Source organism: Corythoichthys intestinalis, chromosome 1, assembly GCF_030265065.1.
Source record: "Corythoichthys intestinalis isolate RoL2023-P3 chromosome 1, ASM3026506v1, whole genome shotgun sequence".
Taxonomy (NCBI): domain Eukaryota; kingdom Metazoa; phylum Chordata; class Actinopteri; order Syngnathiformes; family Syngnathidae; genus Corythoichthys; species Corythoichthys intestinalis.
Window position 1 is genome coordinate 6,843,207 of NC_080395.1, and position 57,665 is coordinate 6,900,871.

Genomic DNA, 57,665 nt, shown 5'->3' on the forward strand with positions numbered 1-57,665 from the left:
TGCAACGGGTGCTGCTTGGCCTGAAGCTCGCAGAAGAGCCACATTACTCCATTGTCTCGGAGCCGAGGGACAAAGGACTTTCTACTCATTACCGGAAACAGGTGACTCGTTCGACTCTGCTGTCGCTGCCCTAGAAAATCACTACACACCAAAAGTAAATGTCGTCGTGGAACGCCATGTCTTCAGACAGCGAAAACAAGCGCCTCATGAGACTATTGCTCAGTATGTTGCCGCGCTGCGCGATCTTGCTTCAAAATGCGGATTTGACGATCGTACAAATGAAATGATCCGTGACCAGTTGATTGAACATGTGGCTAATTCAAACATAAGAGAGAGACTCCTGCTTGAACCAGAGCTGACACTGGAAAAAGCTTTGACGATTGCATCACGAGTGGAATCAGCAGTTCAACAAGCCAAAACAATTGCAGCAAATGACAGTGTTCCAGTGCAAGCCATACAGCCTCGTTCGCGTTTCAGCAAAAAGACACAGAAACAGCATGCTCGCCCAAATAAAACCCCTGCTGCCACTACTGCACATTCACGCAGCTGCTTCAGGTGTGGTTCCGACAAACACCTGGCTAACTCTTCTCAGTGCCCTGCAGCCAAAGCAACTTGTAAGTCGTGTCATAAAGTTGGACATTTTGCTCGCGTTTGCCGCTCATCTACGCCAAGCGACGTAAGTGAGATTCTAGTACCTGAAATGACAGTACTCTACCTGAGCGATCCCTGCTGTGCACCAGGCACACTGAAGTGCAAAATCTACATCAGCCCACCTGCTTCTCTTACCAGCACCAACGAACATGAACTTGTTGTTGACACGGGATCTGCAGTTTCTATTTTGCCACACTACATATACGTCCAGCACTTTAAAGACACGCCACTGCTTCCACCTGCAAGTCGACTAGTGACTTATACAAGGAAAAGAATTCCTGTGAGTGGCTGCCTGCAAGTCAAATTGAGTCGAGGAAATTTGACTGCTCCGGCTACATTCTACGTGGTAAAAAAGGGCACTCCTCTTTTGGGTAGAGACATTATGAAAGCATTAAGCATTCACATTCAAGGTGATGCTGTCCTGCCTCCTGAATCCACACACTTTGCATCTGCGTCCTCCATGTCTGTTTCTCCTGCCGTCAGCTGCGCTGCCGTCTTGCCTGCTCCTGTGCTGTCCACGACCTCTGCACCTGCTTCCTGCATTCCTGCACCTCCAGACATTGGCTGTGCACAAAATTATGTGCACAAAGTGAAAATTGATCCGGCGGTGAAGCCAGTGCGCCAAAAACTACGCCGCCTGCCTTTCGCTGTGAGAGCTTCTGTCACAGCTGAACTGGACCGTTTACTAAAAGCAAGTATAATTGAAAGAATTGATGCTTCGCCGTGGGTGTCGCCTATTGTTGTCACAAAACGGAGAACTGGTGGAATCCGGATGTGTACAGACTTACGTGAGCCAAACAAAGCTGTTGTTACTGACTGTTACCCATTACCTCATGTTGATGAACTGTTTGCAAGCTTACAGGGTGCAAAGATGTTTTCCACCATCGACCTGGCTAATGCATATTACCAGTTGCCGCTTCATGAAGATAGCAGAGACCTCACCGCGTTTATTACACATGAGGGACTGTTCAGATTCCGCAGGGTTCCTTACGGCCTTGCATCTGCCCCCTCAGCCTTCCAGAAAATGATGGCTGACATCCTCAGTGGTCAACCCGGCGTCCAAAACTATTTGGATGACCTGATCGTCTACGGCAACAATTCTGAAGAGCATGACCAGCACCTCACTGCTGTTCTACAAAGGCTGAAAGAGGCTGGGCTGGTGCTCAATGAGACTAAATGCCACTTCAGGAAGACCTCCCTACGCTTCCTGGGTCACACTATTACGGCAGATGGCATCCTTCCTGATCAAGAGCACATCGATGCAGTTCTGAAAGCTCCGCCGCCATCTGATGCTGCTGCTTTGAGATCATTTCTGGGTCTAGTCTCCTGGTACTCAAAGTTCCTGCCTAACTTTGCTACAGTTGTGGCCCCTATGCGCGCCTGTGCTAGCGATAAGGACAAGTTTACATGGACTCCTGCAGCACAACACAGTTTTGAAGAAGTAAAACAACTTCTTGTAAGCAGTCCAGCACTTGCCCTTTTTGACCCCTCCTTGCGACCCGTGATTTCCACAGATGCAAGCGACTACGGCCTTGGAGCTGTTTTTGCACAAGTTCAGCCTGATGGCACAGAAAAGCCAGTGGCTTTTGCATCACGCACGCTGACTGACACCGAGAGAAAATATTCAATCGTTGAAAAGGAAGCCCTCGCCTGCGTCTGGGCTGCTGAAAAATGGAGAACCTACTTGTGGGGTCGTCGCTTTACTCTCCGCACAGATCACCAGGCGCTAACAACGCTGCTCAGCACAAAAGGAATCGGTCATGCTGGAATGCGCGTTGCCCGCTGGTCGGCACGTCTGCTCTGTTTTAATTATGACATTGTTTATCGTCCAGGTTCCCAGAATTACACTGCAGATTGTCTTTCACGTCTACCATTACCTGTGCCTTCTGATTCGTTTCCAGACGTTGAACCTGAAATGGTGGCACAGATAACTGCTGCTCTGAGCTCCCTTCCAGTGGCTGAGTTTGACTTTGCTTGCTCTTCTTGTCCTGAACTGTCTGCCCTGCGTAAGCAAATTGGAAGTGGTTGGCCTCCCTCTGCTAAATCAGTGAGTAGTATACTGACCCCATACTACAACATCAGAAATGAGCTCTCAGTTAAAGATAACTACATCCTAAGAGGCTCAAGACTGGTCGCTCCACTTTCAGTAAGACACACATTGATCACACTTGCTCATGAAAGTCATCAAGGCATCGTCCGCACAAAACAACGCTTGCGTGACCTTTACTGGTGGCCGCAAATCGACTCACAAGTTCAATCTTGCATTGCCTCATGTGTCCCCTGCCAGGCTAATGATAAAACGGCCTCTACTCACCCTGGCCCGTTACAACCTGTTCCACTGCCAGATGGACCTTGGAAGAAACTTGGCCTGGATATTGTTGGTCCCTTTGATACTGCCATTCCCGCCTGCAGGTTTGCCATCACCCTGACAGACTACTATTCGAAGTGGCCCGAACTTGCATTTTCACATTCTGCTTCTACGGATGATGTCTGTAGGTTCTTGACATCTATCTTCTGTCGTCATGGTAACCCAGAAAACATTGTTACGGACAATGGTCCTCAGTTTACATCTGCAGCTTTTGCCATGTTCCTGCACGATAGAGGCATCTCTCATAGCAGGACATCAGTCTACCATCCAACTGCAAATGGAGCTGTCGAAAGGTTTCACCGAGCCTTGAGAAGCTGCATTCAAACTGCGATTCAGCAGTCCCAACCATGGAGAGAGACTGTGATGAACTGGCTCCAGGTGTATCGTGCGACACCGCATGCTGCAACTTCTACCTCACCATACGAGCTCCTCTATGGAAGAAAGATGCGCACCAAACTGGATATTCTTCCTTTGCCGTCTGCTACATCTCCGCTGGATGTTTCTGCTCGTCAAGCAGTCCAGAGACATCAGTGTAAAATGAAGCATTACACCGACGCTAAACGTGGTGCACGCGTACCTTCTTTCCGTCCAGGAGAAAAAGTGAGGGTACGAAAGCCTCATCACGTCCCGAAAGCACACCCCAGATTCACTTCCCCGGTTACAGTGAGAGAGAAGAAAGGTCCAAACACCTTCTTGCTGAGTGACGGGAAGACTTGGAATGCCAATCATCTTGCTCACACTTCTTCTGTGGCTGGACAGGACACTGACACATCTCGATTGCTACACACAAATGCCAGTCATTCACCTTCACACAAAATGCCACCTGTTAAATACAAACCCAAGTGGCACAAGGACTATATCATACCATAGATTGAGTAAAATAAGTTGAAATTAGTACTGTTAAAATGTTCATCCATTATTGCTTGATACTTGCTGGGCATTTGTGGAAGTTAAGTAAGAGTAATTCTTTTTTCAATTATGCAAACTGTTTACTATGTTTATATGTCTATGTGAAGCTATGTTATTTACTGAGTATGGAGTATTATCCTTAGAAAGAGAGGAGATGTTGTGTTCCCTGAAAGTAACACTAGGTGGCAATGTTGCCTTCTTAGAAGTAAGAAGCGCAAGGAAGAGTCTGAAATGCTATGCAATATAGTCCGCTACGTTGCTACGCCATGTTGTGAGTGCTACGCATGCTGCCTACAAGCTGCTACTGCTGTATTGTTTTGTTGGACATTAACTGCTCAGTAAAGCGTTCCATTTGAGTTCAATCGGTGCTCGTTATTTCCATACCGACACCACACGAACCACTGTGAAATCTGTTGTTTTATTGTGTGTTATATTTGTAACTGTGCCAAAAGCAGTTTTAGCACTTCGGTGGTTTTAGGAGGGTCACCCCCACCCCCCGTTCCGGCCGGCAAGAAATTCTAGCCACTTTTACCCCTGCATATATGGTGTTGTGGGTGTCACCGAAGTTCACACCCAGCATGCCCTGTCTAGGAGGACCGGTGTTCGGCCATTCCTTACTACGCGGCGAAACGTGCTACACAATGCTGAGGGCGCTTGCGCATGCATTCACACGCATGCGCACATCTGTTAGAGGCGGCGATTACTCACTATTTTTGTTTTTATTTAGTTATTTAGAACCTTTTCACAGCCTCAAAGATACTTTTTGCATGTATTACCCTCTCATACTTTTAACCATTGTGTTTTTTTGTGTTAGCTTTGAAGCAGTTGACCACATTAGTCACGTAGCGTGTTTAAACCGTCCTTATTTGATATAACTACATTTAAGTATTTTCTGCAGGCATTTTTTTAGTACCTTATTCCCGTATGCATCTAAACAAAACAAGTTTAGAGCGCACGGTAGTACTTTAGGTCTCAAATTCGACTAATGTAGGACGTTTCGCCGATGTAGGATATTTTGGCAGAACACCGGAAGACAAGTTGTCACACAGACGGGAAGAGGAGAAGAGGCAACAACTAGGCCACGTAAGTTTTCTCTTTAACTGAAATGAAGAGCTGAGAGAGTCACAAGTTTGTTCACTTTAAAGTTTGTTTATAATTTGCTCTTTTTGGTCAGTTAGCCTACTGTTTCATTTATCGCGTCACAATTCTATCATGTGTGTAACGGGAAACACATAAATGTCTTTTAAGTGCACTGTACATTTTGTGTCCACCAAAATGTCTTTAAGCTTGAAATACCCAATTATATTTTGCGTAAGACGCAATTTTTGATGGTCGTTTACTGACATGAAAGTGTTTCTTCTTTTTAGAAAGACGTGGGTGCTAAAGTAGGTTGGGCAACTTGTTGTGAAATGTACAAGTGGCAACTCGCTTTCATGATACGTGGAATGCATTTCCTTGTTGCCAGCTATTATTCGACTGTTTGCAAACTGCCTCTTTGAAAAAGAAAATTTAGACCCAATCTGTTATATTTTGTCTTAAAAAACATTGTCAGGTATTTTCAATATCAAATCAAGTCATTTAGTGCCACAATGTTGCTAACAAAGCAACAAGGGAGCTCCAACATGAATGAAAAAAACTGGCCCGACATCCATGCTTTGCGTCGCGTCACTCAAATGATTTATGAGCTCAAGTTACACTAAGTTTTCGTCTGTAGATACCCGATTGACGGTCATCTCGGTCACGCGTTTTCAAGGTGGAAGGATGCCTCTGGACACTGAACGTAAGGAGCTGCTGTTGAAAATGCTGATGGAGCTGGGGGAGGACCACTTCCAGTCCTTCAACAGTTATTAAGGTAAGCCATGAAAAGTTGTCGTTCACAGATACCTGATTGACGGTCACCTTACTCACATGTTAACAAGGAGGAACGACTGGTCTAGACAGCGAGCAGAAAGAATTGCTGTTGAAAACGCTGTTGCTCTATCTAGTGCTCAGTTAAGGTATAGTTGCATGGGGCTTATCGATTGCGCCTAAGGCATGAAAGTGATCGATTCATAATGAGGAAAAAAGAAAAGCATCAAAATTGACGGTCAACCCAGGAAACAATTTGGAAAGTAGTGGAGTAAAAAGTATATACAGTCTACCCACGTACCACGTGTTCGCTGTAGGGTTCCGCCCACTTGTCCGTCATTTTGACTCTGTATTTGCATTGTTTTCAATTGATGGCGGAATTTAAAATGCATTTCATGGAAGACCCGGTGCTTTCTGATGCCGCAAACTTACTGGATCTGTTGCATAAAAGGCATTATGAGGAAAAGCTTCGTTTTATACAGTCGCCAGATCCATATTTGATGCCCAAATCGATGTTTTTCGACCCACTGTCTTCGCCCTGTCTGCCTGACATCTGCTACGCTGATATTTACAATGATCTTGTCCACACAAAATCAGCCTATTCTCACGAAAAACTTCAAGAGCTTGGACGCTTATAAATACTTCGTTGCTGGTTGGGTGAAACAGGTCCTCGTTTGGCAGGAATCTATCTTGTGCTTGGAAAGGTGAGTTACGAAATTTTCAATTCGAATTATTTTGTTATTGCTAACATCCACTGTCAAGTCTAATGTATTTCATGTCGTTTGTCAATGGAGTTAAGGCTTTTAATGTTTATATGGTTTAGCGATAGCACTCTCACGACATACATACGTGTATGTTGTCGGCGATTAGCCTAGCAATGATCTTAATTGTGGTTATTTGTCAGCCCCGTAGACGAGGCCAGTTTCTTTCACTTGGTACAGCTAAATATTATTCAAAAAATAACGATGGTGGAAGAAAGGGAAGTCACAAACATCTTGAATTTGAAACTATGTCGTACTACGTCGTATGTTGTCGGCGATTAGCCTAGCAATGATCTTAATTGTGGTTGTCAGGCCAAAACCCTCTAAATATATATTAAATGCATCTTACCGGATATAAAATGACTACTACCTAGTCTTTGGTGATTTTTTTTGGTGTCCAGTTTTCACGTCGAATTGCAGCCGTCCATTTCGCTCGTCTCTTTGGATCCCTCGGAATACGGTAAAACTTCAAGTCTCTCCTTCCATCTTCTCTGTTAGTGCAACCAACAGCCACACACGCCTTCACCATTTTGATTATTAATGTTAAGGAGCAGAAAAACACGCCGTAAATAGGAGAAATGTACGTAGCCGTAATAGGTTAACACTATGTTTTGACGGACAAGTGGGCGGAACCCTACGGCGAACACGTGGTACGTGGGTAGACTCTATACAGTATATGTGCTGTTAGATGTATTGAAGTAAGTTATAATAAGTCAATAAAAATTGTCGTCTGCAGATACCTGATCGACGGTCACCTCCCTCATGCGTATATACTGTAAGTCAGAAGGATGGCTCTGGACAGTGGCCGGAAGGAGCTGCTTTTGAGCACGCTGAAGGAGCTGGGGGAGAAAGACTTTGAGGAATTCAGGTTCTACACGGACCTGCCTGAAAGTGTAAAGGAAAACACCCGCCAGGTGTACATTGCCAATGAGCTGATGAAGAAGCACGCCGAGAACACTCTGGATGAGACCGTCAAGATTCTGGAGAAGATCGGGAACAACGATTTGGCCCAGAAGCTGCGCAGCAAGATACTGAACATAAAAGGTTAGTCCCCGACATACAGTAGCTTCCCGGGGTAGAAAGCAGTTGACTTGAAAACTGTGGAAGTTAACCATGAAACGACTCGTAGCAAAAAATTTTGTGGCTATTTCCCAATCTAAACTCCTGAGACATAACTATTGCTTCTAATTTCTAACCCTTAGAAACATTAAGTAGACTTTGTTTCTCTTTTTCATCGAAGACTTATCTGAGAATGGTGAGCCCTTATCGAGATCTCATCAATAGCTCTTCCTCATCTCATTTATTTCTTTGGAATGCATCCCTGGAGCAATAGATGAGGTCATTTTTAGCCACACATTAGGAACATGAGAAATCATTAAGAATTAAAGAATAAATCCTTAACTCTTAACAAAAAAAAGTCATTGATCAGTGTAACAATGATATTTTTTTTTTCCCACAACATAACAGCAGTTTATATGAATAGAAAAGTTTACTTAAAATAAAAATAAATTACATGTGGGACATCATAAAATTGAATGGATCCTCCAACTAATCATTGGCGTGGTGTTTCTACAATTAAAGGAGACTGGGAGAAATTTCTATTATTTTAACCCATTACACTCCGAGCAATTTTTGTGAAATTAGGGGTTGATTTTTCCATGAGTATTCACACACCCCACCGTCCCCCCCAGAAAAAACTATGTGCAAACATGCCTTGTTGCACATATTTTTATTCATAAATCATCAAATATCATGAACTTTTATTTTCCAAATTTCTTACAATTTTGAAAGCGTCATCACCAGCTAAAGTCAAAGAATTTCACATGCCAAATATGGATAATAACACACATTGCTTGATGACTGATAAAGGTTTTGACAACTGATCATAAAAATCTTAGCTTCGATTTGACATATTGCACATCGAGGATGAGCAAATGAGCACGGTGTCATTTACATTCCAAAAATGGCACTTTTTGACAATAGTTTGTACCCAATCCACATTATTCTCACAAAACTGGAAAACTCATAATTTCTATTCATTTCAATGAAATCAAATGTCATATTTTACATCTGGGAGGGGTCTGTTCATGCCCCTGGCTCTACCTCTCGCTCTCTCAGCCCTTGGAGCTAGTGCTGTATTGGTCGTGAACGATTCGTTCTTTTTGAACTAATTGTTTGGAAGAATGAGACCGAACTAATCACCTTCTGCACTGATTAGTTCTTAAGGAAGTTGGGAGTCGGGACTTGCGTGGGAGGGAGTTGAGCAAGCGGCAGTGTCTGACATCGCGCAAGACCAATCAGACGCCACTCTCATCGAGGGCAGGGGAAGGAGCGGAAACAGAATCAGAGCGTCTGTCACTCACTTCCACGTGTGACCAATAAGCAGCCAGCGTGCTGGCAGGGGGCAAGACTGAGTTATGTCACTTCCCGTTCACTTACTCAGTCCTCCGGCTCCTGACCGACATTGCTGCTAACTTGAGTTTTCAGTCACGCAGTGAACGAGTCCAAAAATGAAAGAAAAGGACTGTTAATATGGAGCCTATCATATGCTGCTCAAACACACCAAAACCCCACGCAAACCTAGTGAGCATGGTTTAGTGTACTACTTTTCTCAACAGACTCGGGACAATGACACACTATCAAATTTATAGTAGTTTAAAACTCTTTCGCCAATAGCTTCGAGGCAAGCAAAAGCTGTGCTGCGGATGCGTCACAGCAGCGCAGTTGGGAGATAACTGTCAATATGTGGAGGCTTCGTGGCAGCTATATTCACCTCATCTGTCGACAGGAAAATGACTATTTAGTATGGTCACCATAATACTGATTTGCAATGAAACAGTATATGGCTGAAAACACAAACAAGACCGAAAAAGCAGTTTCTGCTATTGCACTCGTCTTTAAAAAAACAAAAGCTGTATTTTAAGCCAAAAAAACTGTCGTGTTTGATTGAAAAATCTGTGTAAACGCTGCCATTGCAGATTCATGGCACATTAAGCCCCCAAACTATGTTTAATTTGCCCGTTTTACCCTGGACCCCGTTTACAGATGTCGCGCAACCGTTTTTGTTTCAACCCAGCCATGAAAACAAGGTAAGTAATCATACTTATTATACAAAATGTCTGTCATTTTTAGATTAGAATCATTAATTGATGTCTAATATGTAGTTTAAAAAAACAAAAATACTTTAAAAATTATTCACTCACATATTTTAACCCAAAACAAATCACGTCACAATGGAAAAAAATGGCGTCTGTAAAAAAGTCACGGAGATCTACCTCATAACTACCGCTAAATTGTATTTTTTTTGTTACTGTCGCATTTTACCTGATATGTTAGGTGATAAATAATCGATCCAAACAAAGAAAATTGGAAAATAACGTTTAAAAGGGTAAATATATGAAAAGGAAAATCTCGACCACTCCTTGATGTCTGCGATTTCTGCATCGGGACCCTTGTTATATCACCATGTTTCACCCATAAAATAAAAGAAAAATCCGGCTGTGGCCATTCACAGCTGTGTCTTGACCCTTGGTGACACATGCTACATGGAGTTTTTGGGTCGAAACAAGGTAGGTACGCAATAATATCGCGTTAAAATCGTGGCGTCTTTAATTCTGGTCTCGCGTGCTGTCGCCTCCAATTAGGGTTTTGCTGTTTAAATGTTTGTTTTTTTGTTTGTCGAGATACTTGAATTTTACTCGAAGTTCACTCAATGATACCTATATCACTTTAATATACTTAAAGTGTGCCTCCTCCGTCTGGATAGAAAAATTCAGTTTTATTAAAAAACAAAACATAGGCCTATTGCCATATAGATCCTACCCACGTGACGTCACAACTCCTTCCTCCTGACTGGTGCCGCCCAATTGTCCGTCAACACATCATGTTTACCTGTTACGGCTACGTACATTCCTCCTATTTACGACGTGTTTTTCTGCTCGTTAACATTAATAATCAAAATGGTGAAGGCGTGTGTGGCGGTCGGTTGCAATAACAGAGAAGATAGACGGAGAAGACGGAGAGACTCGAAGTTCTACCGGATTCCGAGAGACCCGGAGAGAAGAGAGCGAGATGGGCTGCTGCAATTCGACGAGAAAACTGGGCTCCAAACGATTACCACAGATTATGTAGTAGTCATTTTATATCTGGTAAGATGCATTTAATATATATTTAGAGGGTTTTGGGCTGACAACCACAATTAAGATCATTGCTAGGCTAATCGCCGACAACATACACGTATGTATGTAGTGAGAGTGCTATCGCTAAACCATATAAACATTAAAAGCCCTAACTCCATTGACAAACGACATGAAATACATTAGACTTGACAGTGGATGTTAGCAATAACAAAAGATTTTGAATTGAAAATTTCGTAACTCACCTTTCCAAGCACAAGATAGATTCCTGCCGAATTTTCGTGGACGTTTCACCCAACCAGCAACTAAGCCTCCAAGCTCTTAAAGTTTTTCAAACTTTCGTGAGAATAGGCTGATTTTGTATGGACAGGATAGTTGTACATGTCAGGGTAGCTAGCAGATGTCAGGCAAATACGGCGGAGACAGCGGGTCGAAAAACATCGATTTAGGCATCAAATATGGATCTGGCGAATGGATAAACTGAAGCTTTTCCACATAACGCCTTTTATGCAACGCATCAAGTGAGTTTACGGCATCCGAAAGCACCGGGTCTTCCATGAAATGCATTATAAATTGCTCGATCAATTGAGACCATTGATAATACAGACACAAAATGACGGACAAGGGGGCGGAACCATACAGCGAGCACGTGATTTTGTGACGTCGGTGGGTAGGGTCTATAGTATATAATATATACTATATGTAAATAATTTTTTACTCACCCGGTTACTCAACAGACTTTATTCTTCCTAAAAAAAAAATAATAATAATCAAACAGTTAAAAAAAACAAAAATGATTAAAAAATAAATAAATAATATAACGCAAACCCATGGAAATGTAGTCCAGTCAATACACACGCACACAAAAGGCTATGTGCCAACTCAATATTTTTATAAATTACTATTACGACAATTGTCGTTGTCAAATTGTTATACCCACTCAATTTTTATTCTCATTCAATGTTCTAGATTGTGCGCAAACAATGACCGAAATAAACTGACAAGCTTTTCAACCAGCATGTTTGCAAACACAGCAGTTCAAATCAAACTGCATTGCCCATAATGCCTAGCGCGGCTATAAAAGTTTACAATCATCGGCAGCGCAACGATGCGACACCAAACGGGATTTTACAGATTACGCCGGTACAAATCTCCGATAGAAGTCAATAGTTGCCATTATATACGTATTGATCGTAAAAAAAAACTTACAAGAAGCACAGCTACTTAGAATATAATACTATATTTAATATGGAATATATATATATATAATATAATACACAACAGAGCGTGAGGTAAATATGATGTGTTGGTGAAAATGGGTCAAGGGTTAAAAAGGTGAGAAAGGTATGGAGGACATGTTCCGGCGTTCTGCCAAAATGTGCTACATCGGCGAAACGTCCCATATGAGACAAATTTGACACCCAAAGTACTACCGTGTGGTCTCAACTTGTTTTGTTTAGATGCATACAGGCATAACGTACTAAAATAAATGCCTTAAGAAAAGACAAATGTAGTTATATCAAATAAGGACGGTTTAAATACGTGACGTGACTATTGGGGTCAACTGTGTTTTGGGCAAGATCATCTGTCGCAAATAGCGATCTTTGAGGTTATCCTATTTTCCACTTCGAGCTTGTTTCTTACTCAGTGGCTGTGAGACTTAAAACCTCGACGAAGTTGCTCTTCCAGCTAAGCCTAGGCTAACATTCGTCTTTGTAAGTTTTTCGTTAGTTTGTACAGTATATTGAATTTGAAAGGAAAATGTGTTTTGTTTTTGGCGAAATTTTTCATGGTGTTAATCTGTTGAACCTACTCTCACATGGAAAAACACTATTGTACAATGTTTTATATGTATTCGTTTTGTATATTTCATTAACCACGATTTGAGAGCTCAATAAATTGAAGAAAAGTAGGCCTTGTGTTTGTTTTTGGGTTCGCTGGATTAGGGTCACTGACACACACAGCAACAAACAGGGGAAGCGGTGAGCACTGCCGCATCACTTTTGGCTGCATTTTTGACACATGAAAAATAATAGCGAATCCCATACTACAGTTTGACAGATAATTTTAGTGGTTTTGAAACCGCAACCTTTTCATACCAATATTGTATATGTTATCGAGATCATGTAGGAGAAACTCAGTGCGCCCCCGCCCTCATTCCCCCAAAAAGGAAAATGTTTAACCGTGTCCTAAATCAAAATGCAAGAACGAGACATAATTTTGATCCCATAGAAATATGACAGACGACACGGAAATTCTCCCTCGCTATTGCAGCGGGGCGCGGAGTCAGATGAGGCGGCGAAAACAGAATGATATAGTCTGTCACTCACCTCTGAATCTACGACGAGCAGCCAATGAGGAGCCTGCGTCCAAGATGGGGCGGGACCAAGCAATGCCACTTCCCGTTCAGTTATATTTCTAAGCGGTCTTTGGTGATTCGTTTGGGAACGTCACTTCCCGTTCACTGACCGAACGATTCATTTGGGCGGCTGTGGGTGGAGAGATGAGGGGGGCGAACGATCCGTTGAACGATTTGTTTGAAAGAGTCTTTTTACTGAACGAACCGGAATGGATTCGTTTCCTCAAGTGAACGACATATCCCAGCAGTACTTGGAGCTCTGGCAGAGGGTCAATCTGAAAAGTGAAACAAAATATAGATTCTATTGTTTATGAATAGCCATTTTCAAACTATTTTCAAATTCACACATGAGTATCACATAAAAGTCATCATAATCTAGCAATGAATTTATCGGTGTGGAATGGAATTGTTTTTTCCTTAACGGGTCACTGCTGCTTTCTTGCAGGCGCTGACTTCTCTGTCCACGATGACGATCGGATTGCCAGATTGAAGAGGGAGCTCCAAGACAACCTGTTGTGTTTATACAGCTTTGCTTCCGAGGGCACCTCCGAGCGCTGGCAGCAACAGCCTCTGGCGGACGTCTACACGGAGCTGGACTTCACCTATGGGGCAGACGTCAGCCCAGACGGGTGGCATGAGGTCCTCCAGATGGAGACGTGTGCTGCCGCGGCCAAGCAGTCTATCCTGCCACGCGACATCTTCAAAAGCCCTGACGGGAACCGGCAATCGATACGCACAATGCTCACCGTTGGCTTCGCAGGAATAGGAAAAACCTTCCTGATTCAAAAGTTTGTGTCGGACTGGGCCAGCGGTAGTACCAACCAGGACGTGGACTTCATATTTCCTTTCACCTTCCGCGAGTTAAACATGGACAAAGGGAAGACGTTTACGCTGGCCGAGCTGATACGATGTTATGTCTGCAGCAACAGGCACATGAGCAAGGAGATGCTGAACTATATATTTGCAGACCTGCAGACATCCGGGAAGCGGGACTTCGAAAGCAGCAGGATCAAGATCTTGTTTGTCCTGGACGGACTGGACGAGTGCAACTTCAAAATCGACTTGAAGAATACGAGGAAAGTGGACATGGACATAAGGGAAAGCTACCCGCTGGAGGAACTGCTGGCGTATCTCATCAATGGGAACCTGCTTCCGTGCGCCAGGGTTTGGATCACCACACGGCCCGCGGCTGCCCGCGATATGCCCTCCGACCTCATAGACAGCCGAACAGAGGTGGTAGGATTCAGCGATTCCCGGAGGCTGGAGTACTTCAGGAAAAGGTTCCCAAATGAGGAGCGCGTCATTGAGTACATTCGGAAATCTCGCACCATCTTCATCATGTGCCACATTCCCATCTTCTGCTGGCTCACCGCCAAAGTTCTTCAGGTTCATTTGGACAAAGGGAAGGAGGGAGAGCTTCCCACAACGCTGACTGACATGTACTCAGCTTTTATTGGTCACCACCTGGAAAACTCCAAGGAGAGAAATACAGCGGAGTACATCCCTGACGTGAAAGCGCTCGCCAAGCTGGCCTTTGACCACACCATGAATAACTGTCAGATCTTCTACGAGAATGACCTGGAGGACAGCGGCTTTGATTACGGCCAAACAGCAAAACACTGCGGTTTATTCACAGAGGTGTTTAAGGAGGTCCATCCGCTCAAAAGCAAGAAACAAAAGATGTTTCAGTTTATCCACCTGACCATCCAGGAGTATCTGGCCGCACTGTACGTAATGATGTGTTTCTTCCACGACAACAAGAACGTACTGGATAAATCAAGATGGAAAAAATTGTTCATGCCTGTTAAGCAGAAGACAATCACTGAGGTCCACAAGTCAGCTCTCCAGAAAGCCTCGGAAAGTGAAGGAACTCTGGACATGTTCCTCCGCTTCCTCGTTGGCCTTTCATTGCAGTCCAACCAGGAAATAGTGGGGGAACTGCTGAAGGCTCCTCGGGACTGCGGGCAAAGCAAGTCAAAGACAGTCAAGTTGATCAAGGAAAGGATCAAACAGAACACTCCAGAAAAGAACGTCAACTTGTTCTACTGCCTAAACGAGCTGAAGGACGACTCCTTGCTGAAGCAGATCCAGACAGAACTAGATTCAGGACGTCTTTCCTGGCATCAAATGTCAAATGACATGTGGTCGGCCCTGGCCTTCTTCTTACTTACAGACGACGAAACCATGAAGTCCTTTCATCTTGCCAGCTACTCCTCATCACCGTTGGGGCTGGAAAAGCTGCTGTTGGTGGTCAGGGCTTCTCAAAAAGCAGAGTAAGTTCTCTAAAGTGAAATGGAGTCCGAAAATTCCCAAAGCACAATGGCAAATCCAAGAACAAGTGCACATAACACAAATAAAACAACTAAAAATTATGAAAAAATCAAAAATCACAAAACAGATGGATTAAAAAAAAACAAACTAATACAAATCTCACACACACACACCCACAAACAAATTAAAACACAATTGCTTGTCAGAAGACGCGACAACAAATCGGAAAACAAAACAATATCACCTCATTCACTCCCAAAAATGTGTTCATAAATTTATGGAACACTTAAGTTTACTACCAAAAAGTATAGAAACAAGAATTGAGGATTTTTAACTGATCACAACTGAAGAACGGAAAAGTGTAGAAAAACTTCTTTTACTGATGAAAGATTGGAATCGACTTGTTCTTTTATGTGTAGCCATGAAACCCAATATTCTGTAGTGCTTGACAGATCAGCCAAAATCATTGTAAATGAACAAAAAGCCATGGTTTCTGAAAAATGTGAAATGGTTGGCACTGATGGCGAAGTGGACTCGTGGCTGTTTGGAGGAGAGGAAAGATAACTTTATAACCACGTCTATTGCTACTTTTGAAGTGATGTGTGATTCATTGCAAAGACTTCATGTTATTACTCGAGATGAACACATTTAATTGTTGCCTAACCCTAATTTTAATGTGTGTAATGCTCCAACTAAGTCAGTGACATCAGCAAAGACGGTAAGAAATTGCAAACAAAAAGCTGGGTCAGTGTAACAGGTTTACCTAAAGTTCACCCTGAAACAGTAGGAAATCCAACATCTTGAAAAATCTCAAATGGGTCAAAATTTGGATTAAATCAAATCTATAATCTTGAGGGGAAAAAAAACAAAAGACGACCATTCACACATCATGGTTGTACGAGATAAACATCCTTCTTGACGACATCCAAACCAAACACTGCCTCCATCCAGCACAAGTAATGTTGGTGATATTATCACGGGAAAATAAAATGCATAATGTCTTTGGATTTTGTCATTTGCTCTTTATTTTGTTGTTGTCTTGTTTTGTATCTTGAAATAAAATCTATTATTATTATTCAAAGCACCATACTAAAGTCAGCAGAAGTTAGGTTTGGCTTCCTCTCACGACTTCCTCCTTTCTGTGTTCTCCAGTCTAAGTCAATGTCGCCTGGACGAAGGCAGCGGTCACCTGCTGGCTTCTGTTCTCAGTTCTCCATCCAACCTGAGGCATCTGGACCTGGGCAATAAGAATGACCTGTTCACCCAGAACGATGTTTCCGACAAGGGGGTGGAGATCCTCTCGAAAGGACTGGCCAGCCCACACTGCAACTTAGAAGTCCTCAAGTAAGGAACTTTTCCACTTTGAAATCTACCTCCAGTTCATACTCTACCTTGGATAGGGTTGACTTATCTAATGAGATACTGCTGCAACCAGCCAACAATAAGGGCCAAAATATACCAGACGCGTCTTCGGTCCGGGTCTTGCAAGATATAGCGCTGAACCCAATCCGTTTCCATGTTATTCTACTGTTCAAAGTATAGAGGCCGCGTCAGTGCTCCGGACTGACTGCGGACCATCTCCGGCGTGCCAGAGCCCGCCGGATGGTTTAGACTATTTTCTATTTTTGCCAGACAGGCATCCGTCAAAATGGGCGGAGCAAGGCCTGGAATCAAAAGCCCAGTTGCTTATTCACGGTAAAAACACCTGCAAACATGGACAAAAGCTTTATCGTGGATGTCACAATGTGATTTATGATGCAGCAGATCATTAAAAAGGTAGCTGCAGCAGAAGCTATGAGGATTGACGGTGAGTTATTATGCAAGGTATGTAATTTAAAACAGAAATAGTGCCACAAACTCATAGTAAAAGCGAAAAATTCGGGGAAAAAGTGTTCAGTCCACCTCTCTCTCTGCTTCTCTGATGAGTACAGACTCCGTGTGTTTGTCGTTGTTTATAATGCCACATTTGCGTGCCCAATTACCCGTGGGCTCTTGACGGGATGGAATTGCCGGACCGCAGCTGTGCGCAGCCACTTTTGTTTTTGCCAATTTTTGACATACTGCGTAGTGCGTAGTCAACGCGGCCAGTATATTTTGGCACCAAGGCAGTCACAATTTTATTTTGATCAGAACCTCCACCAATTTAACCAGGTTCCTTTCCCGACTTCAGGCAATTATCTCATTTTCATTCAAAAAAAATGTTTTTCCCGCCAAGTTTACATAATTTTTCTTTCCTCGAAAATTTAGTTGAACGCTTTTGAAGGCCTGAATTTTCACAAAATCCATTTCATGACTTTCAATGCTTTTTAATCACGCGAATAAATCGTGTATTAGTCAAGGACAAGGCAGACATGATTGTCATGTCTTTGTATGAAAATGATAAAGATATAATAAGTTAATAAGTTAGTTAAAATTGTAAAACTTAGTTAAAAAATAAATATTGTTATCTAAAGGTTTCATCTGAAAAGCGTTGGGAGTGAGACCTATCCTTTTCTAGCAAAAGTGCATTTATGTTGAGGACCAGAGCATCTGTCGCATTGAGTGATCTTTGACACCAACCTTTTTTCCTCTTTTCAAGAACGTTTCTCAGCTTCTGTGAGGCTTAGGCCTAGGCTAACCTTCGTCTTTGTAAGTTTTTACTTAGTTTTTATATTGAGTTTGAAAGAAAAATGTATTTTTCTCTTTGAGGCGAACTTTTTCACTATCCATTGATTTCACTGAGACATTCTGTTGTGTTTCTGCTAAGCTACTCACACGTTGGAAGATATTATTGTATTACATTTTGAATGTATTCATTTGTATTTTAGTTATTTGAGACCTCCATAAACCCAAGAAAAGTACGCCTTGTCTCTGGAGAGTTTCAGTTTTTGGTTCGCTGGCTGTAGAGCAACACATGTCACGTATTGTGAGGACAGCACAACGATGTGACTTCCAGCAGAACCGTCATCACTTTAACCAATGTTCCATTCTGGACTTCAGGCAATTATCTCATTTGTTGCAGGCTGTCATGGTGCAGAATCTCGAAGAAAGGATGTGTTTCATTGGCTGAGGCTCTCAAGGTAACCCCCTCCCATCTTCAAGAGCTGGACCTCAGCTTCAACGGCCTATCGGACGAGGGGGTCGAGATCCTCTCAAAAGGACTGGCCAGCCCACACTGCATCTTACAAATCCTCAAGTAAGGAGGTCCTTCAGTTCGTAATCTTCAATGAATCTGGTCAACTAATCAAAAGAATCAGTGATGCCGTTAGCAGCAACTCTAATAAAATTTGTAATAATAATAAATGAATTTTAAAAATCCTGTCAAGTTTACATAATTTTTAATGCCTCAAACATGGAGTTGAATGCTTTTTAAGGCCTGGATTTTCACAAAGAAACGGTTAATGAGTTTGGATGCTTTTAAATGACGCCCATCAACCCTGTATTAGTCAAGGAAAAGGCAAACACGATGTTACTTTGAGCAAACATTCACCACTTTTACTGGGTTCCCTTCTTCATGCAATTATCTCATTTGATGCAGGCTGTCACGGTGCGAGATTACGGTTAAAGGATGTGTTTCATTGGCTGAGGCACTGAAGGTAACCCCCTCCCATCTTCAAGAGCTGGACCTGAGCTGGAACGATCTGTTGGATGAAGGGGTCGAGATCCTCTCAAAAGGACTGGCCAGCCCACATTGCATCTTAAAAGTCCTCAAGTAAGGAGCTGTAACAGTTCGTAATCTTCCATGGGTCCCGTTGGCTCAGTATTAGAGTAGTTGTCCTCCAACCCAGAGGATGTGGGTTCCGTTCTCTCACCCGATGAACTCGACTAAGTATCCTTGAGCAAGATGCTGAACCCCACATTGCTCCAGGTGCTGCGTCCACAGTAGGTGAATGGCGATGTAGTGTAAAGCGCTTTGAGAGCCTGGAAAAGTGCTACACAAGTATAACACCATTTTTAATGCTTTTGAAGGCCTGAATTTTCACCCCCCCTAAAAACAGTTTTAATGCTTTTAATGACCCTCATCAAACCTGTATTAGTCAAGGAAAAGGAAGACACAATGTTACTTTCAGCAGAACTTTCATCACTTTAAGCAGGTTCCCTTCTTGACTTCAGGCAATTATCTCATTTGTTGCAGGCTGTCCTCCTGTGAGATCACCAGTAAAGGATGTGTTTCATTGGCTGAGGCACTGAAGGTAACCTCCTCCCATCTTCAAGAGCTGGACCTGAGCTCGAACGATCTGTCGGACGAAGGGGTTGAGATCCTCTCGAAAGGACTGGCCAGCCCACACTGCATCTTAAAAATCCTCAAGTAAGGAGGTCCTTCAGTTTGTAATCTTCCATGAATCTGGTCAACTAATCAAAAGAATCACTGCTGCTGTTAGCAGCAACTCTAATAAATTATGTAATTAAAAAAAAAAATCATCAAGTTTACATAATTTTAAATCCCTCAAACGTGAAGTTTAATGCTTTTTAAGGTCTGGATTTTCACAAAGAAACAGTTAATGATCCTTTTTAATGACCTGCATCAACCCTGTATTAGTCAAGGAAAAGGCAGACACGATGTTACTTTCAGCAGAACCTTCATCACTTTAAGCAGGTTCCCTTCTTGACTTCAGGCAATTATCTCATTTGTTGCAGGCTGTTCAACTGTGGGATCACCAGTCAAGGATGTGTTTCATTGGTTGAGGCACTGAAGGTAACCTCCTCCCATCTTCAAGAGCTGGACCTGAGCTCGAACGATCTGTCGGATGAAGGGGTTGAGATCCTCTCGAAAGGACTGGCCAGCCCAAACTGCATCTTAAAAGTCCTCAAGTAAGGAGCTCTAACAGTTCATAATCTTACATGGATCCCGTTGACTATTCAAAGGAATCACTGCTGCTATTACCAGCAACTCTCATAAATTATGTCCAAAAAATGTTTTAACTGTCAAGTTTCCGTAAAGTTTAATGCCTCAAACATTTAGTTTAATGCTTTTTAAGGCTTTGATTCCCACAAAAAACAGTTGAGTTAGGATGCTTTTGAAGGACACCCATCAACCCTGTATTAGTCAAGGAAAAGGCAAACACGATGTTACTTTGAGCAAACATTCACCACTCTTACCGGGTTCCCTTCTTCATGCAATTATCTCATTTATTGCAGTCTGGAACACTGCAGGATCACCAGTAGAGGATGTGTTTCATTGGCTGAGGCACTGAAGGTAACCTCCTCCCATCTTCAAGAGCTGGACCTGAGCGGGAGCGATCTGTCGGATGAAGGGGTCGAGATCCTCTCGAAAGGACTGGCCAGCCCACACTGCATCTTGAAAGTCCTCAAGTAAGGAGCTCCTTCAGTTCGTCATCTTTCGTGGATCTGGTCGAGTAATCGAAAGAATCACTGCTGCGATTTGCATAACTATAATCAATTATGTTAAAAAAAAATCCTGTCAAGTTTACATAATTTGAAAGGCTTTGAAACATTTCGTTGAATCCTTTTTAATTTTCACAAAATCCATTTAATGACTTCATGCTTTTTAATGACCCGCATCAACCCTGTATCAGTCAAGGAAAAGGCAGACACAATGTTACTTTCAGCTAGAGGCGCACGATACTTATCGGTCCGATAATAGGAATTATGACATCATCCCAATAAATCCGCTAATAATAAATGTTATCGGATGCTATTAATTAATAATATTTTTGGCACAGTGTCGAATTGGGATCTGTGCGTTTCCAGTCCTGTTTTGCCAGTATGCAAAGTTTTATTACTGTTCTAGAGGCACCTTCGCTGAGTTATAAACCGGCGGCACGGTGGCTGAGTGGTTAGCACGTCTGCCTCACAGTTCTAAGATCAAGGGTTCAATCCCGGGCTTCGGCCTTCCTGTGTGGAGTTTGCATGTTCTCCCCGTGCCTGCGTGGGTTTCCTCCGGGAACTCCGGTTTCCTCCCACATCCCAAAAACATGCATGGTAGGCTGATTGAACACTCTAAATTGTCCGTAGGTATGAGTGTGTGCGTGAATGGTTGTATGTCTCCTTGTGCCCTGCAATTGGCTGGCAACCAGTTCAGGGTGTCCCCTGCCTACTGCCCCGAGTTAGCTGGGATAGGCTCCAGCACCTCCGCGACCCTCGTGAGGAAAAGCGGCATGGAAAATGAATGAATGAATGAATGAGTTATAAACCTTACTATGGCAATTAGCAAATGTTTGCAACTTACAGTGTTATTTCTACACGTTCTCGAGAGGTCTTTTGGTTATTGGTATGTAATTGCCAGATTAATTAAGTTGTTCCATGGACCAAGATGACAGAAGTCTCCTCTCCTGTTGCACCAAATATATTATCTGCTGACAAAGCAGAATACCTGTTGGGTTTATGTTTGTTAAACATCGGTGTTCATTGTTCAGGGGAACACATCGTCAATGATATTGACTGATTGTGATTGATTCAAATTATATTTGTAATTATATATTTATTATAATTTTTTGAAAAATGAATATGGACAGTTTATTTGGAGTCAAAACTGTTCTTGTCTTTGTTTTGTTCATTATAATAATGTTCATGTCATCGTGAAAATTCTGGTTCAGTAAAGGCAAATCTATATTGAATCAATCACTAGTATTTTTGACCTACATTTGTTCAAAAATTCAGGTGAATATACATTGAAAAAATGTACATATATTATCAGATATCATATCGGTATCGGCCTCGAGGAGCAGGAAGTTATCGGTATCAGTTTCAAAAAATGGATATCGTGCACCCCTAATTTCAGCAGAACCTTCACCACTTTAAGCAGGTTCCCTTCTTGACTAAAGGGAATCATCTCATTTGTTGCAGCCTGTCACTGTGCAAGATAGCAGATAAAGGAGGCATTTCATTGGCCAAGGCTCTCAAGTTAAACCCCTCCCATCTTCAAGAGTTGAATCTCAGGGCAAATCGAATAGAGAAAGAAGGAAAGAGGATCTTATTGGAGATCAAGGAGGATCCCAGCTATAGCCTGAAGACTGTCAGGTAAGATCTAAACAATGTTGCTTATCAGAGTAAATTCATGTTCAATACCGATTGTTTGTGTCTTTCTTCAGATTTAAATGAGATTAAGAACGTTTGGTCCTTGGCGTCAAGAAGGGCGAGTCATTCCAAATGTTCATTATTAGAAGACGTCGAGTCCATTTGGTCTCCTTCAGATTTAGTTCGGTCTCATGTACTCTCCAACGATCGCAAGAGGACCGGGTGTCGGCACTACGGGCAAAGCGGCCTCGCTCACAGAATTCGGGGAGGTCGTCGTCGGGTTCTTTGCAGCCAAATGGAGGTGGAGTTCAAGGGGAAGGTCTACGACGTTCCCACCAAACTGCTGGCAGTTGTATTCATCCATTTATTTGTACTGGAAGGGGCTGTCCAAATGGATTGGACTCTAGAGCATCATCAATGGCAGCCAGTGAGTTCAATAAGTACCCTTTAAAGGGTTAATTTATGTTTTTCACAAATTTAGAAGAAAATGTGATACGTACACCTAAAATAGTTTTGCTCATTTTGACATCTGTGTTTTAAATTTTATCATTTTCACTTTTTTGTGCAATATGTTGCTGTGTATGAGAACATTAAAACCCTAACGTGAAATAAACGTTTTTAAAAATCATCTAAAAATTCAAAATGAACTTGAATCAATACACTAGAAACGTTTCATTTTGTTGACTTGATTGAAATGCAGGAAAGTCAGGAGGTCGAGTCTCCAATACAATGAGAAGAATTACAATGCCAAGTAACACGACTCTGATTATGTTTTTTAAAAAGAAATGATAAGCAGTATATGAGTTCTTTTAACCAAATATGTTTTACTTGAGTGCATTTAATGGATGACCCCTTTTTCTTAACTTGAGTCATATTATTTGGAAGTAATGCTCATTCTTGGGTACAATTTTCGGCTTCCCTACCCAACTTTGGAAAAGTAACAAACGACTGGTGTATGGCAAAGTAGCAAGAGTAGCATATTTTCTTCACACATCTATTCAAGTGAAATGTTTGGTGTGGTGAAACTACTGTTAAAAGTACTTTTTTTTTCTCTCCAAATTTCAATGTCCCGGAAAAAAAAAATATGCATCACTACCCGCCTCATTGACGCCGCCGGATGAGCCCTTTCAGTGCAAAGGGTTGGGTCTCCTCTAATGTCCCAACAGGATGGATAGGAAAAGAAAACATAATTTTTCAAAATATTTGTTCGTCAATGGCAGCAAATGCGTTCACAGAGACATTATTGGAGTGGAAAAAATTGGTAGCAACCTGTTGGTTTCTTTTTTATTACTAATTAATTAAAAAATATATGCAAACAACAACAAAAAAGCAAATCCAAAAATAATTGCATATAAGAAAACGCAACAACAGATCTCAAAAATAATAAATTCATTCACTCCCAAAGATGTGTTTTATAGAACACTTAGGTTCGCGTTCAAAAGTGTATCAAAAAAATACTGGCTGTTTTTCAACTGCTCATAACTAAAGAATGGTAAAGAGTAGGAAAAATGATTTTCATGATTCAAGATTGCAATCCAATTGTTCTCTTTTGGGGTTTGTGTAGCCATCAATCACAATATTCTGTGGCGCTTGACAGATCAGTTAAAATCAATGTAAATGAACAAAAGGAAATGGCTTCTAAAAATGGATTGGAGTGAATTTTTGTCCACAAACTGAGTAGTTTTTCTCCAGTGTCTCCCAGTCAATATGCATTGGACTTCTAGCGCCATCACTGGCAGCCAATGAGTTCAATTTAGGGAGGGAATCACAATTCATGTCTAAAAGGGTAAATATTTTTTAACAAGAAAACTGTCATTTATCTAAAATATCAGCTAAATGGGTCAATTTAATGTACAGGCATGAAAATGGGTCAGGGGTGAAAAATGTGAGAAGGGTGTGGAGGAAATATGTTCCGGTACACCGAACAACTAAGTCTGTCCCAAACAACTAATTTTCTCCCGATTAGTCAGCCAACTGTTTTTACGTTACGATTAGTCGACTAATCTAATAATCCCCCCCCCCCCCCTTTTTTTTTTTTCTAATTTAGCAATGAAATTGTTGATGGCACTTATTCATTCAAAAAACTTTTTGGAACACTTAAATTCTTTATTAAAGTACAAATAAACACGTAAATAACAATAAATCGCAAATAAATAATAAGGTCAAATGCTCATAGCATTAACTAGTGAAAAAGAGGAATGTAAACGGATTCAGAACACTGACTTCGCCTTTCCAACATGATTGAAAATAACTTTAAAAAAAAAAAAAATCTAGCATTAATATATATATATACTACAACATATAATATTAGTATAATAATTATTCATTGCCAATCAGATTTTTCATAAAGGGTGTCATTGTAAAGCTACTCTTATTGTAGAATTTGAATTCTGCAGTATGTGGGATTAACTCCAGAAACCGTTATTTATATGACGAACATGACGTGCTTTTATTTTGAAATGTTCACCGGAAGTACGTTCGCTAAACCGCTAATTGGAAGCTTTGCACTCCGCAAAAAAAGTTATTTTTGTCATTGCATGTGGTGTCAGTAATCCATTTTTTTCATTTCTTTCATTTGCAAATGCTGTTAAGCAGCGACTTTTCATGTTTGAAGTTTCACCTTTTAACCGCAAGTTTGCGTTTTGGAGAAGACTGCCAATACTTTATAGCAGGCTAAAGTAGGTTGTCTTTTTCCCCATCAGCCTTAATGTAGCAATGCTAACATTTACAGTGTTTGATATAGATGTGTTTCCTTATTTTGTACTGTATATCTGAACTTTAACTCTACGGCATAATGATGACCAATAAACATCTGTGAAAAGAACTGGAGTCTCATATGACAAGCACGCACGCAGCGATAAAACGCAGCCGTGAAAATGACCGCCCTCATTTTGATTTACCGTGCGATAAATGGACTCATGGCATATCGCGACAGGCAATAAAACATGTCGTTAGTTAGTAAGATGGATTTACAATCTGCCCGCTCCTGTCGTCTTCTAAAATTACAACTAGGTGACGGCGCTTCAGGTGTTCATTCACGGCAGACGTGCAGCCAAGCTTGGCATTGAAGAGACAGGAGACAAGAGTGTACCCTCCTTTGTTTGGTTGAAATAAGTCAATGTTTTGGACACTCTGGTGCACTTTTTTGGCTTTTTGGCGCTTTCCCCGCTTGCATACCAAGCGTCCGACATTAAAAAAAAAAAAAATCTCCTGACCCCCCCTCCTCAGATCTACACAATTCACTTAGGTCACCCTTTTTGACCTCAAAACGGCGAATTCCGCCAAAATGTGAGAGATTTTCATGCCTAAATATCTATTTACTCAACTTGTCTTGATGACATTTTTCAAAATAAAAGCTTTTCAAGTACTGCCTTTTTTTGTACTGAAAAGCAGCTCTTGAAGAAAGCCAGTCGAGATGAATCCACGAGATGTACCACTCCACCCCTCCTGTTTACAGTAACCTTGCCTGTTAGGGCACTGCAGCAGGCCTGTGTGTTTTTTGAAAGAAAAAAAAAAATCCCAGTCATTAGAACTCATTCTACTCACCTGTTCTGCACACCTGATCATCATCATAGCTTCTCTACTTAGGCCATGTATATGGCGGAAAACACTCAGGTGACTTGAAGTTCTGCTCTGAGACCCTCAATTTGGCCAACATTCAAAATTGTCCGATATGCATACAAAGCTTCAAATCTCAATTTTCTGGGGGAAGAATTTTTTTAAACAGAAGGTCATTAAAAATATATATATATAAACAGCAAAACCCTATCTGGAGGTGAGAGTATGAAAGAACCGAATTAAAGACGCCATGACTTTAACGAGATATTATGGCGTACTTACCTTGTTTTGATCCAAAAACTCCATGTAGCATGTATCACTGAGTGTCAAGACACAGCTGGATTTTTGGGGGATTTTATGAGTGAAACATGGTCATATAACAAGGGTCGCGATGCAGAAATCGCAGACATCAAGGAATGGTCGAGATTTTCTCTTTCATATATTCACCCTTTTAAACATTTCCCCCCCCCAATTTTTCTTTGTTTGGATCGATAATGTATCATCTAACATATCAGAGAAATTGTGACGGTAAAAAATACAATTAAGCGATAGTTATGAGGTAGATATCTGGGACTTATTTACAGACCATTTCTTTGTGATGTAATTTGTTTAAAAGTTTAAAATATGCGAGCAAATAAGTTTTTTTTTTCCCTTCGAAATATTAGACATTGATTAAAATGATTAAAACAGTCAATAAAAAATGTATAAAATGATGAAACTTTGCCAACCCACCCCTGCTAAACAAGTGTCTTTACTGACTCCTAGCGCTTGTACTCGGTGGGTTCGACGTTGCAGCGTCCGGGCTACCATACAGTCGCCCTCCTCGCCTCGCTCAGCGCGGTGCATAATTTCTCCAATGTTGCGTGCGTGCGGGAAACTGCCAGTCCTCCCTTCTTCATGAGGCGTCCGTCCAGTGAGTGGCGGTCCACCCTCCCTCCGCTGTCTGTTACTTGAACGTCACGTCCGCTAGGTTAAGTGTGTTTAAATTGTGTCTCACCTGCGATCATGTCCAATAGACCCTACTCACCTACGTCACAAAATGGGCGTGTCGCTGTTTCCGGCCGCCATACTGTACCTCTTTTTCAGACCTATTCTCATTGGTTTCAATTAGTCGAGCAAGTTATAGAGCAATTCATGGAAGCCCCGGTGTTATCTGACGCTGTAAACTCATTGGATCCGTTGCATAAAAGGCGTTACGTGGAAAAGCTTCAGTTTATCCATTCGCCAGATCCGTATTTGATGCCTAAATCGATGTTTTTCGACCCGCTGGCTTCGCCTGACATCTGATACCCACACAAAATCAGCCTATTCTCACGAAAGTTTGAAAAACTTTAATAGCTTGGAGGCTTATAAATGCTACGTTGCTGGTTAGGTGAAACACGTCCTCGTACACGAAAATTCGGCAGGAATCTTGTGCTCGGAAGGTGAGTTACGAAATTTTCAATTCAAAATCTTTTGTTCTTGCTAACATCCACTGTCAAGTCTAATGTATTTCATGTCATTTGTCAATGGAGCTAGGGCTTTTAATGTTTATATGGTTTAGCGATAGCACTAACTACATACATACGTGTATGTTGTCGGCAATTAGCCTAGCAATGATCTTAATTGTGGTTGTCAGCCCAAAACCCTCTAAATATATATTAAATGCATCTTACCAGATATAAAATGACTACTACATAATCTGTGGTAGTCGTTTGGAGCCCAATTTTCTCGTCGAATTGCAGCAGTCAATCGCGGCCTCCTCTTCGAGTCTCTCGGAATACGGTAAAAATTCAAGTCTCTCCGTCCATCTTCTCTGTTTTTGCAACCGACCGCCACACACGACTTCACCATTTTGAGTATTAATGTTGACGAGCAGTAAAACGTGCAATAATAGGAAGAATTTACGAAGCGCTAATGCATTTCTATGGCGAGTATGCGGACATCATGGCGCGGGGGCGTGGCTGTGACGTCACGTGAGTAGGGTCTATAGTGTTAATTCACCCTCAAACGGGAGAGGGGTGTCTGTGTCTGTCTTTGACGTTGCCGTAAGAGACACACACCACCGGTTTATAACTGTTTGGCCGTTTACGCTTTTGTGGCATTTTCCCCACCGAAAGGGATCCGAAATTTTTTATTATTGTTATTTATTAGTATTTATTTTATTAGTATTATTTTTATATTAATTTAATAATAAACCAATATATTATATTGATATATATAAATTTAAGAAATTAATTAATTTTATATTTTTATTTTGTAATTTTAATTTTATTAATTTTTTTATTTTCCATCAGGTATGTGTGCGACCTTGTCTTTATTTTGTACTGCATTTCTATTGATGTAATGGTTCAAATGTTCATGTTAAAAAACAATCTAAAATAACTTGACAGTCGGGAAGGTAGAAAGTTATGTTTGCTGTATTTGTTTTGAAGCTGTGCACAAAAAAATGTATTCTTGAAGTTGACAGGTGCGTATGAGAGCTTTAGCTAGAGATGTCGCTGTATTCATTTTCTATTTTCCATTAGATGGCTGTGAGTAAATACAACTCCTTCCGGCTGGCAACAGAGCGGCCTCCTCGTGTCATCATTCGTCTGTACAAGAAAACACAAAGCAAAAGTCCTATAAGCTAGGGGTCACAACAAGACAGGCTACACAACTCTGTGATCTGTCCTCCTCGTCCAGGTCAGGACCCGTACCCGCGTTAAACCTCCCTCCCGTTGCCTTTAAGAATGTGCGCTGGCTGCTAAAGTAGCTAGCTTGGGCTTTTGGCTTAGTACTCAGCGGGCTCGCCTACCGTGCTGGATTAGTCAATAAAAAGCAAGACACAATGTTACTTTCAGCAGAACCTTTATCACTTTTAGCAGGTTCCCTTCTTGACTTCAGGCGATGAATTCATTTGTTGCAGTCTGCCCAAATGTGAGATCACCATTAAAGGATGTGTGTCTTTGGCCAAGGCTTTCAAGTTAAACCCCTCCCATCTTCAAAAGTTATTTCTCATCAACATTTGAATAGAGGAAAAAGAAAAGAGGGTCTGATTGAGGATCGAGGAGGATCCCAGCTATAGCCTGAAGACTGTCAAGTAAGATCTAACCAATGCTGCTTATCAGAATGTAAGTTCATGTTCAATACCGATTGTTTGTGTCTTTCTTCAGATTTAAATGGGAATAAGAACAACGTTTGGTTCTTTGCGTCAACAAGGGCGAGTCGTTCCAAATGTTCATTATTTGAAGACGTTGAGTCCATTTGGTCTCCTACGGATTTAGTTCGGTCTCAGGTACTCTCCGATGATTGCAAGAGAACCAGGTGTCGGTGCTACGGGCAAAGTAGTCTCGCTCACAGAATTGGAGGAGATCGTCGTGGGGTTCTTTGCAGTGACGAGGGGAAGGTCTACGACGTTCCTACTAAACTGCTGGCAGTTGTTTTCATCCATTTGTACTGGGAGGGGCTGTCCAAAAGGATTGGACTTTAAGCACCCTCAATGGCAGCCAATGAGTTCAAGAAGTACCCTTAAAAGGGTTAACTTAAGTTTCTCACAAATTTAAAAGAAAATGTCATAGGTACACTTGAAATAGTTTCGCTCATTTTGACATCAATTTTTTAAATTTGATCATTTTCACTTCTTTGTTTAAAATGTTGTTTTGAATGAGAACATTAAAACCCTAACTTAAAATAAATTGCTTTTAAAAATCATCGAACAATTTAAAAAAAAAACTTGAATTAATACACTGGAAACATTTCAATTGTTCTCACTATTGCAGCAGTGGGGGAGAGAAGAGGCAGCGAAAAGAGTTCTGAAGCTATGACGAGCGGCCAATGATGAGCCGTGTGCTACAGGGGGAAGGACCAAGCAAAGTCACTTCCCGTTCAGTTATATTGCCAAGCAGTCTTTGGGATTTGTTTGGCAACGTCACTTCCCGTTTACTCACCGAACGATTCATTTTGGCGGGTGGGGGCGAGGGGGGCCAACGATTCGTTTAATGCTTTGTTTGAACGAGTCTTTTTACTGAACCAACCGGAATGGATTCATTTCCTCAAGTGAACTGTTTATGCTGTCATTACTGCTCTCCTGGAAGTCGTGACAATTTGACAAAAAGTCATGAAAGTGAAAGTAATTTCGTGACTTTGGGTACGCCACGGTTCCCTTTAGTTGTTTACTTTTCCCCTATACATTTTAGATACCCATCGGCGGTCCTCCCGTCGTGGGTCGTGCGAAGACGGGAGAGATCACCCTCTCGTATTTTGTCACCGCTCGGCCAGTGGTGGGGTCAGGCCCTCCTGACTCGATGGCGAGTGAGAGGGAGGTGAATCAATCAAGCAAATAAATAATTAAACGGCCAGGGCCATCACAAGAGGACACCAGTGGGAGGGACTGGGGGAGTGCAGCACGTCAAATGAGTGACACAACCAAACACTGATACTACCCAGGCTCAGAAAATGTCACACATCGTGAACATATGACGAAAATGATGGCGCATTTTCGACTTGCTGTACTCACGTCAGACGAAAATTGTTTTCGTCTCTCAACATAACCGGTCTGCATGGAGCCGCGCCGCATGACGCGATCCGTCCCCGTTGTGTGCGGTGCATAGAATCTTCCTTCCTGATGCCTTCAAGTGGGTGCGCTGGCAGCTATAGATTTTTGGCTTAGTGGGGGAGCACTGCAAGGAGCCGCGTCATATGACGCATCTAGCACGGCAGGCAAGTGCATGACCACAAAGCCAAAAGCCCAAGCTGGCACCTTTAGCTTCCAGCGCACATTCTTGAAGGCATTGGGAGGAAGGTTTCACGAGGGTACGAGTCCCGACCTGGACAAGGAAGACAGATCGCCTCGTTCGGCGCGGCTCCTTGCAGGTTGACTACACCAAGACATGTTTTTAGCTCGTCACGTCATCGTCATGAAAAAATTGTCAACGGAATATTTTTCAACAACACTGGTTTAAAGTTTTTCTCCCGCCCCCACTCTTTAAAAAGATACCAAATGGTCACAAAGCCGCTCAATCTGAACAAAATGGTGGCAGTAATGCACATATATGGTTTTGTGGGTGTCACCAAAGTTCACACCCAGCATGCCCTGTCTAGGAGGACCAGAAAGACAAATTGTCACACGGACGGGAGAAGAAGAGGCAACAACAAGGCCGCGTAAGTTTTCACTTTAACTGAAATAAAAAGGTGAAATAGTCCTAACTTTATTCACTTTAAAGTTTGTTTATAATTTGCTCCTTTGGTCAGTTTGCCTACCGTTTCATTTATCGTGTCACAATTCTATCGTGTGTAACGGGAAAGACAAAAATATCTTTTAATTGCACAGTACATTTTGTGTCCAACAAAATGTCTTTGAGCTTGAAATACCCAGTTATATTTTGCGTGACACAACATTTTTGACACTCGTTTACTGACATTGAAGTTCTTCTTTTTAGAAAGACATGGGTGCTTAAGTAGGTTAAGCAACTTCTTGTGAAATGTACAAGTGGCAACTCGCTTCCTTGTTGCCAGCTATTATTCGATTGTTTGCAAACTGGCCTCTTTGAAAAAGGAAATTTAGACTGAATCTGTTATACTTTTGTCTTCCAATATATTGTTAGGCATTTTCAATACCAAAACAAGTCATTTAGTGCCACACTGTAGCGAACAAAGCAACAAGGGAGTTCCAACATGAGTGAAAAAGATTGACCTGACGTCCATGCTTTGTGTCGCGTCACTCAAATGGTTTATGAGCTCAAATTACAATAAGTTGTCGTCCGTAGATACCCGATCGACGGTCATCTCGCTCACTCATTTAGTGGAAGGATGCCTCTGGACACCGAGCGTAAGGAGCTGCTGTTGAAAACACTGATGGAGCTGGGGGAGGACGACTTCCAGTCCTTCAGCAGATTTAAGTTATAGTAAGCAATGAAAAGTTCACAGATACCCAATCCATGGTCATCTCGCTCATGCGTTTACAAGGTGGAAGGATGCCTTTGGACACAGAGCGTAAGGAGCTGCTATTGTTGCCGCTTCTAGTGCTCAGTTAAGGTATAGTTGCACAGGATTTATCGATTGCGCCAAGGGCATGAAAGGGATCAATGTATAATGAGAAAAAAAAAAGAAAAATCAAAAGTAATGTACAACCCAGGAAAAAATTTGGAAAGTAGTAGAGTAAAATGTACATATATGTGCTGGAAAATGTATTGAAGTAAACGTAAAAAGTACCACTTCCTATTTGTACTTAAGTCACGTATAACTACGCAAAAATGCACTAAAGTACAGTCATGAAAAATACTTTTTCTTTGTTGCATTCGACCACTGCTAAGAGGAATGAAGACCTGACATCTGTGTTTTGTGTCACATCACTCAAACAGTTTACGAGCTCAAGTTACAATAAGTCATTAAAGTTTTTGTCTGCAGATACCTCATCCACGGTCACCTCCCTCACCCGTATGTAAGTCAGAAGGATGGCTCTGGACAGCGGAAGGAAGGAGCTGCTGTGGAACACGCTGAGGGAGCTGGGGGAGGACGACTTCGAGTCCTTCAGGTTCCACACGGACCTGCCTCAAAGCGTACGCGAAAACCCTCGCCGGGCGTACATTGCTGACGAACTGATGAAGAAGCACGGCCAGAACACCCTGGAGCAGACCATCATGCTTCTGGAGAAGATCGGTAACAACAATTTGGCCGAGAGGCTGCGCAGCGACATGGTGAAAATAAAAGGTTAGTCCCCGACTTACAGTCGCTTATCGTGGTAGAAAGCAGGTGACTTGACAACTGTAGAAGGTAACCATGAAACGACCCCTTGCAAAATTTTTGTTGCTCATCTATTTCCCAATCCCAACTCCTGAGACATAGCTATTGCTTCCCATTTTGTGATCAGGGTTGTTGCTGCTCTGTTGCTCCTAAGAGGCCCTTAAAAAACAATAGACAGACTTTGTTTCTCTTTTTCATCTTAGACGTATCTGAGAATGGTAAGCCCTTATCGAGATCTTATCAATCGCTTTTACTCATCTCATTTAATTTTTTGGAATGCATCAGCGGAGCAATAGATGAAGTCATTTTGAGCCACACATGAGAAGCATGAGAAATGATTCAGAATTAAAAATATATCCTTAGTTCCTAAAAAAAGATATACGTATATATATATATATATATATATATATATATATATATATATTGTGGTGACCCTTTGTTGTGTGTCCGTTTGGCCGAGCGTGTTACCGGCACAGGCACGTGACAAAGACACTTTAGAGCCGCGCGGGTTCCAGAGAGTTCACAGAGAGCAGCAGAGTTACAGTGGCTGGACAATAGCAACACGAGCTAACAACCAAGACTCCAACATTTCATACCGCCACAATATATATATTTCACCACACAGCAACAGTTTATATGAATAGAAAACAGCTCACTTAAAATAAAAATAAATTACATGTGGGACATCATAAAATTGAATCGCTCCTCCAACTAATCATTGGCGTGGTGTTTGTAAAATAAAAGGAGTCTCTGCAGCTCAAAGAACGGGAGAGATTTCTCTCATTTCAACCGTTTACATTCCGAGCAATTTTTGTGAAATTAGGGGTTGTGTTTGCTATGAGAACTCCCCCCCCCCCCCCCCCCAAAAAAAAACTGCGCAAACCTGCCTTGTTGCACATATTTTTATTCCTAAATCATCAAATGTGATGAACTTTATTTTCCAAATTTCTTACATTTTTGAAAGTGTCATCACCAGCTAAATTCGAACAATTTCACATGCCAAATATGGAAAGTCACACACATTGCTTGATGACTGATAAACTATCATCTCAGTAAGGTTTTGACAACTGATCATATAAAGTGAACATCTTAGCTTGGATTTGACATATTGCACATCGTGGTTGGGCAAATGAGCAGGGCGTCATTTACATTCCAAAAATGGCACTTTTTGACAATAGTTTGTAAACAAGTGTTTTGAAACAATTCTGATACTGCTTATGATCAATCACAGTATCAATGAAAATGAATAGTAGCGAGGCTGATACCCAATCACCAGGCTACAATGGGTTAATTTGTCTGTTATATCCAATCAGACAAGCATTCTTTGGGTAGACACTGCTTATAATCAATTACAGTATCAAATAATATAATAGTCACAACTCATAATCAATTGCTATGACTTATCATTAACTTCAGGATCGCGGATCGTCGGCGACTTACATGGACAGCAAACAATAACACTTCACTGCGTTAAACAAGCGGCACATTTTATTTAACCCACAGTATAAAGTGTACAAGCAAACAAGCAACAATTGTATTTCAGCTCATAGATTACATGCAATAACATAAATCTCATTACCGTGTGCTGGAAGGACGGAGAGCCGGGCGTCCTCAGTAATAGTGAGCGAAGAAATACCAAGGCTGGGCGTCCGCGCGTAAACCCACAGCAGACTCTGATTTTACTTGTCTCCGTCGCTTCTTTATAGCAAGTACCGCGCCCCGTAACTTCCCCTCCCGTTCGAGTGCGATTAGATGTTTCACACGGTTGACGAGAAAAACATGTTATGTTCACATTCCGATGTTTTGGGAGTCAGCTTGATAAGGTTGCCGATGTTTTGGGAGTCAGCTTGGTAAGGTTGCCGATGTTTTGGGAGTCAGCTTGGTAAGGTTGCCGATGTTTTGGGAGTCAGCTTGGTAAGGTTGACATTCCGATTTATGTTACCTTGCAGCTTGATGTCAGTTGATGAGGTTAAAAACAACATTCCTTTATATAAGGCTTTGGGGCCTTGTCTTACAACAAGCCACATTATTGTCCCGAAACTTGAAAAGTCACACTTTCTATTCATTTCACTGAAATGAAACATCATCTTTTACATCTGGGAGGGGTCTGTTCATGCCTCTGGCTCTGCCTTTTGCCCTCTCAGCCCTTGCAGCTCTGGCAGAGGGTCGATATGAAAAGTGAATCAAATATATATTTTATTGTTTATGAATAGCCAATTTCAAACTATTTTGAAATTCACACGAGTATCACATAAATGTCGAATATAATAATGCAACGTCATAATCTATCAATAACTATTTAGGTGTGGAATGGAACTGTTTTGTCCTCAACTGCTGTCACTGCTGCTTTCTTGCAGGCGCCGACTTCTCCGTCCACGATGACGATCAGATAGCCAGATTGAAGAGGGAGCTCCAAGACAACCTGCGGCGTTTATACAGGTTTGCTTCTGAGGGCAACACCGAGCGCTGGCAGCAGCAGCAGCCCCTGGAGGACGTCTACACGCAGCTAGACATCACCTACGGGGCAGACGTCAGCCCAGACGGGCGGCATGAGGTCCTCCAGATGGAAACGTGTGACGCCGCGGCCAAGCGGTCTATCCTGCCGTGCGACATCTTCAAAAGCCCCGACGGGAACCGACGACCGATACGCACGATGCTCACCGTTGGCTTCGCGGGAATAGGAAAAACCTTCCTGATTCAAAAGTTTGTCTGGGACTGGGCCAGCGGTAATACTAACCAGGACGTGGACTTCATATTTCCTTTCACCTTCCGCGAGTTAAACATGGAGAAAGGGGAGAGCTTTACGTTGGCCGAGCTGATCGGCGGAGACAGTCACATGCGCGAGAGACTGAACGAGATATTTATCTATCTGCAAACTTCTGGGAAGCAGGACTTTGAAAGCAGCGGGATCAAGATCTTGTTTATCCTCGACGGACTGGACGAGTGCAACTTCAAAATCGACTTGAAGAAAGCCAGGAAAGTGAACAAGAACGTGAAGGAAAGCTACCCGCTAGAAGTACTGCTGGCGTATCTCATCAAAGGGAACCTGCTTCCGTGCGCCAGGGTTTGGATCACCACGCGGCCCGCGGCGGCCCGCGATATCCCCGCCGACCTCATCGACAGCAGAACAGAGGTGGGAGGATTCAGCGAATCCCGGAGGCTGGAGTACTTCAGGCAAAGGTTCCCAAATGAGGAACGCGTCACTGAGCACATTCGGAAATCTCGCACCATCTTCATCATGTGCCATATTCCCATCTTCTGCTGGCTCACCGCCACAGTTCTTCAGGTTCATTTGGACAAAGGGAAGGAGGGAGAGCTTCCCACAACGCTGACTGACATGTACTCGGCATTTATTGGTCACCACCTGGAAAACTCCAAGGAGAGAAATACAGCGGCGTACATCCCTGACGTGAAAGCGCTCGCCAAGCTGGCCTTTGACCACACCATGAATCAGCGTCAGATCTTCTACGAGAAAGACCTGGAGGACAGCTGCTTTGATTACAGCCAAGCAGCAAAACACTGCGGTTTATTCACAGAGGTCTTTAAGGAGGTCCATCCGCTCAAAAGGAAGAAACAAAAGATGTTTCAGTTTATCCACCTGACCATCCAGGAGTATCTGGCCGCACTGTACGTAAAGATGTGTTTCTTCCACGACAACAAGAACGTACTGGATACATCAAGATGGAAAAAATTGTTCATGCCTGTTAAGCAGAAGACAATCACTGAGGTCCACAAGTCAGCTCTCCAGAGAGCCTTGGAAAGTGAAGGAAACCTGGATATGTTCCTCCGCTTCCTCGTTGGCCTTTCATTGCAGTGCAACCAGGAAATAGTGGGGGCACTGCTGAAGGTTCCTCATGACTGGGAGCAAAGCAAGTCAAAGACAGTCAAGTTGATACAGAAAAGGATCAAACGAAACACTCCAGAAAAGAGCGTCAACTTGTTCTACTGTCTAAACGAGCTGAAAGACAACTCCTTACTGAAGCAGATCCAGCATCAACTAGTTTCAGGACGTTTGTCCTGGCGTCAAATGACAAATGATATGTGGTCGGCCCTGGCCTTCTTCTTACTTACGGACGACGAAACCATGAAGTCCTTTGATCTTCGCCGCTACTCCCCATCGCCTTTGGGACTCAAGAAGCTTCTGTTGGTGGTCAAGGCTTCTCAAAAATCAGAGTAAGTTCTCTAAAGTGAAATGAAGTGGATTCCCAAAGCACAATGGCAAATCCAAGAAGAAGTGCACAAAACACAAAGAAAACAACTAAAAATTATGAAACAATCAAAAATCACAAAAAAGATGGATAAAAAAAAAACAAAAAACTAATACAAATCTCACACACACAAAAACAAAACACAATTGCTTTTCAGAAGACGCGACAACAAATCGGAAAACAAAACAATATCACCTCATTCACTCCCAAAAATGTGTTCATAAATTTTTGGAACACTTAATTTTACTACCAAAACGTATAGAAACAAGAATTGAGGATTTTTAACTGATCACAACTGAAGAACGGAAAAGTGTAGAAAAACGTCTTTTACTGATTATTATTATTATTATTAATATAATTAATTATTATTATATTATTTACTTATTATTATTCAAAGCACCATACTAAAGTCAGCAGAAGTTAGGTTTGGCTTCCTCTCACGACTTCCTCCTTTCTGTGTTCTCCAGTCTAAATCAATGTCGCCTGGACAAAGGCAGCTGTCACCTGCTGAATTCCGTTCTCAGTTCTCCATCCAACCTGAGGCATCTGAGTCTGGGCTTGAACCATCTGTCGGACGAGGGGGTCGAGATCCTCTCAAAAGGACTGGCCAGCCCACACTGCAACTTAGAAGTCCTCAAGTAAGGAACTTTTCCACTTAGAAATCTACCTCCAGTTCATACTCTTCCTTGGATACGGTTGACTTATCTAATGAGATACTGCTGCAACCAGCCAACAATAAGGGCCAAAATATACCAGACGCGTCTTCGGTCCGGGTCTTGCAAGATATAGCGCTGAACCCAATCCGTTTCCATTTTATCCTACTGTTCAAAGTATAGAGGCCGCGTCAGTGCTCCAGACTGACTGCGGACCATCTCCGGCGTGTCAGAACCGGCCGGATGGTTTAGACTCTTTTCTATTTTTGCCGGACACGCATCCGTCAAAATGGGCAGAGCAAGGCCTGGAATCAAAAGCCCAGTTGCTTATTCACGGTAAAAACACCTGCAAACATGGACAAAAGCTTCATCGTGGATGTCACAATGTGATTCATGATGCAGCAGATCATTAAAAAGGAAGCTGCAGCAGAAGCTATGAGGATTGACGGTGAGTTATTATGCAAGGTATGTAATTTAAAACAGAAATAGTGCCACAAACTCATAGTAAAAGCAAATAAATTCAGGAAAAATTGTTCAGTCCGCCTCTCTCTCTGCTTCTCTGATGAGTACAGACTCCGTGTGTTTGTCGTTGTTTATAATGCCACATTTGCGTGCCCAATTACCCGTGGGCTCTTGACGGGATGGAATTGCCGGACCGCAGCTGTGCGCAGCCACTGTTTTTTTTTTTTTGCCAATTTTTGACATACTGCGTAGTGCGTAGTCAACGCGGCCAGTATATTTTGGCACTAAGGCAGTCACAATTTTATTTTGATTAGAACCTCCACCAATTTAACCAGGTTCCTTTCCCGACTTCAGGCAATTATCTCATTTTCATTCAGAAAAAATGTTTTTCCCGCCAAGTTTACATCATTTTTCATTCCTCGAAAATTTAGTTGAACGCTTTTGAAGGCCTGAATTTTCACAAAATCCATTTCATGACTTTCAATGCTTTTTAATCACGCGAATAAACCGTGTATTAGTCAAGGACAAGGCAGACATGATTGTCATGCCTTTGTATGAAAATGATAAAGATATAATAAGTTAGTTAAAATTGTAAAACTTAGTTAAAAAATAAATATTGTTGTCTAAAGGTTTCATCTGAAAAGCGTTGGGAGTGAGACCTATCCTTTTCTAGCAAAAGTGCATATATGTTGAGGACCAGAGCATCTGTCGCATTGAGTGATCTTAGACACCAAACTTTTTTCCTCATTTCAAGCACGTTTCTCAGCGCCTGTGAGGCTTAAAGGTAACATCGACGAACTTGCTCTGCCAGCTAAGCCTAGGCTAACCTTCGTCTTTGTAAGTTTTTACTTAGTTTTTATATTGAGTTTGAAAGAAAAATGTATTTTTCTCTTTGAGGCGAACTTTTTCACTATCCATTGATTTCACTGAGACATTCTCTTGTGTTTCTGCTAAGCTACTCACACGTTGGAAGATATTATTGTATTACATTTTGAATGTATTCATTTGTATTTTAGTTACCAACAAACTATTTGAGACCTCCATAAACCCAAGAAAAGTACGCCTTGTCTCTGAAGAGTTTCATTTTTTGGTTCGCTGGCTGTAGAGCAACACATGTCACGTGTTGTGAGGACAGCTCAACGATCAGAACCTTCATCACTTTAACCAGGTTCCCTTCTCGACTTCAGGCAATTATCTCATTTGTTACAGGCTGCTCCGCTGCAGAATCACCAGTAAAGGATGTGTTTCATTGGCTGAGGCACTCAAGTTAAACCACTCCCATCTCCAAGAGCTGGACCTCACCAGGAACGATCTGTCGGATGAAGGGGTCGAGATCCTCTCGAAAGGACTGGCCAGCCCACACTGCATCATAAAAATCCTCAAGTAAGAAGGTCCTTCAGTTCGTAATCTTCAATGAATCTGGTCAACTAATCAAAAGAATCAGTGATGCCGTTAGCAGCAACTCTAATAAAATTTGTAATAATAATAAATGAATTAAAAAATCCTGTCAAGTTTACATAATTTTTAATGCCTCAAACATGGAGTTGAATGCTTTTTAAGGCCTGGATTTTCACAAAGAAACGGTTAATGAGTTTGGATGCTTTTAAATGACGCCCATCAACCCTGTATTAGTCAAGGAAAAGGAAGACACAATGTTACTTTCAGCAGAACCTTCATCACTTTAAGCAGGTTCCCTTCTTGACTTCTGGCAATTATCTCATTTGTTGCAGGCTGTCATGGTGCAGCATCACGAAGAAAGGATGTGTTTCATTGGCTAAGGCACTGAAGGTAACCCCCTCCCATCTTCAAGAGCTGGACCTGAGCTTGAACGATCTGTTGGATGAAGGGGTCGAGATCCTCTCAAAAGGACTGGCCAGCCCACATTGCATCTTAAAAGTCCTCAAGTAAGGAGCTGTAACAGTTCGTAATCTTCCAAGGATCCCGTTAACTAATCAAAGGAATCACTGCACAGCAACTGTCATAAATTATGTAAAAAGAAAAGAAAAAAAAAAAGTTTTTTAACAGTCAAGTTTCCCTAAATTTTAATCTTTTAAGGTGTGGCGTGGCTCAGTATTAGAGTAGTTGTCCTCCAAACCAGAGGATGTGGGTTCAGTTCTTTCGCCCGATGAACTCGACTCACACCATTCATATCACACCATATCACACCATTTACGCTTTTTAAGGCCTGAATTTTCACCAAAAAAACAGAGTTTTAATGCTTTTTAATGACCCTCATCAAACCTGTATTAGTCAAGGGAAAGGAAGACACTTTCAGCAGAACCTTCATCACTTTAAACAGGTTCCCTTCTTGATTTCAGGCAATTTTCTCATTTGTTGCAGCCTGTCCAAATGTGGGATCACCCATAAAGGATGTGTTTCATTGGCCGAGGCACTCAAGGTCACCCCCTCCCATCTTCAAGAGCTGGACCTGACCCGGAACAATCTGTCGGATGAAGGGGTTGAGATCCTCTCGAAAGGACTGGCCAGCCCACACTGCATCTTAAAAATCCTCAAGTAAGGAGGTCATTCAGTTTGTAATCTTCCATGAATCTGGTCAACTAATCAAAAGAATCACTGCTGCTGTTAGCAGCAACTCTAATAAATTATGTAATTAAAAAAAAAAAAAAATCTCATCAAGTCTTCATAATTTTAAATCCCTCAAACATGTAGTTTAATGCTTTTTAAGGTCTGAATTTTCACAAAGAAACAGTTAATGACTTTAAATGCTTTTTAATGACCCACATCAACCCTGTATTAATCGAGCAAAAGGCAACAATGTTACTTTCAGCAAACAACCACATTAACCAGGTTCCCTTGTCGACTTCAGGCAATTATCTCATTTGTGGCAGGCTGTCATGGTGCAGCATCACGAAGAAAGGATGTGTTTCATTGGCTGAGGCACTGAAGGTAACCTCCTCCCATCTTCAAGAGCTGGACCTGAGCTTGAACGATCTGTCGGATGAAGGGGTCGAGATCCTCTCAAAAGGACTGGTCAGCCCACACTGCATCATAAAAGTCCTCAAGTAAGGAGCTCTAAGAGTTCATAATCTTACATGGATCCCGTTGACGATTCAAAGGAATCACTGCTGCTATTACCAGCAACTCTCATAAATTATGTCCAAAAAATGTTTTAACTGTCAAGTTTCCGTAAAGTTTAATGCCTCAAACATTTAGTTTAATGCTTTTTAAGGCTTTAATTCTCACAAAAAAACAGTTGAGTTAGGATGCTTTTGAAGGACACCCATCAACCCTGTATTAGTCAAGGAAAAGGCAAACATGATGTCACTTTGAGCAAAGATTCACCACTTTTACCGGGTTCCCTTCTTCATGGAATTATCTCATTAATTGCAGTCTGGAACACTGCAGGATCACCAGTAGAGGATGTGTTTCATTGGCTGAGGCACTGAAGGTAACCTCCTCCCATCTTCAAGAGCTGGACCTGAGCTCGAACGATCTGTCGGACGAAGGGGTTGAGATCCTCTCGAAAGGACTGGCCAGCCCACACTGCATCTTAAAAATCCTTAAGTAAGGAGCTCCTTCAGTTCGTCATCTTTCGTGGATCTGGTCGAGTAATGGAAAGAATCACTGCTGCGATTTGCATAACTATAATCAATTATGTTAAAAAAAAATCCTGTCAAGTTTACATAATTTGAAAGGCTTTGAAACATTTCGTTTAATCCTTTTTAATTTTCACAAAATCCATTTAATGACTTCATGCTTTTTAATGACCCGCATCAACCCTGTATCAGTCAAGGAAAAGGCAGACACAATGTTACTTTCAGCTAGAGGCGCACGATACTTATCGGTCCGATAATAGGAATTATGACATCATCCCAATAAATCCGATAATAATATATGTTATCGGATGCTTTTAATAATATTTTTGGCACAGTGTCGAATTGGGATCTGTGCGTTTCCAGTCCTGTTTTGCCAGTATGCAAAGTTTTATTACTGTTCTAGAGGCAGTGTTTTTCCTTCACTGAGTTATAAACCTTACTATGGCAATTAGCAAATGTTTGCAACTTACAGTGTTATTTCTTCACGTTCTCGAGAGGTCTTTTGGTTATTGATATGTAATTGCCAGATTAATTAAGTTGTTCCATGGACCAAGATGACAGAAGTCTCCTCTCCTGTTGCACCAAATATATTATCTGCTGACAAAGCAGAATACCTGTTGGGTTTATGTTTGTTAAACATCGGTGTTCATTGTTCAGGGGAACACATCGTCAATGATATTGACTGATTGTGATTGATTCAAATTATATTTGTAATTATATATTTATTATAATTTTTTGAAAAATTAATATGGACAGTTTATTTGGAGTCAAAACTGTTCTTGTCTTTGTTTTGTTCATTATAATAATGTTCATGTCATCATGAAAATTCTGGTTCAGTAAAGGCAAATCTATATTGAATCAATCACTAGTATTTTTGACCTACATTTGTTCAAAAACTCAGGTGAATATACATTGAAAAAATGTACATACATTATCAGATATCATATCGGTATCGGCCTTGAGGAGCAGGAAGTTATCGGTATCGGTTTCAAAAAATGGATATCGTGCACCCCTACTTTCAGCAGAACCTTCATCACTTAACCAGGTTCCCTTGTCGACTTCAGGCAATTATCTCATATGTTGCAGGCTGTCACTGTGCGAGATCGCAGATAAAGGAGGCATTTCATTGGCCAAGGCTCTCAAGTTAAACCCCTCCCATCTTCAAGAGTTGAATCTCGGGGCAAATCGAATAGAGAAAGAAGGAAAGAGGGTCTTATTGGACATCAAGGAGGATCCCAGCTATAGCCTGAAGACTGTCAGGTAAGATCTAAACAATGTTGCTTATCAGAGTGTAAATTCATGTTCAATACCTATTGTTTGTGTCTTTCTTCAGGTTTATCTAAGAAGAACGTTTGGTCCTTGGCATCAAGAAGGGCGAGTCATTCCAAATGTTCATTTTTAGAAGACGTCGAGTCCATTAGGTCTCCTTCAGATTTAGTTCGGTCTCATGTACTCTCCGACGATCGCAAGAGGACCGGGTGTCGCCGCTACGGGCAAAGCGGCCTCGCTCACAGAATTCGGGGAGGTCGTCGTCAGGGTCTTTGCAGCCACATGGAGGTGGAGTTCAAGGGGAAGGTCTACGACGTTCCCACCAAACTGCTGGCAGTTTTATTCATCCATTTATTTGTACTGGAAGGGGCTGTCCAAATGGATTGGACTCTAGAGCATCATCAATGGCAGCCAGTGAGTTCAATAAGTACCCTTTAAAGGGTTAACTAATGTTTTACACAAATTTAAAAGAAAATGTGATACGTACACCTAAAATAGTTTTGCTCATTTTGACATCGTTGTTTTAAATTTGATCATTTTCACTTTTTTGTGCAATATGTTGTTGTGTATGAGAACATTAAAACCCTAACTTGAAATAAACGTTTTTAAAAATCATCTAAAAATTCAAAATGAACTTGAATCAATACACTGGAAACGTTTCATTTTGTTGACTTGATTGAAATGCAGGAAAGTCAGGAGGTCGAGTCTCCAATACAATGAGAAGAATTACAATGCCAAGTAACACGACTCTGATTATGTTTTTTTAAAAAGAAATGATAAGCAGTATATGAGTTCTTTTAACCAAATATGTTTTACTTGAATGCATTTAATGGATGACCCCTTTTTCTTTAACTTGAGTCATATTATTTGGAAGTAATGCTCATTCTTGAGTACAATTTTCGGCTTCTCTACCCAACTTTGGAAAAATAACAAACGACTGGTGTATGCCAAAGTAGCAAGAGTAGCATATTTTCTTCACACATCTATTCAAGTGAAATGTTTGGTGTGGTGAAACTACTGTTAAAAGTACTTTTCTTTTCTCCAAAAGTCAATATCCCGGAAAAAAAATATATGCATCACTACCCGCCTCATTGACGCCGCCGGATGAGCCCTTTCAGTGCAAAGGGTTGGGTCTCCTCTAATGTCCCGATAGCATGGATAGGAAAAGAAAACATCTGTTCAAATTTTCAAAATATTTGTTCGTCAATGGCAGCAAATGCGTTCACAGAGACATTATTGGAGTGGAAAAAATTGGTAGCAACCTGTTGGTTTCTTTTTTATTACTAATTAATTAAAAAATATATGCAAATAGCAAAAAAAAAGCAAATCCAAAAATAATTGCATAGAAGAAAACGCAACAACAAATCTCAAACCAAAATATTGAACTCATTCACTCCCAAAGATGTGTTTTATAGAACACTTAGGCTCGTGTTCAGAAATGTATCGAAAAAAATACTTGCTGATTTTCAACTGCTCATAACTAAAGAACGGAAAAGAGTAGGAAAAAAATGATTTTCATGATTCAAGATTGGAACCCAATTGTTCTTTTTTGGGGTTTGTGTCGCCATCAAACACAATATTCTGTGGCGCTTGACAGATCAGTTAAAATCAATGTATATGAACAAAAGGAAATGGCTTCTAAAAAATGGATTGGAGTGAATTTTTGACCACAAACTGAGTAGTTGTTTTTCTCCAGTGTCTCCCAGTCAATATCCATTGGACTTCTAGCGCCATCACTGGCAGCCAATGAGTTCAATTTAAGGAGGGAATCACAATTCATGTCTAAAAGGTTAAATATTTTTTAACAAGAAAACTGTCATTTATTTAAAATATCAGCTAAATGGGTCAATTTAATGTACAGGCATGAAAATGGGTCAGGGGTGAAAAATGTGAGAAGGGTGTGGAGGAAATATGTTCCGGTACACTGTACAACAAAGTCTGTCCCAAACGACTAGTTTTCTCCCGATTAGTCGGCCAACTATTTTTACGATTAGTCGACTAATCTAATAATCCCCCCCCCCCCCCCCCCCCACACACACACACACACAGTTTTTATCATATTTTGCTTTTCAAAAAGAAGACACAAATAGCAGACATAAATAATCCCTATTTAGGCTTATATTCAAAGTTTATATGGATCGACAGCACGCACGCACTGTCCGTGCATGTCACACACACATACGGGCAGTTTGCCCGACTCTCGGCCGTGTAGGCAATGTTGAAATATTGCCCACATAGAGCAGAGAGAAAACCGATCATTCTAAGGCTTATCCTCAACCATTTTTATTGTTTTATGACTGTTGTCAAGCCCGGCCCTTCCCCAAAAGCCGTGTTCACTGCAAGCTAGGCGCTAATAACGCACAGCCGCATCGCTACCGTGGCGTCCCTCTCGCTTTTTGATGATGTAATTGCTGCATGAATTCCAATTTGGGAGACTGGACAGTACAGACCGCCGCGACAGTCTGGAAAAATGTGGCCCAGATCAGATTTGAACCACATACGAAAGTGACCCAGATCGGATTTGGAATGGTCCAGTTCTATGCGACTTGTCACGTTCAGACCGTCAACTTAATGCCTGACTCGAGTCGGAAAAATGCAAAAAAATTGGATTCTGTAGTATGAACCTAGCCAAAGTCATTGACGTAAGTAAAGACGGTAATAAATTGTTTCTCTATACGAGCAAACACAAAGCTGGGTCAGTGTCACAGGTTTAACTAAAGTTAATCCTGAAACAGTGGAAAATCCAAAATATTGAAAGATCTCAAATGGGTCAAAATTTGAGTTAAATCCAATTTATAATCTTGAAAAAAAAAAAAAGACTACGATTCACACATCTTGGTCGTACGGGATGATTGTCCTTGTTGACGACATCCAAAACAAAGGCCATGTCCACATGTAGCAGGATATATGGCAAAAATAAATTTTTCTATGGTTTGGCCTATCATCAACACGCACACAAAGATTTAAACCAGGGTTCTTAAGAATGACAGGGAAAGTGAAGAAGTGCGAAGTCTGCGTTTGTTGCGCCATCATGTGGACACTGATAACCGAAGATTTAACTGTTGAAACGTCACTGACTGCGACTAACTTTGTCCTCAAGTCACACATGAAACTAATGTTTACATTTGGAGTAAATTAAACACGCGTTTTTGCTTCCATTTATTTTTCACAAACTATTGCTGAGCTTCTTATTGAAGAATTGGTATGATAGGCCATTATTTTTATTGTTAAGAATGTACTTAAGAATGAATGAAAGCTGTTAGCTGTGGAAGTTTTTTTTTTTTTTTTTTTTTACACAAACGTGCAGGTGTGGACACAATTATTTTTCCCCGACGCTAGGTGTAGACATGGCCAAAGATTGCGTCCATCCAGCACAAGAAATGTTAGTAATATTATCACAAGAAAATAAAATCTCTTTCTATTTTTGGGTTTTGTAATTTGCTCTTAATTCTTTTTGCTGTCCCTTTTTTTTTCTTGAAATTAAATCTATTATTATTATTCATAGCACCATACTAAAGTCAGCAGAAGTTAGGTTTGGCTCACTCTCACGACTTCTTCCTGTGTTCTCCAGTCTAAATCAGTGTTGGCTGGACAGAGGCAGCTGTCACCTGCTGGCTTCCGTTCTCAGTTCTCCATCCAACCTGAGGCATCTGGACCTGGGCTGCAACCACGATGTGTCGGACAAGGGGGTCGAGATCCTCTCAAAAGGACTGGCCAGCCCACACTGCCACTTAGAAGTCCTCAAGTAAGGAGCTCTTCCACGTTGAAATCTACCTCCAGTTTGTAATCTTCCGTGGATACGGTTGACTTATCGAATGAATCACTTCTGCTACTAGCGAACGATAAGGGCCAAAATATACCAGACGCATCTTCGGTTCGGGTCTGGCATGATATAGCACCGGAGCCAACCCGTTTCCATTCTCTCCTATTTTTCAAAGTGTAGTGGCCGCGTCAGTGCTCCAGACTGACTACGGACCATGCATCCAAGAGCCCGCCGGACAGTTTAGGCCACAGGTGTAAAAACCGATTCCAGAAAGGGCCAAGTGGGTGCTGGATTTTGTTCCAACCGATACCGTGCAGAGAGTTTAACCAATGAACTTCCTACTGAAACAAGCAGCACCTGACAAAGTTTAACTGATTACACATGTAAAAGATCTGATTGGTGAAAAGGTGTCCTCTTCATTGTTTGGAAAGCAAACCTGCACCTACTCGGCCCTTTCTGGAATCTGTTTGACATCTGTGGTTTAGGCTATTTTCTAGTTTTGCCAGAGATGCATCCGTCAAAATAGGCAGAGCAAGGCTTGGATTCAACAGCCCAGATGATTATTCACGGTTAAAACACCTGCGAAAATCACAATGTGATTTATGATGCAGCAGATCATTTTTGCATGAACAACAAACAAAGGTAGATAGATGCACAGTGTCTTAGTTTGTGTGTTTTTCTGGCAAAGATATCAAACAAATGACCTGCTGACAACTTTGTTTTTTTATTAACACATGGGGATAAAAAAACAAAACAAAAAAAAACTTCCACAAACTGTGGCTTTGGGCAGGCTGTGTCTGTCTCCCTCACTCCCACGTCACTTGACCAAAACATTATCCCCATTGCGTGCACTTCAGGGTGCCTCAGAAAACATTCAATCAGAACATTACACATGGGACGTCACAGCAGAAGCTATGAGGATGGACGGTGGGTTATTATGCAAGTTATGTAATTTAAAACAGAAATAGTGTCACAAGCTCATAGTAAAAGCAAAATAAGAATTCGGCAAAAATGTTCAGTCAAATCAAGACCACCTCACTTTCCGCTTCTCTGATGAGTACAGTGTTTGCCATTGTTTTTAATGCCACATTATCGTGCACGATTACGCGAGAGCTCACGACGGGACGGCGTTGCCGGACCGCAGCTGAGCGCAGCCGGTGTGTTTTGCCGATTTTTGACATACTGCGGAGCACGCAGTCAACGCGTCCTGTATATTTTGGCCATTTTTACTTGAGTAGAACCTTCATCAATTTAACCAGGTTCCTTTCCTGACTTCAGGCAATTATCTCATTTGTTGCAGCCTGTCAATGTGCTGGATAACAAGGCGAGGATGCATTTCATTGACTGAGGTTCTCAAGTTAAACCTCTCACATCTTCAAGAGCTGGACTTAAACGGTAACAAACTGTCGGATGAGGGGGTTGAAATCCTCTCAAAAGGACTGTCCAGCCCAAACTGCATCTTAAAAGTCCTCCAGTAAGGAGCTCCTTCAGTTCGTAATCTTCCATGAATCCGGTCAGCTAATCAAAAGAATCACTGCTGCTGTTGGCGGCAACTCTAATAAGTTATGTAAAAAAAAAATAAAATGTTTTTTTCCTGTCAATTTTTCATACCTTTTAATGCCTCGAACAGTTAGTTTATTGCTTTTTAAGGTCTGAATTTTTCAAATAAATCAATGTAATGACTTTTAATGCTTTTTAATGACCCACATCAACCCTGTATTAGACAAGGAAAAGGCAGACACGTTGTCACTTTCAGCAAACCTTCACCACTTTTACTAGGTTCCCTTCTTGACTTCAGGCAATTATCTCATTTGTTGCAGTCTAAGAAAATGCTTGGTCACAAAGCGAGGATGTGTTTCATTGGCTGAGGCTTTCAAGTTAAACACCTCCCATCTTCAAGAGCTGGACCTGAGCCTGAACGATCTGTCGGATGAGGGGGTTGAGATCCTCTCGAAAGGACTGAGCAGCCCACACTGCATCTTAAAAGTCCTCCAGTAAGTAGGTCCTCCAGTTCGTAATCTTCCATTGATCCAGCCGACCAATCAAAAGAATCATTGCTGACACTAGTAGCAACTCTACAAAATTACACAAAAGAAAAACAATAATAACCGTGAAGGTAATTCTTAAATAATCGATCATAAATTAAAGAATCACTGCTGCTACTAGCCAAGGATAAAGTAGACATTTGACTTTGGGTTGAACTTTCGTTACTTGAACCAGGTTCCCTTCCTGACCTAAGCCAATTATTTCATTTGTTGCAGCCTTTCAGAGTGTAAGATCACAAAGCGAGGATGTGTTTCATTGGCCGAGGCACTCAAGTTAAACACCTCCCATCTTCAAGAACTGGACCTGAGCTGTAACAATCTGTTAGATGAGGGGGTTGAAAACCTTTCGAAAGGACTGGCAAGCCCACACTGCATCTTAAAAGTCCTCAGGTAAGGAGGTCCTCCAGTTCGTAATCTTCCGTTGATCCGGCTGACTAATCCAAAGAATCACTGCTGCTATTGGTAGCAACTCTACAAAATTCCTTACAAGAAAAAAAAAAAAAAAAAAAAAGTTTAAGTATTCTTAAATAATTTCTCATAAATTAATCACTGCTGCTACTAGCCAAGGATAAAGTAGACATTTGACTTTTAACCAGGTTCCCTTCTTGACTAAAGGGAATCATCTCATTTGTTGCAGGCTGTCACGGTGCGGGATCGCAGATAAAGGATGCATTTCATTGGCCAAGGCTCTCAAGTTAAACCCCTCCCATCTTCAAGAGTTATTTCTCATCAACACTCGAATAAAGGAAGAAGAAAAGAGGGTCTTTTTAGAGATCAAGGAAGATCCCCGCTATAGACTGGAGACTGTCAAGATCTAAACAATGTTGCCTATCAGAGTGTAAATTCATGTTCAATACCGATTGTTTGTGTCTTTCTTCAGATTTAACAAATGGGAACAAGAAGAACGTTTGGTCCTTGGCGTCAAGAAGGGCGAGTCATTCCAAATTTTCATTGTTAGAAGACGTCGAGTCCATTTGATCTCCTTCAGATTAAGTTCGGTCTCACGTATTCTCTGACGATTGCTAGAGGATCTTGTGTCGGCGCTACGGGCAAAGCGGCCTCGCTCACAGAATTCGAGGAGGTCATCGTCGGGTTCTTTGCATCGACATGGAGGTGGAGTACAAGGGGAAGGTCTACGACGTTCCCAACAAACTGCTGGTAGTTGTTTTTATCCATTTGTACTAGGAGGGGCTGTCCAAACGGATTGGACTCTGAGCACCGTCAATGGCAGCCAATGAGTTCAATAAGTACCCTTTTAAGGGTTAACTTATGTTTCTCACAAATGTAAAAGAAAATGTCATACGTACACTTGAAATTGTTTTGGCAAGCAAGGAGGATTTGGTAAATGATGATGGAGTGTGTTGGTTTCTTGATATAGTATTGCAATTTTGTAAGCCCGCGTTTGTTTGTAAATTGTGTAGTTGTGTTAATAAATTAAAAAAAAAAAAAAAAAAACTTGAAATTGTTTTGCTCATTTTCACAGCAATATTTTAAACGATCATTCTCACTTCTTTGTGTAAAATGTTGTTTTGCATGAGAGATATGATGCTGTTTTTTAAACTGCGACATTACAACCCGCTCTCTGCACTTCTCACTCTGTATAAATCTTTATTTGAACCACATTTACAATATTGTAATATCATATGGTGCAACACATTTCCAACTCTAAAAAAGCTTCTGAAGGAGAAACGATATCGTCATCGCACACTCCATATAATTGTCTGCATTAGTCTAACACATATATAGCCTAACACATACATATGACACCGTCTAACTGTTTGCATTACTCTAACACACGTAATATAATTAATGAGGAAATAGTATCATTGTCATATTTACGGTAGGACTACGCTACTAATATAAAATAAATAGAACACCATAGTTTAATGAGAAGAAATAGAAGAGATACACAATGCCATCTTATCACAGGAGTGAAGCACCAACTCTGGCAATCTGCTCTCCCAGCAAACTCCAAGGACAAAGCGCTTTGTCCTAAAACAAGCACAACCAGCCCGGACAGCAAAGTTGATAGCGGGCGTCCCAATCCGCGCACGAACCTAAGCCGCCTCAAACCGGCCAACAAGGGGAAGATCAAAAAGCAACGGCCAGACCCACCTTCAGACACACCTTCGACATGACCCGCGTCAGCAAAGACTTTAAAAAGACTGGACACTGAGATAACACAGATTTCTTCTGCTCGGAAACATGTAGCCTTGTTTTGGATCCAGAATTGTCCCTCCGTCGTCTGTTTTTGCCTTGTTTTTTACCATTGTTGACGAATAAATTGTCAACCTGTTTTCGGCGAGTGTTCTTCAAGCTTTTGAAACATGGAGTCAGTGTGCAAAGGGTTAACACAGGAACGCGCGGAGTTTAACTTCCTCCTGGCCGGGCTCTTCGGGGGCGTCGAGCGGCGGAGCACATTTCCGTTCTGTTGCCGGCCTCCCCGTGCGGTTTGGGCTGGGAGGACTAAATTCTTTCACTTCAAACACTACAAAAAAAAGTTATACATGCCCTAACATGGTCCGAGTTCAATGTTCCAACTATATATTTCACCACCACCACCTTCTGAGGCTAAAAGAAACACAATTACTTTTAAAATGCTTGCATAATGTAGCAGGTCATCCATAAAATAAATCATAAATTAACTGATCTCATCCCATCCCAATCTATACTGCTCATCACACATACAGTATATGGCGGAAAACACCAACAAGACTGAATAAGCAGTTTCTGCTCTTGCACTCCCTGCTGTATTTTAAGCCAAAACAACTGTTGTATTTCATAGAAAAATATGTCTATATGCTGACATAGCAGATATAAATGGGGCATTAAGCACCCCAAACTATTTTTAATTTGTCTGTTTTACCCGTTTACAGACCTCACCCTTCCGCTTTTGTTTCAACCCAGCCATAAAACGAAGGTAATTATATTTATTATTCAAAATGCCTGTCATTTTTATCTTAGAATCATTAATGATGCCAAATATTTTGTTAAAAAAAAAAATTCGCTCGCAAATTTTAAACTTTTAAACAAATTATATCACAATGAAAAAAATGGTGCCCGTAAAAAAGTCATGGACATCTACCTTATAACTATTGCTCGATTGTAGGGCTGTCAAACGATTAAATTTTTTAATCGAGTTAATTACAGCTTAAAAATTAATTAATCGTAATTAATCGCAATTCAAAACATATTTTTCTGTAAATTATTGTTGGAATGGAAAGATAAGACACAAGATGGATATATACATTCAACATACGGTACATAAGGACTGTATTTGTTTATTATAACAATAAATCAACAAGATGGCATTAACATTATTAACATTTTGTTAAAGCGATCCATGGATAGAAACACTTCTAGTTCATAAAAGATAAATGTTAGAAATTTTATAGTAAAACCCCTCTTAATGTTTCGTTATAATAAAATTTGTAAAATTTTCAATCAAAAAATAAACTAGTAGCCCGCCATTATTGATGTCAATAATTACTTACACAATGCTTACGGGTGCTGAAGCCTATAAAATCAGTCGCACCCAAGCGCCAGCAGAGGGCGGCAAAACTCCATAAAACACAACAAGTGGGCGTTTCACTATACCGTCATTTAAAGTGCATGTGACACGAAAAAGCATGTTTATTTCATGATACACGTGGTATTTTATGCTACTGAATGAAATGGACCACTTGGATGTGTGTGAAAGCGATCGCTATATTTATTTAGTTTTTTTTTAATCCCGCGCCATGAAAATGAGTGACTTCCGGCTTCGGTCTTGCATTGAGGAGGAGGGCGCTGTGACGTGTACGGTAGAAGACGTCCTCTTCACTATACAGCATACTGTTGTGTATGAGGACGAAGGATTCAGCTGATTTTGCGGATTAATACATTTATTTTTCGCACCACGCCAGCCAAACGGCATCCAAAATCATTCTGTATGAGGGAGAGGCGTATGCCCCTTTTTGGAGTTTCAAAAGGTTCCCATTCACCGTGGATATTGGCCAAAACAAGCCGACTACAGTGGGACCATTGGACTTAGGAGGAAGTGAGTAAACATCTTGTTTAGTATTATGTTTTGACCATTATGGAGTAATTTTGCCATGTCGTCCTGAATAAATGCATTTTTATTATTTCATATTCCATTTAGCACAAGACTGTTATTTCTGTCATGACCATACCGTTTATTTAGCAATCGGGGAAAATACTTGGATAAAAAGAATATCTTGTAAAAATATTGAAGTAAAGAGACAGAAACAATGACATTTTGCAGCTCTCTTCGTCGCGTTTTCCTCGTTGTGAATAGTTCCCCCTCGACGGGCTGACTGGTCCTTCTCAAGCCATTTATATAACTATTGGGGATAAATACTTGGATAAAATGAATATCTTGTAAAAATATTGGAGTAGAGAGACTGAAACAATGAGGTTTTGCGGCTCTCTTCGTCTCGTTTTCCTCGTTCTGAATAATTCCCCCTCGATGGGCTGAATAGTAAAACCGATTAGCACAGTCTACCGCTGACGTCATCCACCAGTTGGGGACGCTAAAGCCCTATAACAGTAGGCGTGGCTAATCAGCAGATTAAAAGACGAATTTCTCGTCATCTGCGCTTTGCTAAATTGTTGTACAGTATATAGTCGAATTGTCTCAAAATATGATTCTAATTCACATAATAATGCCATTTAAGACTTTTTTTCTCATGTCATATGCTCTTTAAATCTGTCTGAGCGGGGCATGTGCGTTAATTGCGTCAAATATTTTAATGTGATTAATTTAAAAAATTAATTACCGCCCGTTAACGCGATAATTTTGACAGCCCTACTTTATTGTTGTTGTTTTTTTTTTTTTTGCTACTGTTGCATTTTCTCCGATATGTTAGATGATAAATAATCAAAGAAAAATCGGAAAAAAAAAAAAAAGTTTAAAAGGGTACATATTTAAAAAAAAAAAAAATCTCGACCACTCCTTGATATCTGCGATTTCTGCATTGCGACCCTTGTTATATTACCATTACCACCTTGTTATATTTACCCAGACTGGAAAATGCTGGTTGACTTAGACCACAGGTGTCAAACAAGTCCTCAAAGGACTCAAAGCACCTCAAGTGGGTGCGGGTTTTTGTTCAAACCCATTATGAGGACAGCCTTTCCCCAATCTGCTGTCTTATAAGTATAATCGGTTGATTGCAGTCAGGTGCTGCTTGTTTTAGCAGAAATCTCATTGGTTGAACTGTCTGTGCTGGATCTGTTGGAACAATGACCAGGACACACTGTCGCCCTTTGTGGAATCGGTTTGACACCCCTGACTTAGACCAAAAACGCATCTTCCAGCCTGAGATCATTACAACCAGCTTCAGGCCGGACCTGGTCTTGTGGTCATCCTCCCAGAAAACTGTGCTCATTATACAATTAACTGTACCATGGGAAGCAGCAGTTAGTGAAGCATGTGAGCTCAAACGACTGAAGTAGGCGGACATTGCAGCCGAGGCAGAGCAACGCGGCTGGCATGCCCAGGTGCTTCGAGTTAAGTTGGGTGCAGAGGCTTTGTTGCCACGTCCACAACCAAGCTTTTGAAAGGAATGGGAGTGAGAGGTCAGGCCTTCCGGCGGGCTGTCAAATCGTTGTCAGATGTAGCCGAACGAAGCAGCAGGTGGATATGGATTAAGAGAAAGGGCCCCATCTGGGCTACAAAATAACATCCAGGGGTAAAGACTGAGGGGCGGGCACACCTGGGACGTCGTTGAGCCCTCTGGAGGTGTCGTGGGCCTATCAATGAAACACCAACGAAGGAGGGTGCCCACCTGATGACCCTAGTGAAGCCTTTGCCCCTAACCCACAACCAACACCAAGTGCTGATAAATCTGAGGGATTGTACCATCTAGTCCTATGAGCTCAACCATGTTGCAACCATAAAATCCCCCCCAAATCCAGCTGTGTCTTGACACTCAGTGATACATGCTACATGGAGTTTCTGGATCGTAATAAGGTAAGTACGCGATAATATCTGGTTAAAGTAATGGCATCTTTAATTCTGCTCTTTCATGCTCCCACCCCCAGATAGGGTTTTGGTGTTTAAATTTTTTCTTTTTTTTAACCCCAGCCATTTTCACCAGAGCAAGACCCTTCGCTCCCGGCCGTTTTTTCTGGATTTTGACTGATTTTGCATGGCCCACAGAAAATTCTGTTCTATTGCTATATAAACTTTGAACACACCAAATGAAAGATTAGACTCTCTTCTTTCAGCAGAAAAAAAGTAAGTTCCTATCTTTTTCCATTCTTTAGAAATCAGCATTAGAAAATAGCTTAGTTTGAGCAATTTTCCAATTTCTGATGAAAAAACGGAGAAAATGAGCTTTTTGTAAACGCATACATTTCAAACATAACTTTGACTTTAACAAAGCTATTTTTTGCATTAGTTACATCCCAAACATCTGAATAATGTTTTCCTTTCACAAAATAACATGAACAACCAGCCAAACAGGGCTTTTGATTGCTAAGTAGCAACTTATTCACACATGACTAGTGAGAGATGACGGTTGGTAGCCGAGATGACGCCGTTGTTGCCACGTCAGCCGTATAAACTTTTCCCTCGTCATTGTCTGTCTCACAAAGATGGATTATTTTTGCATTTCTGCGGGGACTGCTCGGCGAGCCGCTCCACGGGGGGTTTCACTCGTTTTGCACGATCGTCCAGCGCCTGGCATCCCAAGCGTCCTCAGCGCTCTGTCAATGCTGGCCGGCCGTTCACTGCTGTTGAATCGGCTTGCCTGGTCTTCCAAAATGCACTACTGCCGTCCAGTGGCCAGTTTTATTGCTTTAAAATTGGTTTGGAGCGTTGTTCTTTGTTTCTCAGTTACAGCGGAAGCTATATATGCTTCTTATAATTTTTTTTTTTTTTTTTAATCGCAAAAGAGGTATAAATACGTTTGTGGGACAGTTAAGCATTTAAAAATAGAACGTATTTATACGGTTCTGGGAGCAAATGAGTTAAATGCCCTCCTGTTCAAAATCTTTCTTCCCCCAGAAAATTGAGATTTTAAGCTTTCCAATGATTTATCACACATGCATATCAGACAATTTTGAAAGTAGGCTAAATCGGGTTTCTCAGGGCAGAACTTCAAATCACCTGAGGGATTTCCGCCATATATATGGCCTAAGTAGAGAAGCTATGATGATGATCAGGTGTGCAGAACAGCTGAGTAGAATGAATACTAATGACTGGGAAAAAAACATTTTTTAAAAACTAGGGCTGTCAAAATTATCGCGTTAACGCGCGGTAATTAATTTTTTAAATTAATCACGTTAAAATATTTGACGCAATTAATGCACATGTCCCGCTCAGAAAGTATTCTGCCTTCTGTAAGTTTTACAGCAAGGCTTTTAGTGCTGTCCAACAGCGAACTCTTGTGGTCGCTTTGCAACATGGTTTATTTTTTTCTTGCCAGTTCAATATGGCTGCACGACGTCTCGGGCTGACGCCTACGTTGTAATGTTGTGCTTATATGATCCTTGGACAAGATTTGTCCGTAAGTATGGTTGTTGTAAAGAATGTACATAATATGTTAGTAAGCGAAATGTTATATTTTTTGTATGAGACGCTTTTTGTTTATGTTTAGTGAACCTGTATAGCGTGCTAAGCTAACGTTGTTGCTAATGCAATGCTTGTGTACTTTTTTTTGTAGTTTGACTATGGTCTAAAGAGGACAGTGGTTTGAGGCCATTTTATTAATAAATCAGATGAAAAAGAAAGAAGTCTGATTATTAAGGCGTCGTTCACTAGCTGTCTAGCTTTGGAAAAAGTAGACGCTTCGGAGTGAGGACAGCATAGACAGATTTAAATGACAGTAGAGTGAAATGCCCACTACAGTCCTTATGTACCGTATGTTGAATGTATATATCCATCTTGTGTCTTATCTTTCCATTCCAACAAATTCTTTTACAATATATATACATAATTTACAGAAAAATATGGCATATTTTATAGATGGTTTGAATTGCGATGAATTGTGATTAATTACGATTAATTAATTTTAAAGCTGTAATTAACTCGATTTAAAATTTTAATCGTTTGACAGCCCTAAAAAAAACACGCAGGCCTGCTGCAGTGCCCTAACAGGCCTAGTTACTGTAAACAGGAGGGGTGGAGTGGTACATCTCGTGGATTCATTTCGATTGGCTTTCTTCAAGCGATGCTTTTTAGTACAGAAAAAGGCAGTACTTGAAATGCTTTTATTTTAAAAAATTTCATCAAGACAAGTTGAGTTAATATATATTCAGGCATGAAAATCTCTCACCTTTTGGCTTAATTCGCCATTTTGAAGTCAAAAAGGGTGACCTATGTGAATTGTGTATATCCGAGGAGAACATTTTTAGAGTGATCCTCTAACTTAAATAGATGTAGGCTCTAATAAACCACAATTGTTCTCTTGTACTAAAACATGTTGTTAGAAACACATAAAATGTTAAATCAATAGCAATATTTTATAATATTTACTCCATATTTTGACCGTTAGTTGGCGCCATGGTTTGCGGGCTCGCAGTGATGACGTCATTGGTAACTTTCCAAATGTGTAGCGTGTTAAACAATTGCTTATTGCTGCCTAAACACGCAAAGTAATATGCCACGATGTGCTGCTTTTGGATGCAATTTCCAGTCAAATGGAAACAAGGGGAGTGATGTGAGTGGTCAAGGTGGAAATATTATTTTTTGTGAATAAATGTGCAGAAGTGGAAGCTTCTCCCCTTTTTGGTACTTTTATACACGTATCCTAGCTACCACGCGTTACAATGTACAAGACATGGATTACACATGGTGTGCTCTTTGGCCTGTACTTTATGTAAAGCACACGACAGCTCTGGATGCTAACAATCGACATAATTATATTGGGATAAGTTTGAAAACGCAATATGCTTACCTTGAATAGCTGCTAATAAAACCGGACAGCATACACTCTCGCTCCCAACCGGCGTTCCAAACGGCATACACTCTCGCATCACCAGTTTTGCCCAGCTTTTGTCTTATCAGGTATTTGCTGCACGCATTTTTCCCTGAAGCCCGTCTTGTGAAGGACCGACAGTGCTGTCCTGCTCTTCACTTTTCAGATCTGGTTCAAAGAGGAAGAGTAGAACTGACGATTTGTTGGGAAAGCTAACGAGTGACACGCTGGAATTTCGGCAACGGGACCAGTGACGTCATGCAC

The 57,665-nt window shown here is 41.3% G+C and overlaps 2 protein-coding genes across 16 annotated transcripts; both read left to right on the top strand.

Moving 5' to 3' along the window:
* Positions 1 to 4,565: 4,565 nt before the first annotated feature.
* LOC130913309 (NACHT, LRR and PYD domains-containing protein 12-like) lies at positions 4,566 to 25,043 on the top strand. 2 transcript variants are annotated; one of them, XM_057831852.1, is made up of 12 exons: positions 4,566 to 5,011; positions 5,643 to 5,780; positions 7,274 to 7,581; positions 13,478 to 15,305; positions 16,456 to 16,647; positions 18,305 to 18,478; positions 18,821 to 18,994; positions 19,418 to 19,591; positions 19,921 to 20,094; positions 20,422 to 20,595; positions 22,090 to 22,263; positions 22,335 to 25,043. In XM_057831852.1, exons 3-12 carry the CDS (start codon positions 7,326 to 7,328, stop codon positions 22,342 to 22,344), a joined length of 3,330 nt encoding a protein of 1,109 aa, XP_057687835.1. In that variant the 5' UTR covers positions 4,566 to 5,011; positions 5,643 to 5,780; positions 7,274 to 7,325; the 3' UTR covers positions 22,345 to 25,043. The 2 variants fall into 2 exon arrangements, with proteins under 2 accessions (XP_057687835.1, XP_057687922.1); XM_057831939.1 differs by having other exon boundaries at positions 5,682 to 5,780.
* A 1,803-nt stretch (positions 25,044 to 26,846) lies between these two features.
* On the top strand, positions 26,847 to 49,899 carry LOC130915169 (NACHT, LRR and PYD domains-containing protein 12-like). 14 transcript variants are annotated; one of them, XR_009063059.1, is made up of 16 exons: positions 27,971 to 28,094; positions 28,326 to 28,482; positions 28,706 to 29,074; positions 30,880 to 30,939; positions 31,545 to 31,812; positions 32,185 to 32,487; positions 34,878 to 36,693; positions 37,196 to 37,366; positions 39,053 to 39,226; positions 39,574 to 39,747; positions 40,184 to 40,357; positions 40,693 to 40,866; positions 41,195 to 41,368; positions 42,487 to 42,660; positions 42,734 to 43,083; positions 46,241 to 46,373. XR_009063059.1 is itself a non-coding variant. In XM_057835022.1 (16 exons), exons 7-16 carry the CDS (start codon positions 32,232 to 32,234, stop codon positions 42,741 to 42,743), a joined length of 3,297 nt encoding a protein of 1,098 aa, XP_057691005.1. In that variant the 5' UTR covers positions 27,971 to 28,094; positions 28,326 to 28,482; positions 28,706 to 29,074; positions 30,880 to 30,939; positions 31,545 to 31,682; positions 31,744 to 31,812; positions 32,185 to 32,231; the 3' UTR covers positions 42,744 to 43,731. The 14 variants fall into 14 exon arrangements, 12 of the variants coding, with proteins under 12 accessions (XP_057690988.1, XP_057691005.1, XP_057690975.1 ...); XM_057835022.1 differs by lacking the exon at positions 46,241 to 46,373 and having other exon boundaries at positions 31,545 to 31,682; positions 31,744 to 31,812; positions 42,734 to 43,731; XM_057835005.1 differs by lacking the exons at positions 27,971 to 28,094; positions 46,241 to 46,373 and adding an exon at positions 26,847 to 27,242 and having other exon boundaries at positions 42,734 to 43,731.
* The last annotated feature ends 7,766 nt before the right edge of the window (positions 49,900 to 57,665 follow it).

Coding starts and splice junctions, on each gene's coding strand:
- LOC130913309 (XM_057831852.1), top strand. CDS start 7,326: ATGGCTCTGGACAGTGGCCGGAAGGAGCTGCTTTTGAGCACGCTGAAG. Junction 19,592..19,920: donor TGCATCTTAAAAATCCTCAA/GTAAGGAGGTCC, acceptor CATTTGTTGCAG/GCTGTTCAACTGTGGGATCA. Junction 20,095..20,421: donor TGCATCTTAAAAGTCCTCAA/GTAAGGAGCTCT, acceptor CATTTATTGCAG/TCTGGAACACTGCAGGATCA.
- LOC130915169 (XM_057835005.1), top strand. CDS start 32,232: ATGGCTCTGGACAGCGGAAGGAAGGAGCTGCTGTGGAACACGCTGAGG. Junction 37,367..39,052: donor TGCAACTTAGAAGTCCTCAA/GTAAGGAACTTT, acceptor CATTTGTTACAG/GCTGCTCCGCTGCAGAATCA. Junction 40,358..40,692: donor TGCATCTTAAAAATCCTCAA/GTAAGGAGGTCA, acceptor CATTTGTGGCAG/GCTGTCATGGTGCAGCATCA.